General features: G+C 38.9%; 2 protein-coding genes and 3 non-coding genes across 7 annotated transcripts; 3 read left to right on the forward strand and 2 right to left on the reverse strand.

Moving 5' to 3' along the window:
* The first annotated feature begins 16828 nt into the window (after window positions 1-16828).
* On the forward strand, window positions 16829-16902 carry TRNAI-AAU (transfer RNA isoleucine (anticodon AAU)). Its single transcript has one exon. It is a non-coding gene; the product is annotated as a tRNA-Ile (tRNA).
* Window positions 16903-17162: 260 nt separating this feature from the next.
* Window positions 17163-25716, reverse strand: LOC141586905 (alpha-mannosidase). Of its 3 annotated transcripts, XM_074408303.1 has the most exons (29): window positions 25489-25716; window positions 25265-25348; window positions 25045-25133; window positions 24028-24202; window positions 23821-23940; window positions 23636-23722; window positions 23480-23551; window positions 23245-23358; window positions 23055-23155; window positions 22645-22738; window positions 22043-22210; window positions 21805-21894; window positions 21551-21616; window positions 21415-21471; window positions 21076-21295; window positions 20834-20964; window positions 20496-20561; window positions 20364-20420; window positions 20181-20252; window positions 20046-20093; window positions 19814-19930; window positions 19631-19696; window positions 19349-19461; window positions 19133-19217; window positions 18390-18500; window positions 18220-18315; window positions 18091-18138; window positions 17655-17723; window positions 17163-17494 (listed from the first exon to the last, which is right to left on the reverse strand). In XM_074408303.1, exons 1-29 carry the CDS (start codon window positions 25699-25701, stop codon window positions 17300-17302), a joined length of 3024 nt encoding a protein of 1007 aa, XP_074264404.1. In that variant the 5' UTR covers window positions 25702-25716; the 3' UTR covers window positions 17163-17299. The 3 variants fall into 3 exon arrangements, with proteins under 3 accessions (XP_074264404.1, XP_074264406.1, XP_074264405.1); XM_074408305.1 differs by lacking the exons at window positions 25045-25133; window positions 25265-25348; window positions 25489-25716 and adding an exon at window positions 24288-24383; XM_074408304.1 differs by lacking the exons at window positions 25045-25133; window positions 25265-25348; window positions 25489-25716 and adding an exon at window positions 24288-24381 and having other exon boundaries at window positions 24028-24173.
* A 1208-nt stretch (window positions 25717-26924) lies between these two features.
* On the forward strand, window positions 26925-26997 carry TRNAR-UCU (transfer RNA arginine (anticodon UCU)). Its single transcript has one exon. It is a non-coding gene; the product is annotated as a tRNA-Arg (tRNA).
* A 1459-nt stretch (window positions 26998-28456) lies between these two features.
* LOC141588261 (uncharacterized) lies at window positions 28457-29477 on the forward strand. Its single transcript, XM_074409711.1, has 3 exons — window positions 28457-28543; window positions 28704-29234; window positions 29391-29477. The coding sequence occupies exons 1-3, from the start codon at window positions 28457-28459 to the stop codon at window positions 29475-29477; spliced, it is 705 nt and encodes a 234-aa protein (XP_074265812.1).
* Window positions 29478-39513: 10036 nt separating this feature from the next.
* Window positions 39514-39620, reverse strand: LOC141589060 (small nucleolar RNA R71). Its single transcript, XR_012520014.1, has one exon. It is a non-coding gene; the product is annotated as a small nucleolar RNA R71 (small nucleolar RNA).
* Between the last annotated feature and the right edge of the window lie 32469 nt (window positions 39621-72089).

The following is a 72089-nucleotide window of genomic DNA, read 5'->3' on the forward strand; positions in this document are numbered from 1 at the left end:
TCACAACATCTTGTATTTATAATAATTTATTCATTCAAATGCAATTGTTTCCTTAAACAATGATTTCATCTAAGTAATAAAACAATTCGATTACTTAGACCGTATCTTATTTAATCAAATTTCAATGAGACACGTAAATATTACTTCCAAAATCGTCCGTCAATTTTAAGTAATTTAATTGACCCGTATCGTCATACGATCAATTAAATGATCAATTAAGAGTGTTACCCTTTGGGTATGACCTAAGGGGATCAACTGATCACCACCGTCGCACGACAGTAATGTCAAACTCTAGTCAGCCAATCATTACCGATATGTGTGGACCAGTTGACAGTAAAAATACTTCCCAAATGTATTCTTTAAAATGAGACTTAAACATGTGATTATCATGATCAACAGTTGTGATCGCATTATTGTCGGAAGACACATATTCCAACAGCATTCACCGATCTCGGTTTTAATGGCATGAATTGAAGTACCATCAACAACGGCAAAACGATCCTTTAGATCACCCCACATCACGGCAGTATCATCAACATACGACACACTTTCCAGGACCGAGGAATCAATGGTATGCCGCAGCCACTGAACAATCGTACAATTCACGACTTCCCATTGGGAAAGCATAAATTCATTAGTCGGTTTTTTGATAGTTCCGTCACAAAAACCAAATTTTCGACGGGATTTGAGAGACATTCGAACAGAACGACTCCAATCATCATAGTTCTTGCTAGTTAAAACAACATTCGAAATTTTAATGCCCGGAATATCACCGGAACCAAGAAAAAAAATGAGAAAGAGGATCAATTTTTTGTGACTGTGCACCAGTCATGGCTGCGTCTTCACCAGTCATGGCAAGAAGACGAAGGAAAAATTTTAGGGTTTTGGTTTTGTTTTTTTTTTTTTAGGAAGAAAAAAGAACTTGGCTCGATACCATGTTGGAATGTAGACGCGTAAGAGGTTTAGAGGAATGAACTGATGATAATTCTCATTAGCAAAGTGTCTTTATATAGTTACAAACTTACAACCAAATCCTATAAACAAGGATAAGTATATCGTAATTGATACGATTGAATATATTGCTAACAACTAATTATTCCGTAATATATGGAGCATATCTCGCCTAATAGATACATGTAGGTTGAGGGTGCATCAAATCCGCCTTCTTTTCCTTTTATTTCGTTTTTTTTTGTTTGTTGTTCTATCGCTTATTTTATATATTATACATTGTCTAACATCGTTAACTATGAAACTAGTTTAGTCCGAGTATGAGTTAAATTATCACCATGAACACCCGCGTTGACTCGAGTTTAAAAGGTCTTACTCACCAGTGGCGATTGTCCTCGCTCGTTTACATATCCTCGTGTTCAAGGGAGGGCATTAATAAAACGATATTGACTTTGTTTCTCGCTTTTGACCCCTCGCTCGTTTTGCTCAATTCGGCCTACTCTAGGACTCTTTGCATGTTAATTCAACCTCTGATTGTTAACTTATGACTCAATTAGACGACATTAGATCGATTTAATAACCTAATTAGACAGATTAGGGTGCTTCGACATAAGCATTAAAATCGGTTAATAATTCTCTAAATCAATTGAATCCTTCTCATCTTCCACATGATTTCTCGCTAGTATAAGAGTGCGTGATTAGCACCTTCTTATTAACACTCAACGAGTTAAATTAACTAGCGAATCTGACATAAACCGACCCATTAGGCCATGTAGAACACTCGGTTTAGGCGAAGCCTTCTACCCTCTTTTATCATCGCTTTCTAGTATATATCCAATATCGTTTTTCAATCGATCTAACTAATGAATCTAATTTAGGACCTAATTTTAGCCATGTGATGGTCTCGTGTGTCTTAGGCCGTGTGCTTGGACATATCCTTTGTTGTTCTTGCTTCGTTTTTTTTATATCATTTATTCATTGTTGTTTTGAAGTTTGTAATTTACATTTTGTTTATCAGTCGTTTTTGTAAGTTGTTTCACTACAAAAAGAAATAAAACAGGCGACCGATTTTGGCGACTGAAATCACTCGTTAAAATCAATTTAGCGACTGATTTCAGTCGCCAAATACCAGTCGCAGACATTAGTCGCCTTTTCTAATTTTAGCGGCTAAAGTCGGTCGCCAAATTTGGCGACTGACATATCAGTCGCTAAAAGAGGAAATTGGCGACTGAAAACGTAGTCGCCAATTTGGCGACCGAAAAAAGGTAGTCGCCAAATTAGCGACTGACTTTCAGTCGCTAAAATGCCTTTTAGTCGCCAAATTTGGGTGACGTGGCCAAAATCACTGAGGTTTTTTTGGGGACTGATTTCAAGGTAGTCGCCAAATTGGCGACTGAAATTCAGTCGCTAACTGGCTTTTCAGTCGCCAAAGCCACTGATTATTTTGGTGGTTTTTTTCGTTTTAATTGCTAGCCAAATATTTACAACCTGCATACAAACCGAAGTTCCACAACGCCATACATCCCAAACTTCAACACCCACAACACCATACATTTCAAATTTCAACCCAACACCACACATTTTCCCAAACTTCATTTCATATATTGAAAATGAAATGTTTACAAGCTAACATATTCTAAAGTTCAAGTCTTATTACATGCTAAATTAAACTTACTTAACTACTTGGAAGCCAACACCGGCTCCACTCCTCCCTTGTGGACCATGCGGATCAAAAGGATCGTAGTCGGGTCTAGGTCCGGGGTTACAACCTTGCCACCAAGTCTCAAACATTGCCATTTTTTCCTTCATTTGGCGGAATTTTTCATCATGTTTTCTTTCACGTTCGTCACGCTCTCTAATTTGAGCTTGAAGTTGAGTAATAACTCCCGGTTGATATGTGTTGCTGGGAATTGTTGAAGTCGATCTCCTACGCGTGTTGTCATAGAAAGCCGGTGTTGAACTTCCGGTACCATACACGTGCCTTTTCTTGAAACCTTCACCAACTCAAACCATATATCATTATCCGCTTTTTCTGGATTGGTGGCTTTTTCTTGTTCAAATGCATCCTACAATATTAAACAAATCATTATAAGTTAATATGGTAACCAAAATAAGACATTAAAAAAGAGTAAATTAACAAAAATTAAGTGTTAGGGAAAACTTACATATAATTCCTTGTCTTTTGGCTTAGTCCAACTCCTAATCCCTTTGTGGTCAACCCTGGAATGCGTGTCCAGAAATAGTTCCGGTACCGTCGTAACCGGTTTTGACTTCTACTTTCCTTTCTGAATGAAAAAAAAAAAACATACATGTTAGAAAATCAACAAAAAATCTATCATAAAATAAACATGTTGAAAACCAAAATTAGTGTGAAATAATAGACAAACTTATACCCAATACACGATCCCAAAATGATCGGGATCCCCCGTAATGAGTAAGCTTGACCACGGCATCTTTATTTCCTCCTTTTTTGTTGAGGAATGCTTGTTTAGACCTTTTCTGAAAAGCTTCAGTTTTAGTATGCTTTATTAGGCCTTCAAACTTCTCACCTGCAATTACACATATGAAATCATAACTAATAAGTTACTGATATTATTTATAATATAAGAGAGTATATGCTAATTAATACAAATAACAAAACAAGTTAATTAAATACCTTTCATGTTATCTGGCTCCTTCGGGCGCCTGACCGTCTTCCAGATCACGTCCCGATATCGTCGAGTACCGACTTCATTGTACCTGTGACGGACATTCATTTCTTGAGACTCATCCTAAGCAAATGCTTGCTACAAAAAAAAAGGCGACAAAATTTCATATCAGTATAAAATAAAAGTCTAACTTGGTTCTTAAAAAATTTATCAGAATTAATTATTTGGTTTCTAAAACAAAGAACTACGGAAAATATATACCCGAAAGTTATTGAACCACGCCTCTTTTTGTGCATTAGAAACATAAGTCCACAATGTAGGAACTGGACCCACGAAATTAGTCTTCGTGCTTTTTGTTACACCTCGTATCACGCAATCGTCCATAAACCTACATTTATTTTGAACATGTAAAATTAGAAACAATTATTATTTTACAAAAAAAAAAATAATAATAATCGTAGACTAATAAAGAATAAGGCTTACCCTAATCCCGCCGGGTCAAGTATCATCCAATGATCCGCAGTGTACCGTATCTGCACCTGTGGTCCTGCGTCGTCGGTAGCGTCACCGTCACCGTTTGTCACCATCAGATCCTCACGCACAAACTCCTCCTCCTCCTCACGCGTACTCTGTCGAGAACCTGAGCCACCTCCACTCTTCCTACCTCGACCTGCTCCAGCCATCTGCAGTAATACAAATAAAAATTAATACAAATAATGATAAATGAAAATATACGGACTTCTAAATTTTAATTATTTACTATTGAGGAATACAAAATTATACCAATTTAATCATACTCGTCATCGTTTTCTTCCCCATCACCATCATCATCGTCGTCATCCTCCTCATCCTTATCCTCATCCTCATCATCTTCATCGTCGTCGTCGTCGTCCCCCTCGTCCCTCCTCCTCCTTTTCTCCTCCTCCCTTCTCCTCCTCACTTCCTCTTCCCCCCTCCTCTCCTCCTCTTCTTCCCTCCTCTCCTCCTCCTCCTCCTCATCCTCCCCCGGCAGTCTCTCTTCCAAATCATAATATTATTCATCTTCCATGTCTTCACCATCTTTATTCTCATGCTCATAGTTGATTTCATCGGGTGGAGACAAAAGTGTTTCATTTGAAACGTTTTCTTCTTGGAAAAAAGTTGTATCAACTTGTGACCGTGCCTTTGTCTTAAAGATTGCACACCACGCATTTTGATTTCTATCACTTGTTGTGCTTGGATAAGTAGCAAAATACACTTGATGAGCCTGATGTGCAAGTATAAATGGATCATACTTAGAGTATGTTCTAGTACGATTCACTTCTACAAGCTTGTATTGTTCATGTACTCTCATTCCAGCCACATAATTATCCTTCCAGCCAACCTTGAATAAGACAGTTTTATAAGCTCGGTCACGTCCATTATAACTAATTTCAAAGATATCTTCAACTATACCATAGTATTCATTGTCATCAAGAGAAGAAATAGTAACCTTCCAATTGCACCTAGCCTTACCTTTACCGTGGTTGAATGTTTAAAAATTAAACCTATTAACCGAGTATCGATTCCACGTTCTTACCATTCTTGAAGGACCAAACGCCAAACTTCTTATCAAATCATCTTGAATATTCAACTCAATTACATGTTTCTTAAACCATGTTGGAAATTGGTCCTCATGTTTGTCCCAAACATCATCCTTACTTATATTAGGATTCTTCTCAATGAAATCATTAACAAACTGTGTTTTGTATGACTCCAAGAGGTCACAATTAGATAGCACGTAAAGGTGGGCATGATTATACTCCATATCATCCAAATATCTTGTTTGCCCCTTTGATGAACACCCTTCATCATCTTGAGTTTGAAAAAATTCGGGTAAAATTCCGTCTATTTCATCCGGTTTCTCAACATTCAAGTTTTTTGCTTTGGTTTCTATATGTTTTTCAAAGTAAAGAGAACAAAAGTTTGCAATCTCTTCCGTTAAATAAGCATTGTATATAGAACTTTCCACCCTAGCTTTATTACCAATTTTTTTCTTCAAATGATTAAGAAACCTATAAAATTTAATGATGAGTTTTATTAATAGTTAATTAATAATAAAGTTAACATATAATAAATAGATTAGTTATTATTATTAATTTTAATTTAAAAGTAGCTAGATTATCTTAATTACCTTTCAAATGGATATATCCACCTATATTGGACGGGTCCCCCAACTTTGGCTTCATATGGCAAATGAACCGGTAGATGCTCCATGGAGTTAAAAAATGCAAGAGGAAAGATCATTTCAAGCTTACACAATATCTGTGGTATTTGCTCTTCCGCATTTAATCATGTCATCAACACATATTGAAGAGGCACATAAATCTCGGAAGAATTGACTAATCTCAACAGCTGCATTCCAAACGTTTGTCGGCACGAGGTGTTTCAAAGCAACGGGTAATAATCGCTCCATGAATACATGACAATCATGACTTTTCAAGCCTTACAACTTCAGCTTCTTAAGATCAACACATCGACTAAAATCGGATGCATACCCATCAGGAAACTTCAAATTTTGTAACCACTCACACAATACCTTTCTCTTAGCTTTGTCGAGAGTGAAAATGGATGTTGGCTTAGACGCGTCGCCGCGAATGTGTAATTTGGGACGATGACAAAATATCTGCAAATCTTTTCTAGAAGCAATGCTATCACATTTTTCACCTTCTACATCCATGATCATGTCAATTAGTTGCTCAAAGAAATTCTTTTCTATGTGCATTACATCCAAATTATGTCTTATCAACATTGTCTTCCAATAAGGAAGGTCCCAAAGAATGCTTCTTTTAAACCAACCGTTTTTCTGCTTTTTCAATTCTTTAAATTCTTCTTCGGTACCATCAACAGAGGATGGTAAGTCACATACCGTCTTCCATATCTCATCCCCAGGCACTCGTTTCGGAGGGGAATCAAGCACCTCTTTACCTTTTCTGAAAGCTTTTTTGTTCCTCCTATGTGGATTTCCCTCTCGTAAGAAGCATCTATGACAATCAAACCAGCTTATTTTCTTGATTTTTTTTACGTCCACTATAAAACCGCCTTTATATGAAGCCTTTACATAATAAAATATTATGATGTTATATATGGTGCGATTATAAGCATAAAGAGGTGTAGTCTCGTTAATCTCCGTAGGCGTATTTGTTGGTTTATTTGTTGATGGTCGACAAGTCTCATATGTCAAAGTTTAGTTTCACCATTTTTTCCTCTTGAAAAACTCAATTATTATACGATTTTGACTCATTATAATTATTGAAAAATAAATACCGTATAATGCTAAAGTTATAATAGCACGTTTTATTTAATGAAATAAGAAATCAAAACTAATTAAAAGGTCAAAATTAAACCTACTTTTTGGTGCTTTCAAAATTAAACCTACTTGAGTCTCGAGAAACCATCTACTCCTAAACATCTATCCACCATACTTTACCCTCTACTTAACCAACACAAAATCAATATTTTTACCTCTACTTCTTCATGCACATTTTAATATTCCATACACTCTTAAACTCCTAACTTAATGAATTTACCAAAATTTCTACCAATTTGCGTCATACAGTAATTTTGCAGTAAGAGGATTATACATCTGATGTACTACCTCCCATTTTATAGTTTCTGAGTATTATAATAAAATTGTTGAATTTTGTTTTAAAGTTTCTGAGTTTCAATATGAAGTTTCTGAGCTTATTCACTTAAACATTAAGCTCTAAAAAATTACAATAAAACTCAAAGCCATTACATATAAGTTTAGTAAAATTTGAGTTTTGACGGAAAAAATATTAAAATCTAACTTATAAACTTTATTATGCTCAAAAAAATACACATATGCTCAAAAATAAATAAAGTTTGGGGTAATAAGCTCAAAATATATATATATATATATATATATATATATATGCTCAAAAAACAAAAAAGTTGGATGTAGTACATCCGATGTATGTTCCTTATTCTCGTAATTTTGCTAATCAAAAGTAAAAAAATTAAGATATGAGAAATTACTTTAGTTGGTCTCCGAAAAGTATGGACTTATCAACAGAAATCGGCAATGGTGGGAGGCTCCATGAATTTTTTATCTAATAGCTCTTTGCTTTATTTACATTGTTTTCTGGTAATAAGTTTAGCATAATAACCATTTATGATTTTTAGCACATGACATAGAAAGATTTAGTTTTTTAATTATGGTAGTTATTACATAATTAATTTCTGTACAAATTTAACTTTGTTTCTGTATGTAAGGCAACAATGAATAGGGAAAAGAATCAGAAGATGGAGGAAAATTTCCATTTTTTTATTTTTCGTAAGTTTTTTTATACATAGAAGATTTTTCGAAAATCCGCTTGGCCAGACCTGTGCTTTGTCTCTGCATTTAGTCTTTTGGATTAAAACCGTACTAAATAATTAAATTAAATTACCAAAGAAAAACAAATTGAATTAAAAGAATTTAATTTCATTGTTCTATAATTATTCTCACAATTAGTTATATTTCCAATAAAATTATCTATCCAATCCTCTCCCAAACGACTGACTAATTAAAAGGAAAAAAATTAAGATATGAGAAATTACTTTAGTTGGTCTCCGAAAAGTATGGACTTATCAACGGAAATCGGCAATGGCGGGAGGCTCCATGAATTTTTTATCTAATAGCTCTTTGCTTTATTTACATTGTTTTCTGGTAATAAGTTTAGCATAATAACCATTTATGATTTTTAGCACATGACATAGAAAGATTTAGTTTTTTAATTATGGTAGTTATTACATAATTAATTTCTATACAAATATAACTATGTTTCTATATGTAAGGCAACATGAATAGGGAAAAGAATCAGAAGATGGAGGAAAATTTCCATTTTTTTTTATTTTTCGTAAGTTTTTTTATGCATAGAAGATTTTCCGAAAACCCGCCCGGGCCATGGCCCGCCTGGCCAGGCCTGTGCTTCGTCTCTGCATTTAGTCTTTTTGGATTAAAACTATACTAAATAATTAAATTAAATTACCAAAGAAAAATAAATTTAATTAAAAGAATTTAATTTCATTGTTCTATAATTATTCTCACAATTAGTTACATTTCCAATAAAATTATCTATCCAATCCTCTCCCAAACGACTGACTATCTTAAGATAAGTTTAACACGAGGGTACAAGACAATTTCGTAACCGACGATAAAAAAGATTACTAAAAGCCGTAAATGGTCCCAAATAATATTAGTGGTTTACTAGTTGAAAAAAGCTTAGAGCAAAGATAGCAATTAAATTGTGAGTGTTAACTGAACTAGATATCTCGGGTTCGAGTTCTAAGAATGTAGCAATTATTACAAGTATAATTTATACGGGGTAATTTTACCGTCTTACTATCCGAGTTAAATTTAGTGAAAATTTTCTTTATCTCATTTGTTGTCTCATCTTCTATAAAGCCACATTTGGGGGTGTTGAGCAACGATTTTCTCTCTCTAAAAAAAGAGAGCTTTCTTCTCTCGTTACGAGAGCTTTTTCTCTGCCTTTCCTAATCTTCAATCTCTGCAAATTCCTCCTCTTTTTTCATTCTCTAAGAGTATTGTCAGATCAAGAAGTTGAAGGGTATTGGGTTGGGATCTTAGGTTTTATCCTTTCCGTATTAATCTCACTCTACCTACTTATAATGATTGAGCTACAGTGGCTCTAATTGGGCGTTTTAAACCCTAATTCCTCTTTCTGCGTTTTTAGGGGTTTTCTAATTTAATCAAATCATGCTACTCTACATTCCTACCTATTCCTAATCATTATGGTTTAGCTCATTTAATTGGCGTCTCCTTACTTCTTTTCTTGATTGCTGATCTTTGAGCTCCTTCACGTGTAAATCCTTCTTATTTGATCTCAATAATTACTCTGCGTCTCATTTAATTGGTGGTCTGTTGATTTTGTTTCTTCCTCTTCGATTTCCCCAAATCTTCTTTGAGGTGTCATTTGGGATTGACGTCTCATTTTACTCATATTTCTTTTCCCTATTTAAGCTGCCCATTATGGCTGTGGGTTTGCCATCACAGTCATCACACTTCATCTCCCTTAAAAACAACAACTCAAAAAGACTTAAAACTCATTCATCACAGTTTAATTGTCCTACTTTTACCGGTTCTAAAATGGATTTTGAGCACCAGTTTGGAAGATATAATCCGGGTTCTGAGGGAGTGGGTGGTGAGAACTTCCATAACTATCAACACCACAATCAGAATGCTCATCAACCTCAACCGGATGCTGCTTTCAATCCAATTAATCCACTTCATGCTAATATCTGGCGATATCCGAGGACGGGTGGAGTTATCAATGTGGACCCCGCTGAATTAGGAAAGTCAAGGGAGTTTTGGGGTAACTGTGTTTAGGTTTCATGGTGGATTATCGTCTCTTTGAAGCTGAGAAACTGAACGATATTATCTCAAAGAAGTGGAGTTCTAATGGGAGGATTACTGCTTTTAAAATGGGGGAAGTGTATGTCTTCCATTGTGAGGATGTTGAAGACTTGCAAGGGCTTCTGGCGAAATCAATGGTGACTGTGGATGGTGCAGTAATGGTTTTGGCAAGGTGGTACCCTGATACGGTACCACGTACTGTCAGGTTCCCCTTTGCGGAAGTTTGGGTGAGGGTGTGTGGCTTGCCGTTTGAGTATCTCAATATGCACGTCGCCCAGGTTGCGGGTAAGTTGCTCAGTCATCAGTTTCAGGTTGAACCGTTTAATTTTGTGCCTGATCATGATTACCTCAGGATTAGGTTATGTATTAAGTTAAACGAACCTTTGATGCCGGGTTTCTTTTTGGCGATGGAAACGGGACACTTGCTTTGGGTCTAGTTCAGGTATGAAAATGTTTTCAAGTATTGTGTAAGGTGTGGGAAAATAGGGCACAAAGGTTCACAATGTAGAGAGAGTTTGGTGTCAGTGGTGTCGGGTATTGAGAGAATGTTGGATAGGTCCGTGGAGAAGGGCTTTGCGGTGTTTCAAGCACACAGTAATCATACCATGTTTAACATGGATCTCAGGGCTATGCCTTCTACTACGAAATTTTTATCTCCTAAAGTGAGGATTGGGGGTAGCAGGCCTAGAGCTGGACCGAGCAGTAGGAGGGAATCACCTGAAAGATATGTTGATTATGATTTGGGAATTACTGCTGGAGGAAGGGTGACTCCTGGTATGAGGTTTGCAGTAACTGCACAACCTTTTGCAGGGCCTGTTGTTTTCGCAGTGGACAAGGAGTAAATGGTAGGGGAGTTGGGGAAGGTCAAGTGGGTGGTCGGGGGGACGTTGTTATGGGGGAAAATCAAGGGATGAGGGAGGAGGTGACAGGAACACAAGCTTATGAAAATGTGATTGCTCCTGTTGTGCCCATTCAAGATGCAGATATGTACCATGTTGAGGACCAGAATACAAGGGCTTTGGTACCAGGTGCGGGGGGATGGTTGGATGAGGAAGATGAGCATCAAGAGAGGTATCACAGTGCTGAGGAAGACTTTGGTAGTCATGGGGATCTTGGTAATCATGGGGAGGGTTTTAATAGGCAGTCTATTGAATTGTTAAGGAAGTTGCAGGAGAATGATCCTTATGTTCTCTATGCTGGTGAGGGTAATGTGAGTGGGGTTCTTGATAGGGACCTACGGATTCAGGAAGCTATAAGTGACAGGGTAGAAGGGGATGAACAATGGGCGCGTTGGAATGATGAACTAAGGGGTTTTAATCAGTTTTTTTACCCTCCTGCTGGTGGGATACCCATAAGGTACCACTACCCTGATGGGTCTGTCCATCAAATAGTGGAAGGAACAAATTTAAATGATCAACATCAAAATGTGGAAGTTGCTCCAGGGGCAATGAACCTCAACGAGGTTATTATCATCAGTGACTCTGATTCTGATATGTCAGAGGCTCCTAATAATGTTTGGATTGAGGATGCTGAAGCTGAGGACGAGTTTTATGAGGAATCATCTGAGGACAGGTTTACTGATGCTGTCATTGTCATCACATCTTCTGAGGAGGCTGGGAATGAAGCAGTTGAGGCTCCAAATACCGTAGCTGTGGGAGGTACAAGTGCAACTGTTGAATTGATTGAGAAAGAGTTGGAGGGGATTGGGGAGCATGGGTTCGAGGAGGTGCCCTCCATTTCCCTGAAATCTGTGGGTATTGAGAGAAAGGACAAAGAGATGCAAGCCGAGTCCTCTACTTTGCAGCCTCTGGAAGTGATATTTCAGAGTGCTAGGAAAATGGCTGGGATTGCTTTGGAGATGGGTGAAGGAAGCAAGCATGGTTTTGATAATCTGTTTGATATCCCTGCAGTTGGTAATAAGGCTAGACTCATTGCTGAGGTTTCTCCTGGTAATATCTCGGATGGATTCATGGGGTTGGCTGATGCGTATCATATTTCTGAGCTACAATTAACTCATAAGGAAGAAATACGGATGGCCAGGAAAAGGAAATGCAGTAATGATGTGGTGGAGTATATCGTGCCTGAGCAGGCAAAAGAATCTCTGGAAAATGCTAAGGAATACTTGAGGTAGCTAGCAAAGAGGAGCTGTGCAGGGGAGGGTCTTTTGGCTGGAAGAAAGGAAGGTCAGCGTTATGGGTTCAGTGTGAGTGTCCCGGACATTGTTATGATTGATTCAAGTGACTCTTCTTCCTCCGTTAATGGAGGTGCTGCGGGTTTTGAGGTTTCTGATTTTAATGGCTTTGCGGAGGTTGGGCCGTCACAACCTCCTTTGCCACCATGATGGGCTTGGTATGGAATTGTAGGGGTCTCAATAACACGCTCGCCCCTACAATTCCAAAGATAAGAGTGTTATTAGATAGTACGTATTATGATTTCCTTTTCCTAATAGAGACCAAATGTAATGCAAATAAAGTTTTCCCTATGTTTAGATCTTTAGGTTTTGTGAAGTCTTTTGGGGTGGATGCAGTAGGGGCATCTGGTGGTTTGTGGGTGGGATGGAAAAAAGAGGCAAAAATGCCTCTTGTAAGGGCTTGTAAGAATTTTATAGTGCTTTTGGTAAGGAAATATGATGGTCTCTTTTGGTACCTTGTGCTTTTTTATGGTGCCCCTGAGTTGAATTTACGTTCCGCTGTTTTGAGTGAATTGGACGAATGGATTGAGACTTGTACATACCCTTATCTTATTATTGGTGGTTTCAATCAAGTGGAATGTTTTTTGGATAAATGGAGTTGTAGTCAAAATCCCATTAAGGGAGCAAATGAGTTTATCAACTGGAAGCTTAGGAATGAATTAATTGATATCCCCTTCAAGGGACCGAGATACACTTGGTGCAACAACCGAAAGGGGGAGAAGAGAGTTTATGAGAGGCTTGATAAAGCTTTGGCCTCGAAGGATTGGCTTATTTATTTTCCCAATACGGGCATTAAGCACTATCCGGTCCAAATCTCGGATCATGCCCCGATTGAGCTTGATTTACATCTTACAGGGGGTAGGGGGAAAAGACCATATAAGATGGATGCTTGGGTGTTAGATCATGAGGAGTGTATGCAAGAATTCGGGTTTCCTGGAATCTTGCGGTGGTTGGCTCTCCGGCGTATCGAGTAGCTCGGAAACTTGCTCGGGTGAGAATTTCGGCAAAGAAGTGGGCTTTGGATAAAAAGAGTGAGTGGAGGCAGGTATGGGATGATTTTGACAGGATTTTGGCAGACGGTTTAAACGTTGATGTCATGGGTGGCGGAGATGAGTTGTACTCTTAGACAAATGAGGAGGTTAAGGCTTTTGCGAGGGCAACCGCGATCTTTTGGAAACAACGTGCAAACATGCGGTGGATGGTGGATGGAGATACATGTACAAAGTTCTTCTTCAATTGGGTTAAGGGGAGGAAAGGAAGGAATTATATTCATGGCATAAGAGGGGAGGATGGATCATGGATTTATGATCATAACCTTGTCGGCGCTGCTTTCCAACGGAACTTTAAGGACTTGTATGCTGCTTGTGATAACAATCAGGAGGGGGAGGTGTGGAGATCTGCGGTCTCTTTTGATAGGATTCTCTCTTCGGTAAGAAGGAAAGTCTCGAATGATGATGCGGATTACCTCATGAGGCCTTTTACGGCCAAGGAAGTACGAGGTGCTGTCTTTCAAATGGGTGCTTTTAAATCACCGGGCCCAGATGGTATTCCTGCGTGCTTCTTTCAGAAATGTTGGCCTTTGGTGAAAAAGGAGGTAACAAAGGCTGTGCTTTCTATTTTGAATTCGGGCCGAGTCTTAAGAGAACTCAATCGAACGTTTATCACTCTTATTCCAAAAACTGATAATCCAGAGGGGGTCTCGGATTATAGGCCTATAAACCTGTGTAATGTTTTCATGCGCATTGTGTCTAAATGTATCACGAATAGAGTGGCAAGGGTTATGGGGGCGCTGGTGAGTGAAGAACAAAATGCTTTCATTCCTGGGCGTCATATTAGTGATAATATCCTTCTTGCGCATGAAACTATTCATCGTATCTTGGGTCACAAAAAAGGAAAGCATGAACGGTGTGCTTTTAAGGCAGATATGAGTAAGGCTTACGATAGAATCAAGTGGGATTTTTTGGAGGCGGTTCTTCTCAGGTTTGGTTTTCCACAAAGATTAGTGATGCTTATAATGAACTGCGTTACCACGGTGTCGTATGAAGTTTTGCTTAATGGCTCCCCATTACCTCGTTTTCAACCCCGTTGTGGATTGCGTCAGGGGGATCCCTTATCTCCTTTCCTTTTCATTCTCTGTATGGAGGTGCTTGGAGGGCAGGTTGAAAATGCAAAGGAGGTGGGCCTTCTGAAAGGGATCACCTTGTGTCAACAGGAGAAACCGATCACACACTTATTTTTTGCGGATGACTCGTTTTTTTTCTTTCAAGATAGCGGCCAAGCAGCAACCAATTTAAAGCGGATCATGGATGATTATTGTGAGGCTTCAGGTCAAAAATTGAATTTGGATAAATCTGGCATTCTCTTCAGTCCAAGTACGACTCTAGCAAAGGCTCAAGAGACCATGAGTGTGCTTCGAGTACGATCAACGAAGGGTATTGGAAAGTATTTGGGGATTCCGGCAGAATTTCAAGAGTTTAAGAAGGGGATCTTTGACTCACTCCTTGATTATGTCTCAAAACGCATCTCTTCATGGAACGGAATTTTCTTGTCGCCTGCTGGTAGGCTCACCCTTATTTCTTCAGTCCTCTCAAATCTTTCAAATTACTTTCTATCGGTTTTCAAAATTCCGGTAAGTGTGTCATCAAAGCTCAATTCTTTGCTGGCACAATTTTGGTGGGCTGGGTGTAAATTGGGGAAGAAACTACATTGGTGCGGTAAGAATTTTCTAAGTCTTCCAAAGAGCTCCGGGGGTTTGGGCATACGGAATGTTGGATGCCTTAATAAGGCTTTGCTCGCCAAACATGGGTGGAGACTGGTCTCGGGGGAGGATTCTTATTTCAGCAGGATTTTCCGACGGAAGATTTTTGGTTCAAATATCTTTGTTGATGGAACTCACCCTAATCAGGGGGTTGGTTGCTCTTGGGGGGTAAAAAGTATTAGATATGGATTGGAGCTGATCATGGATAATATCGGGTGGAAACTAGGTTTGGACTCAGGCCTTAATGTGTCGAATGCAAAGTGGGTGAACGGGGCCACACCTGAACCGCAGGATCGCTTGCTGGGTCCTGGTTTTCTCTATCTGGGGCGTCTTCAAGTACGTGAGTTATGGAAGAGCGATTTAACTTGGAATGCTCCACTAGTGCGTGCGCTCTTTAAAGAACAGGATGCGGAGAGGATTATTGCATCAACACTATGTAGGTCGCGGAGGCAGGATGAAGTTTTTTGGCCGCTCACTAATGATGGAGTTTACTCGGTAAAAAGTGGGTACGGCATTGCATTCATGGAGTTTTTTGAGAAAAAAGGTACTATAAAAGATAAATCTAGGATATCAATGACGAGGAGGGGTTTCTGTAAATCACGTTTGTGGAGCCTACCTGGGCCGAATTCATGGAAAATTTTGATATGGAAAATCATTACAAACACTCTTCCAGTGGGCTTTGAGTTCCAGAAGCGATCAATTGAAGGAAGCTATATCCTAAAGCTTCGGATGTGTTTGGGGACCAATCCCCTACCTTTTGTGAGACGGTTGAACATATTTTTAGGGATTGTGATCAAAAGGCGGCTAATCACAAGGTAGTGTTGAATTTTGTCAAGTATGAAAGGGGGATCGCTCTTAGGAATTCGGGTTGAAGGAGTCAATATGATACCACTTAGTGAATGGATTATTAATTGGCTCTGGTATTTGGAAAAGATGGAGGATGGTGAAAGGAGGGCTCTTGTCTTTCTGGCAACTTTATGGGGTCTTTGGACTACTCGTAACAATGTGATCTTTAAGGGGGGTAGGATTATGCCAAGAGTCCTTCTTGAGTCGGTCACAAACAATGTGGATACTTATTTACAAGCTATGCGGAAGGAGAAGGAGCAAAGTGAGAAGGGGCTAGGACAGGTGATGCCCTCAATAGGAGGCAACGAGATGAGGGTTATCAAGGATGGTTTTCCTGTGAATATGGTCGGTGGGAGAAATCAGTGTAGGAGGATTAGGATAAAGGTCGATGCTGGATGGTCTAAGAGCCTGGCCGCCGGGATTGGGTGGGTGGCTTATGACGGAGAGGGGATCATGCTTGAGCACGGAAGCACGAAGATTACAGCAGAATCAGCTTTGCATGCGGAGGCTCTCGGCTTATTGGCGGTTATTCAATTGGCTGTTGAGAAAGGCTTTCTACATCTGGAGGTGGTGTCAGACTGTTTACCGTTAAATATGTCAGATTGCAGGATATGCGGGAGTAAATCATGTTATCAAAGGTATCCTGCAGGATCTCAAGGGTCTTTATGCTTCGTTTCATTGTCTAAGTTTTTCATATATTGCTAGAAACCTTAATGTTGTAGCACATGGCCTTGCTTCTAGGGCCATGAGATTGTAATCTCTTCATTTACAGTTGTCAAAAAAAAAAAAAAAAAAAAAAAAAAAAAAAAAAAAAAATCTATAAAGCCGTTATACAGAATATTAATTGGACACGTGACACCTGGTTCTCATTCGAGCTTTAGTGGTGCACGAAAGCTATCATGCCTACCGGCACCTGAAGTAGATGACTTGTCCCATGCGTCAGGCGAAGCTGCATTACAGGAGCAAATCTTGTACCTAGATGGCGGAAGAAATGGTGTTGCTATGCTTAATTTCATTTTTCGCCTTTCCTTGAACAAACAGGCCTATTAGCTCAGTTGGTTAGAGCGTCGTGCTAATAACGCGAAGGTCGCAGGTTCGAGACCTGCATAGGCCATTATTTTTTCCTTATTTTTTTCCCTAACAATCGCAAATCAACTGATGAATGATGATCACACCGGACACCGCCAAGAACAATAGAGACTCATTAGGCGATTTTGAAGTAGTAATCCAGAATTCCAGACCACTTGAATCTGATATCTAGTTTCACCGAACAAATCAGCCACGGCTAGAGTTCGGCACGTTATTTTACTCGTAACAAGTTGTTAAGTCATTGATTACTCAGTACGAATATATATTTGTCGAAAGTCAAAACTTGCCCTTGCCTTTAGTAAACACTTTTATTATATAATCTCACAGGAGTGTATAATGAACAGATTTTTGTTCATCAGTTATATTGGGAATGTACTATATTGATATCTTTTACATAAAATGAGGAAAATAAGCATTTAAACTCAGAACTTGAGCAAGAAAGTGCGGATTTCCATAGGACCAAGCTCAACCACCAGGGTTGAAGCATCTACAGGGCCGCCTCTAAGAGGTGTCTGCTCCCCGGTCTTAATATTGTCGCCCTCCACTCTCCATTCTAGCCTTCTCATCTTTGACTTCTCCTGGTTTGCTGATAAGCTCATCTCTTTTACCTCTTTTATCTGTCAAATTAATGTATCAGGTTTCTTACTGGTTTTCGACATTTCAGAATGCTGCAGTACAATATGCAGTCTTTTTCTTAGGTTAAGAACTTGTGATTGCTCACTATTGATTGCATGATTTTTCACCACAGAGAAAAATGGTAAGACAATGAAACCTTACCCTTTTTTCAGCAAATATCTTTTTGAGTTCAACCACGGCCATTTTCGAGTATACAGCATCTTCGCCAGCCTATGTAAATAAAACCCAGAAATTGCTTAGGGTAAAAATAGTTTAGCAGAACTGAAATGGTACGGAATCTAGCATTTTAGCTTCTTTAAGTGTAAATGGAGCCACGAGAGCAATTTTTATGTAGGCAGCTTTATGAGACTCGTGAATACCACCTTTTAATGACATTACCATTTAAGCCAAGTTGAGAAAATATCGAAATGCGAAGTTGAGTACCAATATAGCTCGGGTGATTTTGATCCTCGTGAGTTTCAAACCATGCCATGATTAACAACCACTACTTTCCAGTTAAGCTAGCTACCCGGCATTTGCTTCAAGAATTATGTTTTCAATATATATGAACAAACGAATTGGTAAAGATAGGTTTTACCTCATAAAGATGTGCCAACCTGAGTAGTACAGTCTTGTCTTCCAGCTCCTGTAAAGTTATTCTAATTATCAGCAGAAAACCTTACAGGCAAATATGTAGTAGAAATGAACTTCAAGGATGACGATGTACCTGAAGAGTTATCAATGCAACATTAAGTGGCAAACTGTAGCTTGGATCCATGGAGGTAGCTTTTGTTAATCGAGAAGCTTTCCAGTTGTCTGAATTCTGTACAGCGGTTCATACATTAGATTTTACACATTGATATCCTATTCTGACTATATTGTGTAGTTGAGTCGTACCTCATGAGCAAAAGCCAAAAGAAGTGGGGAGTAGATTTCTTGACCAGCAGTTCTTCGCCATTGAGCTCCATATCCCAACTTGTGGATGTTCATATAATATTGACCACGTATCTACATATGAGAACCAAAGATTAACAAAAAAAAAAAAAAACCACAGTTAACGGCCCAACTAGTAGCCATAATATGTAACAAGATCGTTTTGGAAAAGAATTCAACGAAAAGAGAACACAAAAGGCGAGAGCATAACTCAGAGGCGAAAGACCGAAACTAATCTCCTAGTCATCATGTGAACTAAACTACTCATACTCTGGCGTAGGTGTATATCAAAGTGTCAGAAAAAGCATGACTCAATTTTTAGACACGAGGATTCTATGCTAGAATGAAGATACGGTTTAGGGACACGCCTTCAAAACATAAATTTATTTATGAATATTAAATACTTATTTTATTGTTTAAATTGAAACACCAAGCCTGTTTAAAAAGAAGGCTTTTAGAGTAATTATTACTCGATCAAACAAAAAGTTTCATACGTCTGTTTCTCTACTTTTGTGATGTGGGTCTCCGTTTTTTGGCTCTTCCAGGAGAAGTGTCGGATGGGCAAGGGTTTGGTAATGGTACGGGTTCCACACCCATATCCTTGAATTTCGTAATTGGACATGAATATGCATAAGGTCATATGTGTAAAGAGCTGAAGTAACATATCATGTGAATGGAAAAATTGAGAATAAGAGACAAGCTCATACCGTAAGTCCTTCACATGTGCGATCCACACAAACTTGTTCGTTGAGGGGTTCCTCCACACCTCTACCGTCATCAACAAGTGTGCGCCTTACTCAAAGGAAAGTGCAAATCAGGAGGGAGAAAATGTTCAATTTACAAGGTTAGACAACCATATTTTATCATTTTTCTTGGGGCGTGAACAGGTGGGGGTGTATTAGATGGATCAAAAAATATCTTACCGGTGGAGCATTAGCTCAACTTCACCATCGTGAATGCTGGATCCACCCGTTGCACGATCAACCAAAACCGAGAACTCATTCCTACTGTCATTTACATATATACCAAGATTTATCTGAAGACATCATGAAGTGAAAAAAAAAAAAAAAAAAAGGAAACATTAGGTATAGTCTAAGTTCCAAGGAATCTAAAAACAGGAATAATCAAAGATAGGACTTCATTAACCATAAGATATAGAGTGAAAAAATAAATTCATCAAAAGACAAATTATGATGATGTAATACCGGATAATAGTTTCCAGCCACTGGTTGATTGACCACAAGATTCCAGTCTTCTCTGTAATCCCGAACCTGATAGAAATAATATTGGAACAGGAGAATCTAGGATCAATCAAACCACATAAACCCCCAAAACCATTATAGCCCACCAACATAAGAAAAAGCGAGAAAATAATGAGAAAAACTTGCCCGTTTCAGGAAATCTCTTCCATTGGAGTCTGTGTAGAACTCCTTATTTGTTGATAAATTTGTTTTCAACCTCGTGATCACCTCCTTACCCACTTCATCAACGGGAATTGGGCCAATCTTTAACAAGAAATTGAATAATGTTATTATAGTCATTTGCGCAATTCATTTGAATCACAATGTATGTCCTTTCAAACTCATCAGAACAATGCAAAACACATAGCCAGATGCTTACAGTAAATTCCACTTCAGCATGCTCTTTATCCCTAAATAGTCGGGTCACCTAGATGACATTATGAATAATTTCAGAGATTTTGTAGAATAAAGAGAAATGAAATACTCAACTAGTTTTATAAAGAAAATCAATAACCTGGTATATCCAAGAATCATACTGTTGGTGAATTTCATCTACAAGCGGTCCACGAACGACCGTCATAAGCCCCTACAGAGAGAATACAAAAATACAAGGCATCTAAATCTTATTTATTGGTGCTCACTGAATTGCGATTATAAAATAAGACAGCTAACTTGAATGTAGAAAGAGTTTGGCTACCGAGCTGTTCACTGCAGATGGATCACCAGAAGGTCGAAATATGTATGCACCAGAAGCCTGCCAATTATACTTTTGTGTTAAATGTTATAAATAATAGTTTTATGTAATGACTTGGTGTAATTAAATGCATACCTGACCATCAGTTTCACCCATACTTGAATTATAGCTGAGAAAATGTTGTTGCATTGGTTGAAAAACCTAGAGCATGTAAAATTCCAAAAAATAGTGAATTATTACTCGCTTAAATTCTCTACAACAAAGTCAGCAAAAGCAAATGATATTTGGTCGACTAACATGAATCATCATTTGAACCGTCCACAACAGGTAAAAAAATGAAAAAGAAAAAAATAAGGAAAAGAGGATAAGTAGTCAATACAAAAAGCTAAGAAAATCATAAAATGTGGAGCCATGAAAGCTATTAGAAATAATATGTTTGATTCACAAAAGAGAATAAAATCCATATATCTCACCTTTGTTTCAGCATTAAACATGTTGAGCAATTGACCTGATGGAGAAAATGACATTTTCAATTTTCCTGGTCCGATATCAACAGTCCCATTCTGCCGAGTGTTCATAACAACTAAATTGCTTCTTTTGATCCCTTTTATGGTATATACAACAACAAACAAAAAGAGATAAAATAATGAGCAAAGCAGATCTAATACGAATATATACTGTACAGTTTAAGACCATTGGTAGACAAAGAGCTTACCTTTTCCATTATTCCGGGAAATGAAGTATGTATTCCAACCCAATGGCGAAACAGAAACACCGAAACAAAGCCAGAATTTGGGGGCCTTAGCTGATGTTACTCCGAGGTAAGACTTGGTATACAAGTTTCTCAATTTTATTGTCACATTATCCATTTCAATATATTGCGCTTCTACCACATGGCCGGAGAAATCTTTGACCACGAGGTTAGCATCATCGACCTAGACATAAATAGCTAAATCAATCTACATGTCGGAAAGTACAGATTAAGTATGTTTGGCACGAATGTAAATTTTTTAAGTATTATTAGAAGCAATCAGGAAGAAAACAAAATGCTTACTGGGATTCTGATGACATCGGTACGATTCCATCCAAGCGGATTATACGCCACCACAATCTGCAGAAATCAGTAACAATGAAATATTGAAAACTAAAGCTCCTTAGAAAGAAACAGAATTTCAAAAATGATTAATTACCAAACTTTGCCCTGTCGGGATCGCTTGTTCTGTTGATGGGCAATAGCTTATGTTGAGAAGCTGACACTGATAACAGAAGTTAACAAAACATTAAAGAAACAATTATCCAAGACGCGGTCAGGATAATAAAATAAAATAAAATTGTGAAGTGTATTAAAAATATTGGTAAGTAACCAATCAAGATGTCTAAAAATTGATAGTAGTAAAGTAGACACAAGTTTGATCATCAAGACAATCACGGTTTCAAACTTTACCTGGTCAAAATTAATGACGGAGGTATTGCAATGAGTTTTCGATTTTGCACCAAGAAGGCATCCCAGTGCTGAATTTGTAACTTCTTCCGCCTATAAGACATCACTCATAATATAAGTTTCAGGAAGCAAATACGATCAAGCTGGGACTATTCTTGTTCCATATAACCAAAAAAAAGCAAAAATTTAAGCGCAAAGCCGGTCACGATTCAAGAGCTTGTTTCTTAAGTTGATAAATCACCTCAGAAGCTCCAGCAGCCAGGCGCCTCATATAGTCATTTGTCGTCTTCTGTTGAGCAGTTCCACTGACAGCATCATGGTGCTGCGCTGTACCTAATGCATCCCCTAAACTGAAAGTGTTTGGACCGGCTGGGCTTCTCCCAAAAAGATATTCCAGTTGACGTGCGGCCTAATACATACAATAAAAGTATGTTTAAATAAATACTCCCTGTCTAAGCCATATTTCATTTTGGTCCCCCCTAAGCCATTTCTGTGCATAATCTATTTAGGAGAGTTTTTGGTGTTAAAATGACTGATCTACCGTATCTGAACTGGAACTGTGTGACTGGTAGGCCCACATTGTTACACACTCACATACACATAACTTCAATCACAAAATAGCCATGCATCACTCGCATGTGTTTAAATAAAATAACCGACCGGAAAGCGAACGTAACGAAATGGATGAGACGGAGGGACTCGGGGTCAATGTCAAATTGATTATACTTTGTATACATTCTGCCACAATTACAACAGAAAACATTAAGGAAGAGACTCACAATTCTTCATTCTTATACGGAGTATCAAAATTTCTTTATGAAAAACGGATACTCAAGTTATTACCACATAATATCCACTCAGAGACCGAACATATCGCTTGAAGGCGGGCCGACTTGTGAAATATCCTGTCCAATAAGCATTTTCACGGTCCGCATACCTGTGAAAAATATAGACATCAGAGATTCAACGACGAATGAAAAGCTCATATCGTAGTGAATCAGGTAAGCTACAATAAATTGTCATACAATTATACAAAGCATTCAAGATTGTCTTCTGGTGCATCTTGACAAACATAAAACGCATATGAGATGGTCATACATGTGAGACCAACCCTTAAACTTCATAATTTAATGAGAAGTAGGAGTATATAAGAATTTGGTTTGATTTCACATATGAGACCATCTCATACAAAACTCACTGCTTTAACACAACCGTGTGAGAGGGAGTGCTATATCAAGTCAGCTATCACTCACGGAAAATAGTCATGAGATTTGAGAGGCCAAGTTTCATTTGCAGCATATTTAGCATCAACATAGACAGAAGGAGTTGAATAGAGAGCGTTCACTCGTCCATCCTATAATAAACAAAAGATAACTCAGATTTACTAACGAAAGAATTTGCTTGAGAAGTGAAGTGCGTACAACAAGATAACTCCGTAGTTACCTTGTTAACATAATGAATCAATTTGTCCATTTGTTTGAACCAAGATTCAGCATACTGATATACAAAATCATCACCCATCGTCCACATAATGTGGTTTGTTCGAGTCAGATTGGCCTACACGATAATTGGGTAGTTAGTAACCATTCACCTGTAAAATTAGAAAAGATCAAGTTTTTTTCTTTTCAAAAAGATCAAATTAGTGAAAGGAGACAGTTGAAGTGCCATACACCCGTACCTGATGTAAAGAAGAACTAATGAAATCTTTGACTCGTTCAGCAACATTGTAGTCATATAAAAAGGGATTATCCTACAATTACATAATGAATGGGATGAGGGGGAAGAAATAAACAAAATAAATGAATTTTTTGTGCATTCATTTTGTAGGAGAAACCTGGACAGGTATGGATCGGAAATCATTCACTTCAAAATGAAAGGGATCTGGAGGACTGTAGTGAACAGGAAATGCATTGGAAAAGATCTAGCAGAAAATTGAGGACAGCAAACATTAAACATGTAGAAAAATAGAAGGTAAAAACTCAAGTTGAAATCGATTTGAATAATATAGATATTAAAAACCTGAGATGAGCTACCAAACGTCTGTGAGCCACGCCATATTGTTTCAAGAGATTTATGATCCTTACGCCTATCTCTGTCTTGATAATCAATTCTTGCAAAGTGCACCGAATCGAATCCGAGCTAATTAAAAACACAAAATTTGAATGCTTACATGCCATTTAATGAGCGTAGTAATATGAAATGACATAAAAAGGTAGAACTACATACCTCGGCCCCAAGGAGGTAGCCTTGTACTGCAGAATGTCCAAAAGGGTCAATCTGCCATCCTGCACGTGGTGTCTTGTTGAACTGTTCCATTATATAGCGGTGCCCTAGAGTCGTCTGATCAATCATGTCTATATAATGGGTGGTTGCTTCATCATGCATACACCAGCCACCATTACTACATATAATACTGACCCCTTCAGAAACTCTAATAACACATTAACAGAGTTAAACGGGAAAAAGAATGAATTGAAGAAAATTACATGAATTCCAATTGTCCAGCATCAACCAGTTTTTTCACTGCTGCTTGAATTTCCAATTCTTGGATCGCCCACCACCGCTGAAAGAAAGCCTGAATGCATATCAAAGCTTCAGTTTAAACCCTTGTTTTTTCTTATATATTATTCAGAGCTAGAGGTGATCATGGGTCGGGCCAATGCGGGCTTGGGCCGGGCCTTTCTAATAAAAGCGACCCATTTGTGTGGGCCGGGCCGGGTCGGGTCAAATGTGTGGGCTTATTTAGCAAGCCCAAACCCGACCCTTATGGGCTAATGCGGGCTTTTGGGACTAAATGGGCTTTTCGGGCCCTAAAATTTACGACTTACCTAGGAAATAATAAGCGTAATATCTTCAGTTACAACTTTTAAAATATACAGTGTATAAAATTGTACAAAATATGATGAAATGCATATGAATTGCACTCTAAAATAAAATAAAGACAAACATCGCCACTTTAGAATGCTTAATCATGCATTCGTAGATATGATTTATGTTATGTATACTTTGTTTTATAAATCTAAAAAAATATACTTGAGTTTGTAAAGAGTTGGGTATAATTTTAACGCTACTTTAATAGGTTTTATTAGAAAAATATTCATTATTAATAAATATGGTAATAAATAATGGGTGGTTGCTTCATCATGCATACACCAGCCACCATTACTACATAAATATTTTCAGAAACTCTAATAACACATTAACAGAGTTAAACGGGAAAAAGAATGAATTGAAGAAAATTACATGAATTCCAATTGTCCAGCATCAACCAGTTTTTTCACTGCTGCTTGAATTTCCAATTCTTGGATCGCCCACCACCGCTGAAAGAAAGCCTGAATGCATTTCAAAGCTTCAGTTTAAACCCTTGTTTTTTCTTATATATTATTCAGAGCAGCACATCGCAATGCTTCAACACAAATTTCCTATTATCCTGGATTATTTTTTTTAAAGCCAAGTATCTAACCTGTTCGGCAAAGACAAACTTCCTATTTGGATCACGTCGCAACGCTTCAACAACCGAATCAAGAACATTCTCAACACAGGCACCCTACAGAGCCATTCATAGACAAAATGTTCACTGAATATTCTAAAACTACGAGAAGGAAGAAGAAATTTGCATAGCCTTTCCTGCATAAAACACACAGAAACCAACAAACATAAGAAAAAAACAAAAAAAAAATATGCAACCTGAAGGCCAGTATTATATGATCCAACAAAGTACTGATCAACTGTCCTTAACCATCCAACATCGTCATGTGAATGTGGAACCAAATGGACATTCAACTTGTCATTGACAACACCAGCACTGGTATTGTATTTTACACAAAAGATTGATACAAACAACGAGAAAACAGCTAGAGTGAACACGAAAACACGTACAGTCCTAATAGATTTTCCCATAGTTACGTATTTTCAAACGCTCCTCAAAGCATTTAGTATTATGCACAATTAATTAACTTAAAAAATGACAAAGATAGAAGGGAACTGATAAGATGCTTACTCCTTTAAATACTCAATTCTCCAAAATCATGATTTTTACTCAGAATGGATTTCCTCTATCTGCACAAAAGTCGGATACGGTTTTCAGTGAGGTTGTGGCCACACCCTACAAGTGTTGAGAGTACACTAAATAAGCTACATTGGCATTTACTACATGCATCTTCATAGCCTAAATAAGATCATCAAATTCCAAATTGTTAACCTAACTAGACAAAGCACTAAATGCGGAAACAAAACTTCTCAGGACCATAATCCATAAAAGATGACAATCCACAAAATCAACTTTTCCACCGAATTAAGAGTACTAATCTCTTTTGCTTGTACAAATCATTTGTGGGTATACTTGCCTTTCCATAAATTTTCACATCACAAACTAAAAAGACATCAGAACTTCAAGTCCTCAAATACAAAGAATCTACCTTTTATTTTTCCGAAAATCTGGAAGGGTCTCCCCCTCGAAAAACTTGTGTTTCTTATCAGTCACTGATCAAAATAATACAAACTAACATGCAGAACAATATAGCATAAGAGTTAACTACTGCAACAGATGGAGTGATGGACGGACATGTGATTGGCATTTTAACTTCTTACTTTGTTTGAGCCAGTAAAATATTAGACGAGGTTCCTAAAATCAATTGGCAATATAAGTAGCCCGTCCCTTATAAATTGATCACATTTCCTTGGTTTCGTCGAGGCGAGACCAGGACTCCCACAAGTCAATAGAATTTAATCCTGAAATTGAACTCTAGAAATGCAAAATGTGAGTATCCCATCTCCTTATTTTTGTCAATGTGAAAATTAAACACCCACAATTCAATTTACACTTGAAAATCAAATCTTTGAGCCAAAAACTGGAAACTTTAATCACTACCCAGAATCAAAAGTTGACTCCTTTCAATAAAATGAAAACCAACTACAGATTAACTAATAAACATTAGTTATGCTCAAAATCAAGGAAAATAAATGGCCAATTACCAGAACAATGGAATTGAATTATAGCGGCCACCTTTTTTATTAATTTTGAATTAATTTCACTTTGATATATCATAAGCGAACAAAAACCATCGAGTTTTTGCAGAAAATTGAAGTAATAAATATTATTTATAATGTAAGGAAAACAAGAAGCGCCCGTGGCCTAATGGATAAGGCGTTTGACTTCTAATCAAACGATTGTGGGTTCGAGTCCCACCGGGCGTGCTTCAATTTTTTCCATTTTGCCATGGGTTTTTCTTCAATTTATTTCCCCGTATTTCCTTTATTTCATTGAATTATTTACGTTTGTTTTATATGTATTGAAAATTTTCTCACTTATAAATAGTGCCCAAAAAAGTAAACGTAAAGAATTCAATTCGAGAGAGAAACCTTTTTTATTTCTAGGATTTTTTTGATTAGCAGCAATGGCTCGATCTCGTAAAACCAATAAAAATCCTATACTAAATACAGGAGGAAAATCATAAAAAAAAATGGTAGTTCGTCTTCTTCAAGTAAAGGAAAGGGCAAATTAGCGGCTCGTCACATACTAATTTCATCGCCCGATTTTGAAAATGATTTGGATTCAATTATAGAGAATTGGGGAGTACGACATGGATATTCCTAACCTGGAGGAAACCGAGGAATCCTAACCTCAAACATTGCTCCGCCTAATAAAAGAGGATGTTGCTGGTGAGATTTCTTTCTGGTCTATTTCTGTGTACTGCTATGTTCTGGGAGCAAACCCTCTTAGTAATGTCATTACTAGGTTTGTTAAGAGGGTGTGGCAGATTTATGGGGTAGATAGGGTGTCGTTTCTTCCAAATGGGATATTTCTTGTGCATTTTAAAACGAAGGAACATCAGAAAATGGTATTGCAAAATGGTCACTTGTTATTTGATAACAAGCTTATAAATGTCAATGAATGGAAACCTGGCTCAGAGTTTTGAAGCGTGATGTGTCGAAGATTCCTCTTTGAATGAAAATACACGGATTAGATATCAAATTCTGGGGTATTAATTGTCTGAAAAAAATTTGTGGAGGTGTGGGTACTTTTATCAGATGTGATGAAGTCGCATCCAACAAAGCTTTCCTAGGGTATGCAAGGATAATGGTTGAGGTAACGATTGGGCAAAATTTTCTCACTGAATTGCAATTCTTTGATAAAATACAGAGGGCTAGGTGGTATATGACTGGTTACCTATTACCTGTACTAGCTGTCATGAGATGGGACATACTGAGGATGTGTGTAGGAAATGGAACTGGTGTTCGGGGAAAAAAATCTAGAAGCCTAAACCTGTTCAGAACCCTCAGCAGCCTATAAATGCTCAACCTCAGGTGGCTCAACGCCCAAGCAAGTGGTATAAAGGTGAAAGGCCTACAGTGCAGAAGGATAAGCAGACTCAACAACTTGTCATTCAAAAAGGTCAGAGGGTCCAACAAACTCCAATTGTGGTAAGGATTGCTCCTTCTCATGAACCTGGTTCTGTGCCTGTGATTGAACAATCTGTCCCAAGGAGATTTATATCTAGAATGTTGAAGAGGGATAATGGGGAACGAAGGATGTATACTCGTGGTGGGTCAACATTCATGGAATCTCTGGCTCTCTCTTTACAGAAATCAAAGGCTTAGTTGATTGAAAGGGTATTGTATGAGAAAGAGAAAACTAACAAACATTTATCTGATAATGGGTAGTTGTGGCTTTTCGAACATAAGAGGTATGAATGGTAGTGATAAACAGAATGAAATAAAATGGTTTCTTAAGCCGAATAAAGTAGGTTTATTTGGATTATTAGAAACTAAAATAAGAAGAATGGGAGTCAGGTGAAAAATAATATTTGTGAGGACTGGTCTATTTGCACTAACATCAGCCTTCATAAGGGGGTAGGATTTGATTGATTTGGGAGCCTAGTTTGTTTTGTGTGAATGTAAAGGATGTCACAGCCCAATGCATTCATGCTGAAGTAACTAATAAAAGCAGAAGAATTAAATTCTGGAAGATTGTAGTCTATGGGTTTAATAAAGTTGTTGAAAGAGATAGCTTATTTGAAAAGTTGAAGTTATATTCTGTGCTGATCAGTGGTCCATGGATGGTATATGGGGACTTCAATGCCATCATGGCTGCTGATGAGAGAATAGGAGGGGCAAATGTAACTAATGCAGAGATGAGACATATGATGCAAACTATGCTAGAGTTTAATTTGTATGATATGAAGGGGTGTGGCTCCTTCTATACATGGAATAATAAACATGAATATGATGGGAAAGTGTATAGCAGGATTGACAGAGTTTTCATAAATGAGGAGTGGTTGAATGATTTCCCTTGTAGCTATGCTAATTTTCTACCTGAGGGCCTCTTTGACCATTGCCCTTGTTTAATTAGTTTTGATGAGTTGGTGGAGAGGAAGAAAGCACCATTCAAGTATTTTAATATGTGGGCTATGGCTGATGGATATGAAGATGTGGTGAGAGAGGTTGGGAGATGGAAGTTCAGGGAACTCTCATGTATCAAGTGATATCTAAACTAAAAGGAATGAAGCAGGAGCTTAAGAAACTGAATGCTGATCAATTCAGTGACATTGAAAATCTAACCATGGTCACTGAACTGTCTCTTAATTCAGATTAAGCTTAGGGAGGGTCCCCTAAATGAGGAGCTGTGTAATGCTGAGAAAGCTTGTGCTAGAAGTGGATTTCCTTTCAAAGGCTAGACTTGAGTTTTTGAAACAAAAAGCAAAGAATGCTTGGTTGAAGGATAGGGATACTAGTACCTCCTTTTTCCATTCTAGTATCAAGAAAAGAAGGGTCAGGAACAGAGTTTATCAAGTGAAGGACATGAGGGATCATCTTTGTACCAAGAGTGAGGATATAACGGCTACCTTTGAGTAGTATTATATTTCTCTTCTGGGTACATCTAAGAATGTGGAACATGTGAAGTTGAAAGTGGTGAAGCAAGGAAAATGCTTAAGTTTGGCTCATACTGAAATTATCATGGCCCTTGTTACTACTGAGGAAATCAGAATGGCCATGTTTGACATCCCTGGTACAAAAGCATCTGGGCCTGATGAGTTTAGCAGTCAATTCTTTAAAGACAATTGGAACATTGTGGGTCAGGAGGTGACTAAAATCATTCAATCTGTGTTTCAAAGTGGGCAGCTACTGAAACAATACAACAACACAATAATTACTCTGGTGCCTAAGATGGATGTTCCTGATACTGTGATGCAGTTTAGGCCTATTGCCTGCTGCAATACTATCTATAAATGCTTATCCAAGATAATATGGAACAGATTAAGTAAAGTACTACCAGATATAATTAGCCCTTCCCGAAGTGCATTTATTAAGGGTAGGGATATTATGGGGAACATACTGATTTGTCATGACCTTATTAGGTTATATAAAAGGAAATCTTGCTCCCCTAGAATGCTAATGAAATTGGATATGCAGAAATCATATGATTCAATTGAGTGGTCTTTTGTTGAAGAGATTCTGAGGGCAGTAGGGTTCCCAAAGATGATGGTGTCCATACTAATGCGGTGTGTTACTACTCCATCTTACTCCATAGCTCTAAATGGTAAGGTGTTTGGTTTCTTCAAGGGACAAAGGGGGCTTAGACAGGGTGACCCATTATCCCCTCTCTTGTTTACTCCATGCCTTTGAGTACCTTAGCAGAATTTTGATGACTACTCAGAAACTTGCCAAATTTAGGTTTCATCCATTGTGCAAGAGGATTGGACTGTCTCACTTATGTTTTGTAGATGACTTGATTCTTTTTTTATAAGGTTGACACAGCCTCCATTGAGCTTTTAGTGAATGCTTTCAACTTCTTCTCTAAAACTTCTTGTCTTCAACTGAACAAGGACAAATCTAACTTCTATTTTAATTGTGTGGATGAAGGTCTAGTGAAAGAAGTTGAGCGAGCCACTGACATGTGTAGGGGATCTGTTCCATTTAAATATATTGGGGTGACTGTGTAGATACCCAGTATCTGCTGAGACTCCAACAAACACCCGATGATTATCGGACTACTGGAATCGCGGCGTTTGATCGACAGTTTGTGTACAGCTTTATGTCGGAAAACTTAAAACGATTTCGAAAATAAAACATTTCAAAAATACCTAGAGTGTTTAATGCACGACGACGGGGTCGCAATGACACTAACTAGAGTCAAAATCGACACCGGACCAAAAACCGACTCAAAAATTCAAATCCCGACTCCAACAACGAGTCAAACCGAGTCAACCACAAAAAAAAAACCATTTCAAACCTACTACCTTAATTTTTCCCCGATTTATGTTTGGTCAAGTACCAAACATATGACTACAAAACGTAGGATAGAAAAAATCATGATTGTGTTTGTGTGAAAGCGACAACACACCTCGAAGACCCGCGACGTGGCTCGCGCCTCTTTGAGCAGCCCAGGTGGCCACGTCGCTCAAAACTCACACAACCACTCATTCCCCTATAAATACCCCTCAAATGCCCCCCATTTGAGACTTACGCGAGTGTCCGCCCCCTATTTTCTCCCTTAAAATTCTCGAATCGACTTCTTAAGTCACAATCCGACGTGTATTTACGACCTACCGATCGTAAATACAAGCCTTACACATTGTTTGGTACCGTCATCGTGCATTAAAACACTTGACCGACCACTTCGACCACTACACCGTCACTAAACTTAAAACACTCTTTTACTTACCAAAACGGTTTTAAACCGAGTCTTTTCCGACCAAACGAGTTGTTACACTTACGTCGGTCACTCGCCATAACCAAACATGTAAGTATGAGGGTGTAAAAATCCTCTTTTTATCATGTTTTTATTTGTTTCATGACTTTAACATGCTGAAACGTGCATAATATGAACCAAAACATGGAATAAACGAGCCAAAACTGATTTTTTGGCCTGAGACAGAAGCCCCTTAGGTTGCAGGCTTACCCGCGCCTAAATGGGGTGTCCAGGTCGAAGATCAACCGTGTTTGTTCTCGTCTTTCCCCTTTAATTCATTTTCGTATTTGTAATCGGTTTTTACCGTTTCAAATATTTTCAAACCTTCTCATTTTTATTTCATTTGTTTTAACCATAAAACATTTTTCACCCTTGGTTCCTCATACCATGACGGTTAAATCCGTGTTTCGGTGATAATATTTGGTTAATAACATTTAAAAGGTATTTTAAAGCCTTTTATTTCATTTCTTTACATTTCTAAAACAAACATATTAGTCCCCAACACAAAGTCATCCTTGGTTCTACATACCATGCCGGATTTTAACCCGGGTACGATGATGAGTATCGACTAATTACATTCAAATGAACTTAAAATAATTAGTTCATAATCATTTTCAAAACTATTCATGTCAAGTTTATCAAAATCGAACCCGACACCGAATATTATCAAAATAATGATGATTATTCGAGTCTAGCTCTTCAAATCAACAAATGCGGTCTAAACGACCCTTTCAAACCAAATCGGATTCAAACACCCATTTTTCAACACGTTTTATAACGTTTTTCAAATGGTCAGAATACGGCATATAACCGTAGGCTGACTCGCGCCTCAAGCAGGCCTTTTCTTTCTCATTTTCAGAACCAGGAGAGGCCCCTTTACACCGCCGGCTGGCTCGCGCCTCATGTAGCGTAGCCCGTGCAGTGCACGTAACCATTCCCTTTCCAAAGATTAGTCTAGGACGATCCCGACTCCGGTTAGCCCGGATATAGGACGGATCAGATGACTATTCAAAATCGTATTTGCAAAACGCTTTACTAAGACAAATGGATCACGTTATGCACCCTAAACCTAATACGGTAAATGGATGTTTAATTTCCGTCTTGCATGCAAATCAATCATTAATCCAACTCGACATCTTATACTTGATACTTGGATTAAATCAACCGACTTAGAAAGCTCTCACATGTTAGGTTTAAATTATTGGATGCGCATTCATGCATTTAAACCGTTTTATCAACTTTTGCATTCAACCAACCAAGATCGATCGAGAGAGCGCTACCGCGGGCGGGATTGGGTGTCTGATTAAAGGGCTTCCCAATACGTACCTTCACCTCTTACTCAAAAACTTTGGATAGTGGACGACCTTATCCAGGGCGTACGAGAGTCATTCTAGAGATAGGATGCTAAAGAGGGACGATTTCCTTATCTTTAGTACCTATGTCAAACGCTGCTTTGTGCTTCGATTTGACCGAGGTATAAAGTGGAATTCGAACAGGTTTCAGGCATCCCACAAATGCTTGATGGCGACTCCGAACATCTCTAATCGTTTCGAGACCCTTACCGAGATGAAACCGACCGACCTAAAATGATCCGGTCGAAAGCATTTTTACGCCGCCGAGCGTGGCTTTCAAAAGACCGCTGCATGTCCACATATTGGCCTGGCGTGCAGGTGGCCCGCGACTGTGGACCGGTAGGTGGACCCCCAAATCCACAGACCGAGACGTGGCCCATGTCCACAGTTTGGCGACTCCGCTGGGGATAACTAGGACACTTACGTCTTTGTGATCCCTAGATGGTGAGACTCGAACGAGGTCTTGGTTGGAATGCATTAATTGATATTACGGACATGGTCGGGTTCCTTGTCCGGGCCTACAACCTAACCCTTTTCGACCAATTGGCTCGTCTCGTCGGCGTGAGTTTTCTCATCCCCGCGTTTTGAATCTCGATTGAGTCAAGCATACCATTGACGTTACACATTTCTGTTTCGTCAAAGAGCTTTCATCACTTTCGAGCACGAGGCTAGGGCACCCTCCTTACACATTTTGTTTGGATTGGTATCCCTCTCACAAATCGGGGTTTGATTGCTTGGTGTGTAACACACCCTCTTAAGCCAAAACCCGTGTCAGCATAATGCATAATATAATGAACTGTGAGTGCTTATGTGCTACTTGATCATAAGTCCTTCCGTGTCATTTTCAAACTTTAAAAATCACTCTTTTGCGCCGTTATAATGGCCGTTTCAAACCTCGGTCTTTCGCCGACCGTTGCACGCCTTTCTAGGCCGTCGTAATGACGATTTTTAAACCCGGTTTTTATAACCATTTCAACACGCCTTTCTAGGCCGTCGTAATGACGATTTTCAAACCCGGTTTTTATAACCATTTCAACACGCCTTTTTAGGCCGTCGTAATGACGATTTTCAAAACCCGATTTTTATAACCATTTCAACACGCCTTTCTAGGCCGTCGTGATGACGATTTTCAAACCCGGTTTTTATAACCATTTCAACACGCCTTTCTAAGCCGTCGTAATGACGATTTTCAAACTCGGTTTTTCACAACCATTTCAAATCACCTTTTTACGCCGTTATAATCGCCGCGTCTAGACACGGATTTTAACCCGTTTCGCACCGACAATGGCTCTTTCAAAACCCGAGAAAAGCACACACCCTTTTCTCGAGACACTTTCGAGATCCCGAGGACCATGCACCGTCCCCGAGACCTCTTCAAACATTTCAAACCCGATCTTCAAAACATACAATTTTGAATTTCAAAACCGTCTTGGGAAACAATACACTGTTTTCCGAGCCGACTCAAACTCAAAACCGTCTTTTGCAAATAAACTTAAGACAACCCTTTCAACTGATCGACTTGCGGAGATCTCTATCTTCGGAATCCGTCCACTTAAAGCGACAAATGAATCTTTTTGAAAATTTCTATTTTCGAAAACTTCAGTCCACCATTCCAATTCCGCCTCGTGTCTATCGAGTCGAAGCAAACGTACTTATGGGTCTTTACTAATGAGTCGTCTCACCACGAGACCCATCCAATGGCGTCGCGCCGTTACTTTGGACTCGTGTCAAAAGTTCGGTCAACACCGTCACGTCATAAATCGAGTCAGCACCGAGGAACCACACACGGTCACCCTCGTCTTGTCGAGTCTGATCTTTGTCTCGTCCTTTGCGTTGTTTGCGTTCAGTCTTTGAACCGTGTCGGATTGAGTTGTAATGTGAGCCGTTTTTCTACCTCAGAGTCATGACCCTGTCTTCAACTTCGTATGTCAACAACAACAACAACAACAACAACAAAGATAACAACAGAGATGTCACGACTGATCAGCTAGCCAGCCTGGTCACCGCTCTTAAGGTCACCCTGGATCGCGTCGAAACCCGTATCGACGCCCTGGAAAACAAAGAAACTGGAGAACATAATGCTCCACCTCTGACTGAAACTGAGAAGAGGCTAAAGCTGTTGGAAGATCAGCTCCTAGCCCGGGGTAACAATATCCATCTTGAGAACAACCGAAGGTTCGAACTTGTTGGGGATCAATTACCTGACAACTTTACCCTAACTGATGTGCCTAAGTTCAAAGGAGTGGAGGACCCACTCAATCATATCCGTGCCTTCAAAGACTACATGGCCATTAAAGGGGTCAAACAGGAACTTTTCACCCGGATCTTTCCGTCCTCTTTGGAACCGATCCCTCGTCAGTGGTACTACTCCCTTGATCCGAAAAACCTTACTACTTGGGATGAGGTTGCAGTTGAATTCGCCAAGTAATACGCCGATAATGTTGAAATCCAAGCCAATACCCGCACTCTTGAGGTTCTAACCCAGAACAATAAGGAAGGGTTCACCGAGTTCTTAACCCGTTGGAGGAGGGTAAGTACTCAATTGGTCAGTAAACCGAGTGAATCAACTTTGGTGGAAAAGTTCGTCAACAATCTCCGCCCAATGTATGCCAATCTACCAAGGTATCAAAATATCAAGACCTTCCAGGATCTGCAAATTTTGGGGACGCGCATTGAAGATGACCTCCGGAAGGGTGTCTTGGCCAAGACTACTGGCAGAGGCTACCAAGGATCCGCCTCGACCGGATCTCGCCCTTACGGCCAGACAAACAAAATCGATGAGGTCAACCTCGTTGAACCATCTGCTAAGAGAGCTGAGCGCCCCCAGAGAGTGTTCACCAATATAGGGTCGACTTATGCAAGTGCTCTGAAGAGGCTTATGGACCAGGGAAAGTTACAACCAATCGGACGCACCCCGGATCCGACCGATGCTAAGAAGTCCCGGTTCTGGAACTCCAATGCCTACTGTCAGTACCATCAAGGGAAGGGGCATGATACTGAAACCTGCTTCAAACTCAAACACATCATCCAAGACATGATTGAGAAAGGGGAATTGCATTTACCCCCACCGACTAAGCCAAACAACAAAAAAATCCTCTGGGAATCCACGACATCTCCAACGATGAGCCAACTCTGGACTGCTCTCACCTCATCCTGCCAGTTGATGACGAGGTGGATGCCGTGGAGAAAGATCCCTCGGACGGGGTATTTGTGTTTAGTGCTGCCACTATGCTCACCATGTTCCAACTGGTTGAGGAAGCCATAGCCAGTCTCTCCGAAAGGATCACCCGACTTGACGATGCCTACCGTCGACTTATCTTCAATCCTCCACCGCCACGCCCGAGGGAGAGTTTCTCGAGCGCCCAAAACTACCCACACCAGGACGGATTGCTCCCGCGACCGTTCTGGCATGCACCTCACAATAATCAACCTCACAATAATCAACCCCACAATAATCAACCCCACAAAAACTACCCCACAAAAATCACCCTCACAAGAATATCCCTCACAAAAACTACTTAGCAAGGAATACCCCTCCAAGGTGCCTTCGAGATCCTAAAATCAACGGCATCTGGAGGGACGACGTTGAAGATGTCTACCTTGTCCCAGAGAAAGAGAAACGGGCGAAAGAGATCGGCCACCTTACCCGGTCCGGACGCCCCTATCGGAACCCGAACAATCCAACGGTCGTTCCAACGACGAATGACCAAATCGTCCCGGAAATAGACACTCAACCAAAGGCTCCTGAGAATTCAATCCTCAAACAACTTCAGAAGGCAAAAGCCGAGATCTCGATCCGCGGCGATCGCAACGTCCTTTGAGCATCGACAGGCTTTGCTACAGGCCTTGGGAAAATTAACTGTGCCCTCCACCTCTTCCCCCGAAGAAATAGTGGCACATATGACAATGGATGCCCCTGACTTGAACAACCCAGTCGTCTTTTCTGACGAAGATATCCCTCCCTTCGAAGCCAATCATAATCTTGCCCTGTACATCACCGTACAATGCCTCAAGAAGAATGTGCCCATGGTCCTTGTAGATGACGGATCCGCGGTGAATGTCATTCCCCTCAAGACTGCTCACAAGCTGGGTATTAAGGAAGCTAATTTGGTCCCAACAAATCAAGGAGTACGCGCCTACGATGGCACTCGTCGCAAGGTCGTGGGGCTCATCACTCTGACCTGTTAGAAATCATATTTTAAATATCACATTGATGTGACCATAATTAGCGCATATTTAGCCCCCGAATTAGCCTTGTTCCCATGCTTTTTAGTGCTTATTTGGGTCATTTCTTATCTTTAGTTCTTTGTTTTGCATATTCTTTGAGATTTTGATCCCTTGGTAGGAAAGGAGTAAGAATCTTGCATTTTCATGGCAAAACGAGACTAAATTGATCGAATTCAATGACCAAGCATCAAGGAGAGACAAGATTAGAAGGCCTTTGTACATATTATAGTAGAAGAGCAATGTTGAGAAAGGATCCTTGAGTCCCCAAGGAATTTATGAAGAAAAGGGAAGAAAAGAAGAAGATATGTTGTTGAGTGACAATCCGAGCGGATTGTCACCAATCCGTCCGTCCCTTGCACCGCACAATCCGAGCGGCTTTGCTCTAATCCGCTCGGATTCCACCTCCACAATCCGACCGGATTCCCTTGAATCCGCTCGGATTCCAACGCCGATTCCGCCCGTCCCGACCTTATTCTCGCCCGGATTCCAAAGACAAAGACGATTTCCTCTTCTCCAAGCTACAAAGAAAGAAGCCCTTCTCTCGAAAAATACCGGCTCCTCCTTGCTCAATCTAAAAAGTGTAATTACTAGTTTAGCCCTTAGTTAACCCTAATGCATCCTCCCTAATTTCCACTATAAATACCCCATTAGTCTAATTAGAGGAGCATGTTCTTCTTATCAATAATTAGAGTAGTTAATATCAATCAAATCTCTCTTTAGTATTGTAATCAACAATTAATCAAGTTCTAATACAAGTTTTATTTCCTTAATCTCTCTTTTGTTCATCCTTTATTTTGGGTAATTGAAGATTATTTGGGTTATTATTGGGAGATTGACAACCTCTCAATCAAGCATTCAAGTACTTCTTTTATCTTTGCTTTATTATTGGAATCATTAGTAGGTATAATCTCTTAATCCCTTTTTAATTATTGTTAATTACTTTCATTTATTCATCATGTTTCATATTGTTGGTATGATTGACAACCTTGCTAGCATGATCAACATGATAATGAGTGAGTAGTCTCTTAGCTAGGGTTTAATGGGTGATTAGGGGAAACCAACATGGGGAATGATTCATGCTTAAATTAATATGCTTTCATGTTTTATTTGCTTGCTTGTTTTGATCTCAACTCATGCACATGTTATATTTGATGAAATGCTAAGCCTATGAATCCTTGCATTTACTATCATCTTCTATCTTTTCAATGAGACTTGTAAGACATAACCCAACTCGAGTCTCATTAGACCATGCATGTTGTTGAGTAAGGAAGATTAAGTCGACTTGTAGGTGTTGTACAATCTAATCGATTCGGCCCGGGACCCAAACTTTCCTAGGATTGTAAGATATAACCCAACTCAATCCATCACAACAATAATTGCTTGCTTATAATTTGAGAACATGTTTGTATGATCATGTCCCATGATTCCCCTATGATCCCATGACACCCTAGTGCCTTTAATCAATTGTTTACACCCCTTTAATTCATCTTGCTTGTTTATTTTCATTGCTATTTTAGTTTAGTGACCTTCTACATCAACCCAATTTGTGACACCCCTTAGACATCACTAGTTGCAATAGAAATCTCATTTCAATACCCGTCCCTTGGGATCCGACCTTTACTTGCCTCTTTACTAATTGTAGAGTTGTTTGTGAAGTTATAAATTGTGTTTTGATTCGACCGTGACCCAACGACCACATCTTAATTTGTGAACACGAAACGGACTCGCATAAAAAATGGCGCCGTTGCCGGGGACGGTGTTTGTTTGATTTAGATTTCTTTTTATTGTTATTAGTTGTGTCTTTCTTCGCCTTGGGGAAGTAAAAGTCCTCAAGGTTTGTTCTAATTGTTTTCGAGTTGTTTGATATTTTGCATGTCTAGAAGGTTACAAGGTGATTTGTTACCTTTTGACCGTGAAATCGAAAGAACCTTGACGAACAATAGGAGACTTGTTAGGAGGAATTTAAGAGGTATTAGTGAAGTTGTTCAACCCACTAGTGAGTTTGTCAATCCTTTCGCAATAGAAGGAGAAGAGAACCCATTACACAATACCCCACAAAATCCACCTACAATGCCTAAATTCTCGTCACACTCCGTACCCACCGAGGAGAATCTACCAAATGGTACTCCTACACCGCAACATCTAACCGGAAATTTTATTGCCAAGTCCGCCTTCATCCAATTAGTTGAGAGGAGCCAATTTGGGGGGATGCCTAGTGAAGACCCTCATTCTCATATGGAAACCTTTTGCGACTATTGTGATGCAATCTCTCAAACGGGCGTGACTCAAGACCAAATTAGATGGGTCTTATTTCCTTTTTCCTTAATCGGCACCGCGAAGCAATGGTTGAAGGGCCTTGATAAGGCCACCCTCGGAATAGATTCTTGGAAGAAGTTGGCTCTAGCTTTTTACAAAAAATTCTACCCACCGGAAAAGACTAACATGCTAAGAGCTCAAATTACGGGTTTTAAGCAAAGGGATGAAGAATCTTTGTATGAAGCTTGGGAGCGGTTCAAGGGAATTTGTCGCTCATGTCCTCACCATGGACTTAGCGAATGGTTTTTGGTACAACAATTTTGGAATGGTTTATATGAAGATTCTAGGAACATTCTCAATATGGGATCAAATGGAATGTTCACCGAAGTTGATGACAATCAAACATGGAACAAGATTGAGTAAATGGCGGTCCATAACTCACAATATAGTAGACCTCGCAAGGCTACTAGAGGAGGAAAGCATGAAGTGGACTCCGTTACTCAATTGGGTGCTCAACTTAGTGCTCACATTGACACAATCAACTTGAAGTTTGAACAAGCTATGACTAGACTTGAGGAAAACTCAAAATCATCAAAGCATCATGTTAATGCCATGCCGGCATCCTCATCAATCCCAAGTGGGATATGTGAGAATTGTGGAACTTTGGGACATGACCAAGGCGAATGTAGGGGAACAAATGAACAAGTGAATGCTTTCCAAGCATACAAGACTGGTACCCCTTATTCCAATTTTTACAATGAAAACACCAAATTCCATCCAAATCTCTCATACAAAAGCCAAAATGTTCAAAACCCTCAAACAACATACACTCCACCACCCATGAGAAACCAAAATCAAAGACCCTTTTACAATAAAAACCAAGGTTACCAAAATCAAAATCCATACAATCACCAAAATGACCAAGGTTTTGATGTCCAAAAAGCGGTCCTCCAAATGCAAAAGAATCAACAAGAGTTTTTCACTCAAATGCAAAAAGATAGCCAAGCAAAGGAAACCACCATCAACAACATTCTAGCTCACACCAAGATGTTGGAAACACAATTGACTCAACTAGCATCTTCAAGCTCACAAAGACAAAAGGGGCAATTACCACCTCAAAGTAATCCTCCTAGACATGAAACGGTTAGTGCCATTCACTTGAGAAGTGGTACAAGGTATGAAGCACCGAAGAAGCAAGTTGAGGATGAAGTTGTGGAAGCTAGTGAAAAGGAAGAAATTGTGCAAAGCTCCAAAGATGGAGAATCATCAAAAGAAGAAAATTCAAAGAAAAATGAAGACAAGGCCAAGGAGAAGGAGCCCATTGTGATTAGACTCCCTTTTCCAAGTCGTCAAGCCAAGCCCAAATTTGATGATCAACTTGGAAAGTTCATGGAAATTGTGAAGAATTTGGAAGTCTCAATTCCTTTCACGGAATTAATCAATCACGTGCCGGTCTATGCGAAATACATGAAAGATATCCTCACAAAGAAGAAGTCGATCCGGAAGCTTGAGACTATCGCCTTCACTAAGGTGAGTAGTGCAATACTTCAAGGGAGTTCACCTCCAAAGTTAAAGGATCCGGGAAGCTTCTCAATACCGTGTACCATTGGCGACACGACGATCAACAAAGCCTTATGTGATCTAGGGGCTAGTGTGAGTGTCATGCCGTACTCGGTGAGTAAAAGGTTGGGGATGGGAGAGCTTAAATGCACCAACATCACACTCCAAATGGCCGATAGATCGACGAAGACACCGTTAGGGATATGGGAAGATGTCCCCGTGCGAATTGGGAAGTTTTTCATCCTGTAGATACCCGTATCCGTCGATATTGGAATTTATAGAGAACCCGACAAACACCCGATGATGATAGGACACATGTATTTATTTAGTTGTCATTGTCATTATTTGGGTTCGTTTTACGATGTAGAATGAGCGTTGTCGACGGAGTATTTTAATTTAAATGATATTTAAATTAAAGCCTTTTTTAAGGTGATTTCAATTTATTTTATTTTGTTTTGAATTTATTTTCTTGAGTTTATTTTATTAAAAATAAAATAAATATTTGATTTGAAAAATCATTTTATGAGTATATTTGATTTGAAAAATCATTTATTTTAATGTGTTAATTGATTTGAAAAATCGAGAAAAACTCGTTTTTAAACACACGTTTTTGAGCTCGATTTTAGCTCGGTTTTTGAGCCCGTTTTCTTTACGAGTTGGCACGAATATCGAGTACACTAACCAACCTAAGCCTCTACACATCGAACCCCAGGTCGAACCCCATAACCACGGTCCAAATCATGCCCCAAATCACCCCAACACCGCAAAAACACGGCGACATTTACCTTTTTGCAGCTCAATCCCGAGCCCAAAACCCGCTCCAAATACCACCAAAACCCGTGCCCATTAACCCTAATCCATACCCTAATATCCTACCCATATTACCTTACCTTAACCACCAAGAAAACCTCTCATACAAACCCTAGAAAACCCCCTAAAAGTTGCTGGATAGCAGCTATGCTCAGGGGAGCCCGTCTGCCTCTCCTCCCTTTTACCCTACTTTAACTCCCTATAAATACCCCCCCTTCACCATACATTCATTCCTCTAAGTTCTCCATACATACTACCTTCACTTACAAGCTTTAAACTCCAGAAACAAACCCTAATTGCCTCTCAAAAACCCTCCACAAAACCGACTTGCAAACTGGAACAGTTTGTGTGTCCTCTTCGAAATACAATTCGTTCCTCCTTCAAACATCCATTAAAATTCGAGTTTCTTGTTCCTAATTAACCATACAACATCCATCTACACATTAGACAAAGATTTACGAGCCAAATTGCCCTTGAGAGTACACGAATTCCCTCGAAAAACAGAGTGTTATACACTCTGTTTTCACGGCTTTTCCTGTCTGTCCAGTTCTGTTTGTGCTCATTTTTAGTGCCCAATAACTCAAAACGAGCAGGGATTGTTTTAAGATCTCTGTTCTCCTCTCTTTCTAGTTTTCAAAACATCTTTTAAATCGAATTTTCATCATGAAACGAGAGAGAAATCGCTGTTTGAAAGTTGCTGTCCAGATTCGATAAAAACGTGTTGTTTGCTTTGTTTCTTCGTCGACGACGGACTCTCGAGATAAAATCTACCATCGATTACGACCCAAGACGGTGTCAACGATACATGTAGGTTGAGGGTGCATCAAATCCTCTTCTTTCTCCCTTTTATTTCGTTTTTTATGTTTGTTTTTTATAGTTTGTTTTTGTTTGTTTATCGTTTATCGATTGTTCTAATTAACTACGAAACTAGTTTAGTCCGAGTATGAGTTAAAGTACCACCATGAACACCCACGTTGACTTGAGATGGGAAAGAAACCGCTACATCAGTCGGTCGTACACCCCCGTCTCATTTACATATCCTCGTGTTCAAGGTAGGGCATTAATAAAACGAGTTCTAACTTCGCTCTTCGCTTTTGACCTCTCTTTTGTTTCGTGTGATTCGACCCACCTTAGGACCCGTCACATGTTAGTATGACCTCTGATTGTTAACATATAACTCATTTAGATGACATTAGATCAATTTGATAACCTAATTAGACACATTAGGGTACATCGACATAGCTTTAAAAACCGATTAACAATTCTGTAACTTAATTGAATGCATCTCTCTCTCTTTCACCTAATTTCTCGCTAGTATAAGAGTGCGTGATTAGCACCTTCTTATTAACACTCGATGAGTTAAATTAATTAGCAAACTTGACCTAATTGGACCCCTTTAGGCCGTGTAGAATGCGCGTTTGCAAGGTATCTTTTCAAATCGATCAACGTCGTTTCTAACTTGTTTTCTAGCCCGCTTTCGAACTTGTTTCGCAATCAATCGATCTAACTAATGAACCCGACCTAGGACTTAGGGTTGGACGTGGCTTTAGGCCGTGAGGCTTGGCCGTGTCCTTTGGTTTTTCTTGTTTCGTTTGTTTTGCAACGTTCGTTCTTTATTTGTTTTGTCGCTTGTAATTTATCGTTTGTTATCGAGTTGTAATTTTCGAGTTAGCTTTCTTTTATCGAGTCAAAACCTCTTTCAAAACCTTAGTCTTGTTTGGTTAGATGGTTGTGCCCCAATGCATGTAGGAGCGTAGTAAATCGCATGTTGTTTAAAGCAACATGGCCCGATTTATGCTAATGCATGCTTTGGTGTGTGACCCAATGTCTAATTCGATAAGATTAAGTGAAAGCACACATTACGAGGAGTGACCCAAGGCCGTGAGTCATGTAAGCCGTGGGCCACCCCTCTGTGCACGTTTTTCTAGGTCGAATGGCCGTGTAATATGTCATGTACGGTGTTGTATATAGCGATTGTATTTAGATCGAGTTGTATCTTTAATTCCTCGTTGTGTCGGCATGAAATGCCTGGGTTGTAATAGGGTAGATCCCAACGGCTCCCCCATTCCCATCAAGCCTTGTTTGCTTTGTTTTGTATGTTGTTAGATTAATCAACCCACATGCTAAATTACAACTTTGACAAAGTTAGTTTAGTTGCATCTAAAACGACATAGAAATTGTTGTCACATGTTAGGGTTTAAAACGATGTTTGCATATCATATATCGTAGTAGCTATGACCTTGTTTGAACTCCGACACTTGACTTAGTAGAGGCCGTTATCGACGGGCGGGGTTAGGTGTCCTTGTGGGCTTCCTAACACGTACCCTAACCCCTTACTCAAGATCTATGGTTTGTGGATCCGTCTAAATACCATTAGATTACGAGAGTCATTCAAATCGAATGATATAGGGTACAAGTCTTTATCTTTAATCACTCGTAGTCGATTGGCTTTATGCTTTTCGATGAAAGGTGTAAAGTTGACTTGAACGGTTCCAAGTTCCCAAAAAACTTGGTGGCGACTCTAATTTGTCTTGATTCGATTCGAAGGAACCTCGAGTCGATTATGCCTAGTGTGGATCCCGCGGACGCAGTTCCCGAGGGCCTTGTCCTGATTTGGCGACTACTTTGGGAAAAGAGGACTAGTTACACTTTGTTTCTAGGGTCTTTTCCTCCGAGGTGAAACTTGAAAAGAAAGTGTTGGAAAGTAAAACATTACTCATAGTGCTACGATTCATGCATAAACCCTTAAGGATTTTCCCGGGCCGTCCCAGCGTTTCTTTGTGATGCGTGGGGGGCGACGTCCCACAATGCTAGGAAGCTGCACATTGCTCGCTTCCACTTCACCTCGCGTGGTTCTTGATGGTGGGGACGCTCTTCTAGGTACTTTACCTTAAGGCCCTTGCTCTATAAGACCGCAAAAGGATGGAGGGCATAGACCTTCTTGTAGAAGACTTGCCGAGACTTAGAGATGTCTAGGAGCATACATCCTTATAACATGAGAATGACAATGTGCAAGTTGTTTCCCGAGTCTTTTCAAAATTTTCCATGTCCATTTCAAAACCGAAATTTTGAACAACTTACTTTCAAAATTAGCATGGTTTTAAAAACGCGGAATGCTGCCCAAATAGGACTAGAAAGTTCGGCTAAAACAAGCTTTTATAGCCGGCATGCTGCCCATTTCAAATCTCGTTTTTCAAATCGATCATTCGTTTTTCAAAATCAATCCAAAATGCCTCCCGAACCTCAACCAAGCATGAAATGCGTCGAGTCGTGTCCGGGTCATGGCCGTGTTAGGCCGGGTGTGTTTCGTTCTAAGAGTCTAGAACATGACCCTGTTGGGTCACCCAAGCTCACCTCTTGGGCTTTGAGTCATGTTGGTCGACCATTTGGTCTAGGATAGTCCACAGAAACGTCCAAGCTAGGCCATTGTGGACGTTTCATACGAACCTATGGGCTATGTTAGTCCAATCACGGGTTTAGTCACACCGAGTCCGGTTTAGAACCGAATTATGATGATTCGGGTCGTGTCGTTTTGTCGAGTCCAAATGAATCAAGGTCTAAATCCAACCGTGAGTCGAACCTTTGGTTAGTCAGTCTCAAGTCGAGTCTTTGTTTGAGTCAAGTTGGGGTCGTGTCCTTAAGTGTGCAGGGGCTCTTACTTTAAATATTGACTCAGTACGGGGTTTTCTTGTAGAAAGGCCGCCAAAAACCCGACGTCATGCAATGGAAGATGCTGTTAACAAGCTCACTGAGGCCGTGAACCTCATGATGACCCGAATGGATGCAATTGAATCTAAGCTGGGTGAAGATTCCCCTCCACCACCTCGATCGATCCGGAGAAACGGTTCAAGTTCATCGAAGACCGTTTGAAACTCTCCTAGGGGAAGAACATTCACTATGAGAATGCTAGGGCCTATGCCCGGTGCAGATAAGTTGCCCACGAACATGGTACTCACCGACATCCCAAAGTTTAAGGGCACAGAAGATCCAGTCCACCACGTTAAGGCCTATAAAGGGTACTTAGCACTGAAGGGAGTACCTGCTGACATGCTCTCTGAAATTTTAACCCAATCTCTGGATGAACACCCGAAGGCGTGGTTCTACAATCTTGACCTTAAGAACTTACCCACTTTCGAAGATATTACGGTGGAGTTCTGCAAGCACTATGCTGATAATGTCGAGATTCAAACCAACATAAGAACATTGGAGGTGATGACACGGAAAGAAAAAGAAGGCTTTACTGAATTCCTTGCAAGATGGCGCTATTTGAAAGCGTGAAATTAGCCAAGAAGCCTGATGAAGTTGAAATGGTAGATAAGTTCGTAAAGAATCTACGACCTGTTTACCGTAATGCTCTGAAATACCAGAATTTTGGCTCTTTCAAAGAATTGATAAGAATCGGGATAAAGGTAGAAGATGATGTCATAAGGGCAGAGGCTGAAAAGCCGAAAGGGTACCAAGGGGCCTCATCGTCTAAGGGCAAGGCCCCAGCAACAACCCATATTGATGAAGCCATCAATCTCTTAGAAGGGCAATCGAAGAAGTCGCAGCGCCAAACACCTAGGGCATTCACCGATATCGGATGCACTTATACATACGCTCTCCAAAGGCTCATAGCCCAAGGAAAGTCAAGCCTATTGGTCCAACTCCGGACCCTCCCGCCGATCAACAAGGTAAATGGTATAAACCAAATGCCTACCGTGCCTTTCATCAAGGGAAAGGGCATGATACTGAAAGGTGCTATCGACTGAAGCACGAAATCCAAGACATGATTGAGAATGGAACACTCCCAATCCCAACTGTTAAACCCGATAACATCACCAATCCATTTGGCGATCACGCCAACGTTGTTTCTGTCGAAGACAATGTCGATTATTCCCATCTTATCCGCCCATGTCACTTGAAAGGGGTGTTTATCGGGAAAATATTTGTGGATTTCTGTGAATTCTTGCCAAACCCGAAGAATGAAATTGAAGTCGGGAGTCTCGCTCTAGAATGTACTCCTCTTATTAAAGAAGTTAATAAAAGACAATTCGATTCACCAACCTTCATCATTGGCGTAGATCCTCAGAGGACTACCTCGGGATGGAGGCAGACCATCAAAGGGATCAAGGACAAGAGTCGAGCATCTAAGTTGACAGCTGAACAAGGGAAAGCTCAAGACCAGATTTGAAAATTATGAGTCGGGATCTGTTTTCTTATCTTAGTTGAGTCGAGTCTAGGACTTTATTTTCTTGAATGTGAGTCATTTGTTCCGCGATGACCTAGGATGTGTCCTAGGAATCGTTCCTTCGAGTCTGTTAAGCATTTGCCATTCAATAAAAGTTGCAGTTTCGTTTCCAAATATGTCTTGTTTCCCATCCTCAATCATTCCGAAACATGATAAAATGCACAACACACTCAAAGGCATCCCTGGGGTAGAAATATGTCCCGTTTCAAAACGTAAGGTACAATAGGATTCCGTGTTTGATTCCTTTACCTATTCCATGTCTGGCGGTAGAAAACCTCCATCAGAACCGGTGCTTTTGACAAGCCTTTAGATGATTCTATGATGAACCCGGACTAGCTCCTGGTTTCCCTATCGATGATGGAAGGCAAGCCCATCCCCACAAAATCATCCCCTCTCGAAGAGAGAAGATATCAACCCGTTCTAACAAGGAATTGTTAGTTCTTACCCAAATTAGTTGGCGAAGCCCCGTTTTCAAGGCGTATCCATTTATGACTGAGAGAATGAATAGAAGATCATTTTCAAAGAGAGAAAAAAATGAAAAAAAATGAAAAGATGAAAAAAAAAGGACGAGAAAAAAGCAAAAGAAAAAAAATGAAAAAAAGATGAAAGAAAAAGAAAAAAGAAAAAAGATGTTGAAGTTATTGCGGAATGCTTTTTGGTTGAATGTCGAAGTTACGGAAGCCAGAATTCAAGTCGAGTACCCATAGTTGAGGTTCAATGGGCGAAGCCCAAAAGCGTAAGTAGTGACCTCTTTACCCTCTAAGTCCTTCCTGAGACAGTTACAAGGGGATAGTCAGGAATTTTGAGAATCATTCCGCTTGTGTTGTTACACCCAGCCTTTAGGGTCCAGATATGGAGATTTGAACCCACATTGTTTTCCAACCCATTTGCACTCGGATTTCATCAAAACCGAGACACCTTTTCCAACCACGTTATAAGCCATAGCCCTTGGCCTTAACACCACAAAACGAACCTTCAGAATGATGGTTAACCATTCAAACTTGTTATTACCAAGCTCCACATCCCAAAGAATCAAAACCTTTTGTACCAACCCTAGACACGGGATACAACGGTACCTTACAGGCTAGAATGGGATACGACATGATACCTTAGGTGAAACCTTTGAGTGTGTACACACAATCAAAATGCCGTGTTTATGCACCATGATCGAACTACGTCGGATTTGATTTCGCTCCACGCGAATACGTAGGCAGTCCTTCAGAATAAGGGATTCAATCCACTCATCAACCAAGTTGTCATCTTGTCGGTTTCTTACGAGTCTTAACCAAGTCCAAATGAAGCCACCTTTGTTTGAGTTGGTCTTAGTACTCGATGTAGGCTAGGATAAGGATATAGGTTCAGATAAGTAGTGTCATGTCTCGGAATGAGCTTTATCTAACGGTGTAGGCAAAGATGCTGAGTCACATAGATGTGGGTTTGTGTTGGGAACAGAAAATATGAAAAAAACCCGCTGAAAAGAAAGAAGGCGTGGAAGAAAAATAGTAAAAGCCCGCTGAAAAGAAAGAAGGCGGTGGCAAGAAATGATGAAAACTCGCTGAAAAGAAAGGAGGCGAGGAGAAGAGTGACAAAATGTTCCCAACAAGAGTGATGTGTGATGTCTAAGTGCTTTCATAAAATCAGTCCGTGTTTAGTGTCTGGGCGAAGCCAACGTTGTTGCTCCGTGAGTTTGATCCACCTTGTCAATGCCAAGTGATCTTGATTCCCATGTGCCCTTGGGAGCACGCCCATGCCATACGATATCTCCTTCCCAAGTCGACGACCTTGTGATTTCCATTTGCCATCTTTGGCGCCGGAATGGCCAATTTACATTTCTACCCCCAACAAGTCAATAATCGAATTAAAACCCGTGCACACTTACGGTTTTATTTTCCTTTTTGTTTTATGGTAGCGGGCTACGCCCACGTTGTTTACGAGTCATACAGAGTGTCTGTGTCGTATTTCATGCTCACCCGTCAAAATTCCAAAATTCCAAAAAATTTCAAAATTTCAAAATCACAAAAACTTTTTGCGAATCTTTGTGGGTCGATGATCCAATCTTTCGAAATTCAAATATTCAAATTCAATTTTTTGGGTCGATGGGCCAATATTCCAAGTGATGTCAAATTTAAACTTCGGGTCGATGGCCCAGTTATTCAAAATTTTCAAATTCAATTTTCGGGTCGATGACCCAACCTTTCAAATAATCTAATTTTAAGATCGATGATCCAAATGTGCTTATGTGATGATTATTGCTAGTACGTTGTTGTGTTTCAAATATAGCAGGATATGCTTCAACTGGGGGCTCTAAAGTCTTCGACTTTAGAGCCATTGCAAACTGGGGGCTCTGAAGCCATTGGCTTCAGAGACCGTTATCAAGATGAAATGGATGACATCCACTCAGAATTCAATTCGATACAAGAGTATGAAATGGAAGAATTCCGTAGCTGAAAGCAAATGATGAAAGCGGCGGCAACCTCCTTGGAAAGTCCCGTCCCATTCGGACAAGTGCCAGCAGATGATAAGTTTTGGGCAAGTGTCAACAGATGATGAATTTTGGACAAATGCGGCAGATGATAAACTTTGGGCATGTGTCGCAGATTCGAACTACGACGCGGGTTTGATTCGTCGAAACGGATACGTAGGCGCCTAAGGATAAGGCTCAATCCACCATATATGCAATTTTATGGGTCGATGACCAACGATGATAATTTGACACAACAGAAGTAAGAGTCAATCCCCAGCGAAGTTTCAGGTATGATCTCTTCTTATGGCTGGCGAGCTTATATACGCAAGTCTAATGGACTATAAACGACCCAAAGAATCCTCAGGTCGAGAGGGACCTGGGGTATACTTTGACTTTCGCCTTTTCCAAGCCTCGGTCAAAGTGGGGGCTCTGTAGATACCCGTATCCGTCGATATTGGAATTTATAGAGAACCCGACAAACACCCGATGATGATAGGACACATGTATTTATTTAGTTGTCATTGTCATTATTTGGGTTCGTTTTACGATGTAGAATGAGCGTTGTCGACGGAGTATTTTAATTTAAATGATATTTAAATTAAAGCCTTTTTTAAGGTGATTTCAATTTATTTTATTTTGTTTTGAATTTATTTTCTTGAGTTTATTTTATTAAAAATAAAATAAATATTTGATTTGAAAAATCATTTTATGAGTATATTTGATTTGAAAAATCATTTATTTTAATGTGTTAATTGATTTGAAAAATCGAGAAAAACTCGTTTTTAAACACACGTTTTTGAGCTCGATTTTAGCTCGGTTTTTGAGCCCGTTTTCTTTACGAGTTGGCACGAATATCGAGTACACTAACCAACCTAAGCCTCTACCCATCCAACCCCAGTTCGAACCCCATAACCACGGCCCAAATCATGCCCCAAATCACCCCCAATGACCCCCGCAAAAACACGCCCCCCTGTTTTGCAGCTCAATCCCGAGCCCAAAACCCGCTCCAAATACCACCAAAACCCGTGCCCATTAACCCTAACCCATACCCTAATATCCTAACCATATTACCTTACCTTAACCGCCAAGAAAACCTCCCATACAAACCCTAGAAAACCCCCTAAAAGCTGCTGGACAGCAGCTATGCTCAGGGGAGCCCGTCTGCCTCTCCTCCCTTTTACCCTACTTTAACTCCCTATAAATACCCCCCCTTCACCATACATTCATTCCTCTAAGTTCTACATACATACTACCTTCACTTACAAGCTTTAAACTCCAGAAACAAACCCTAATTGCCTCTCAAAAACCCTCCACAAAACCGACTTGCAAACTGGAACAGTTTGTGTGTCCTCTTCGAAATACAATTCGTTCCTCCTTCAAACATCCATTAAAATTCGAGTTTCTTGTTCCTAATTAACCATACAACATCCATCTACACATTAGACAAAGATTTACGAGCCAAATTGCCCTTGAGAGTACACGAATTCCCTCGAAAAACAGAGTGTTATACACTCTGTTTTCGCGGCTTTTCCTGTCTGTCAGTTCTGTTTGTGCTCGTTTTTAGTGCCCAATAACTCAAAACGAGCAGAGATTGTTTTAAGATCTCTGTTCTACTCTCTTTCTAGTTTTCAAAACATCTTTTAAATCGAATTTTCATCGTGAAACGAGAGAGAAATCGCTGTTTGAAAGTTGCTGTCCAGATTCGATAAAAACGTGTTGTTTGCTTTGTTTCTTCGTCGACGACGGCCTCTCGAGATAAAATCTACCATCGATTACGACCCAAGACGGTGTCAACGATACATGTAGGTTGAGGGTGCATCAAATCCTCTTCTTTGTCCCTTTTATTTCATTTTTTATGTTTGTTTTTTATAGTTTGTTTTTGTTTGTTTATCGTTTATCGATTGTTCTAATTAACTACGAAACTAGTTTAGTCCGAGTATGAGTTAAAGTACCACCATGAACACCCGCGTTGACTTGAGATGGGAAAGAAACCGCTACATCAGTCGGTCGTACACCCCCGTCTCATTTACATATCCTCGTGTTCAAGGTAGGGCATTAATAAAACGAGTTCTAACTTCGCTCTTCGCTTTTGACCTCTCTTTTGTTTCGTGTGATTCGACCCACCTTAGGACCCGTCACATATTAGTATGACCTCTGATTGTTAACATATAACTCATTTAGATGACATTAGATCAATTTGATAACCTAATTAGACACATTAGGGTACATCGACATAGCTTTAAAAACCGATTAACAATTCTGTAACTTAATTGAATGCATCTCTCTCTCTTTCACCTAATTTCTCGCTAGTATAAGAGTGCGTGATTAGCACCTTCTTATTAACACTCGATGATTTAAATTAATTAGCAAACTTGACCTAATTGGACCCCTTTAGGCCGTGTAGAATGCGCGTTTGCAAGGTATCTTTTCAAATCGATCAACGTCGTTTCTAACTTGTTTTCTAGCCCGCTTTCGAACTTGTTTCGCAATCAATCGATCTAACTAATGAACCCGACCTAGGACTTAGGGTTGGACGTGGCTTTAGGCCGTGAGGCTTGGCCGTGTCCTTTGGTTTTTCTTGTTTCGTTTGTTTTGCAACGTTCGTTCTTTATTTGTTTTGTCGCTTGTAATTTATCGTTTGTTATCGAGTTGTAATTTTCGAGTTAGCTTTCTTTTATCGAGTCAAAACCTCTTTCAAAACCTTAGTCTTGTTTGGTTAGATGGTTGTGCCCCAATGCATGTAGGAGCGTAGTAAATCGCATGTTGTTTAAAGCAACATGGCCCGATTTATGCTAATGCATGCTTTGGTGTGTGACCCAATGTCTAATTCGATAAGATTAAGTGAAAGCACACATTACGAGGAGTGACCCAAGGCCGTGAGTCATGTAAGCCGTGGGCCACCCTCTTGTGCACGTTTTCTAGGTCGAATGGCCGTGTAATGTGTCATGTACGGTGTTGTATATAGCGATTGTATTTAGATCGAGTTGTATCTTTAATTCCTCGTTGTGTCGGCATGAAATGCCTGGGTTGTAATAGGGTAGATCCCAACGGCTCCCCCATTCCCATCAAGCCTTGTTTGCTTTGTTTTGTATGTTGTTAGATTAATCAACCCACATGCTAAATTACAACTTTGACAAAGTTAGTTTAGTTGCATCTAAAACGACATAGAAATTGTTGTCACATGTTAGGGTTTAAAACGATGTTTGCATATCATATATCGTAGTAGCTATGACCTTGTTTGAACTCCGACACTTGACTTAGTAGAGGCCGTTATCGACGGGCGGGGTTAGGTGTCCTTGTGGGCTTCCTAACACGTACCCTCACCCCTTACTCAAGATCTATGGTTTGTGGATCCGTCTAAATACCATTGGATTACGAGAGTCATTCAAATCGAGTGATATAGGGTACAAGTCTTTATCTTTAATCACTCGTAGTCGATTGGCTTTATGCTTTTCGATGAAAGGTGTAAAGTTGACTTGAACGGTTCCAAGTTCCCAAAAAACTTGGTGGCGACTCTAATTTGTCTTGATTCGATTCGAAGGAACCTCGAGTCGATTATGCCTAGTGTGGATCCCGCGGACGCAGTTCCCGAGGGCCTTGTCCACACATCCCGATGGACTTTGTCATTGTTGATATGGAGGAAGATTCTAACATTCCAATCATTCTAGGAAGACCTTTCCTACACACCGCGGGTGCGGTGATTGATGTGAAACATGGTGAGCTCACTCTAGAAGTGGGAGATGAAAGCATAACTTTTAATCTTGACAAGACTATGAGAGCTCCTCGTTTGCATGAACCATGTTTCATGATTGATCATTATAGCCGAAAGGATGAGAGGAAGAAATCGGAACTCCAATGGAAGAAGAAAATTGAAGATGCACCATTCAAAGAGCAAGTGAATTGTGACAAGGAGAGCTTGCAAAGCTCATCAAAATCAATCAAGGAAGAAGAGGATGGCCTCATTGGCCAAGAGAAGAAATTGGGAGAGTTGTCTCCATCTAAGCAAGAGATTTTCAATTATCAACTTAATGAAGTTTGTGGTCTTTGGGACGACGAATTTGAAGGGATTTTTAATCCCTACATTGGTCATGCCATCGATCAAGACCAACAACAAGGGCCAAGGTCTATTGAAGACCTCTACCATGATAATGAACAAGCTTTTGATTACTTCTTCAAGGTGTTGAGCAACATCAACAACACCTTAAACTTGCCCCCTTGACATCTCATCATGAATGAGAGTTTGGTGGAGTCCTCCCTAAACCACCACTTGTAAATACTTCTAACTCCCTAACTTACATTTCAATTCTTGTATTGCATTTTTGTCATCTTTGGATTTTTATTTACTTTGATCAAAATAATTGTCATGTTTGAGAGAAGTGAGGGAGGGACTAACAATTTCAATTGATGTGTAGTGCTTTTAGCTTAGTGTGGGGATGACAATTGCCTAGGCTATCCATGCCTAGTAGTGCCCCCACAATGACGAACACAAGATTTGAAGAAGAATGGAAGAATGGTGAGGGAAGTGCATTGTGCACGGAAGGAATGAATCCGGGTACAAAGAGGAAGAATCCGAACGGATTCCAGAGAATCCGCCCGTCCTCAGTAATACGAGCGTATTATGTTGAAGACGCACGTCTTCATATGCTGAGATTTTGGAAGATTTCTGACTGTAAGAGAATCCGGGCGTCCTGAGCAGCAATCCGCCCGTCTTGAAGAATTCGCCCGTCTTGAAAGAAAGACGTCCGTCTTTGCAGCTGAGGAAAACAAGCAAAATTTCCTGGACTGAAATCCGTCCGTCTTCAGCCAAATCCGCCCGTCCCGTGTCAAGCAAATCCGAGCGTATTCCACGGAATCCACCCGTCTTTAGGCGAGTTTTGTAAAACCCAGAAAAAGCAGAATCCGCACGGATTGGGCAGAATCCGCACGGATTGCCCCTGCAGATTCGAAAATTTCGGTCTCTTTAAAACCCCTCCCACCTTCATTCATTCATTCATTCATTCATAAACATTACCCACAACATCAAAACCCTCATCCTCTCCATCACAAAAACAAAAACCCTCAACAACATTCACCAAAAACAAATCAAATCATCCTTCTAACAACAAATCAATCACTCCTTCTTCAATAAAAATCAAAACCAAGCACAAAATCTTCAACCTTTGAGTCGATTTTTGATTTCATAAAGGCAAAGCCTTTCACCTTTAAATCGATTTGGGTATACTACAAATTGAAGATTTTTCATTCTTTTCTTGGTTAGTTCATCAATGGCAAGGACTAAGGGAGCAACAAAGGCACCAAAGGCTAAGGCACTCTCACAAAGGCAAAAGGCTCTTCAAACAAAGAAAGCATTGGCTATGGTGGTAGTAACACCAAACTTGGAAGTGCAACAACAACAACAACCTTCTATGGGAGCAACAACACCTTCTACTCCGGAAATTGATCAACTTTTGCATTATCCGGAGGTAACTTTTATTTCCGATACCCATAGAAATACCTTTGTCAAGTTTGCTATGAAGTCATTACAATCCACCAAATTTATATGTGAAGATACCTTAGAAAAATTGGGTGTTCTTGAGCAAACTAGAGCCTTTTTCAATGCCATGGGGTTGAAGAAATTGTTTGAAACAAAGGAATTGACATACCCCTCCCTTACCTTGGAATTTTTGAGTTCTTTGAAAGTCACCAAAGTTGAGAATAGGGAGAATCTCGAGTTTCGTCTAGCTAATGTTAGTAGACGCATTACCTTTAGGGAATTGAGTGAAATTTTGGGTCTTAGTGATGAACCGCGTTATTTTAAGAATTATGGAAAGTATGACCCCGAACCTCTTTGGGAGGCAATTTCCGGGAGGAAATTTGAGGACTTTCATGCGAGTCGTGCTCTTTTGGTCCACCATCCGGGCATAAGAGTATGGCACAAGGTCGTGGGAAACACCATAATTGCAAGGAAAGATACCAACCATTTCACCAAACTTGATTTTATTCTCCTTGAATCGGCTTTGAACATTGGAAGAGTACACACCAAGCCTTACAATTCTTTGAGGCTCTTGGTAGATAGATGGCTCAACATTGATTGTGGGAAGAAGGGCACTACCGTTATTGTCAATGGTGGCCTAGTCACTATCCTAGCTAAGCACTTTGATCCTAACTCCAATAAGGATAACAAGTACAAAGCAAAGGAGGGTGGCCATCTTGTTGATATGCATACTATGATACACAAGTTCAAGTGGGTTGCCCATAACCACCTTGACACTAAGTATGGATGGCTCACTAGTGAAGCTAGATCGTTCACCTTGCCTTCAAAGATTTGTCGTCTAAGCGTCCACCGGACCAATTATCTACTTCCCCTTTCTAAAGAGGCCGAGTATATTATTCAACAACAAAAGGGTGATCTTGAAATGCCCTCCTCTTCCATTGTCATACCACCTTACCCCTTTGAGTATAAAGAGTTCAAGCCGGAAGGAGTTGAAGCTAGAAAAGATTATGTGACTCTTCTCATGCAAGCAATGCACAAGCAAGCCTTTGAAGATCGGAAAAATGCCTACTTGGCTCAATATCCACCCCTCCTACACTTAGCTAGGCAAGGAATACTTGATCCATCTTGTCCTTTGCCTAGTTGGGCGGATAGAGAAGTCCTATTTAAAGGTGCATCTAGGGTCGTTTTGGGTGACAATGAGGTTGTTGGTAATGATGAAGAAGTTGATGATAACATTGATGAAGAAGCAAGTGAAGAAGGAGAAAAGGATGGTGAAGATGATGATGAGCAAGATGAGGAAGAAAGTGAAGAAGCAAATGACGAGGGAAGTGGCAATGTGGCCACTTCTAATGAGGAAAGTGATGGTGATAGCATGATGGAAGATTAGCAAGCCTTGGAGACTCCTACCCTCTCATGGTTTGTCTATTTCTCTCTTTGTTTTAATTATAATTTTGATCATTGTTGGAGTAGTCCTAGCACCATAGAGGACTCACACCTCGGTACCATTGAGGTGTTCTCATTTTATTGTTCCCATTTTCAAAATCCAAAATGACAAATTAGTTTCATGCATTGCATAGTGTGTGCATGAACTACACCCATCCTTGGACATTAGCAATAGTGTCTCACTCGGTTTGGGGAAGTTAATGCATACACAACGGGAGGTAATCTAAATTATCCTCTCCGTCATAACAAAAACCATGCATCATGTAGTGTAGCTTAGTGTAGATTGCATTTAGTATAGAAATCATGCATCATCTTTGCATAATTTCCATCATTTTGGCCATTGAGGACAATGCCCATATTAGTGTGGGGATGGGAATTCTAACATTTAACTCTTATTCAAAAATCCAAAAAAATTGAAAAATTTCAAAAATCATAAAAATTTGAAAATTGAAAACCCAAAAAAATGTTTATTTCCTTTTGTAGTCTTGTATATATTGTGTTTGTTCTATCCTTATTCACATTGATTGACTACGCCACATCCGAGACATGAGGATATTGAAGACCACATGGTATGATCTTTCCAATCTCCTTTTTCCTCTTTATGTTAATGACTATGTGGCTTTATTTTGATTGATGCGGTATAACAATGTGAACTTAGGACTTGCATTTAGTTTATATGTCATATTAGTTGATAGAATCACTTGCATTAGGATGTTTATATTAGTTGCATCATGGCATGTAGTTGCATGTTAGAAATGTTTTGAAAAATGCCTATTTAGGAACTTTGACAAGAGCAACTAAGCCATTACAAATACTTGTTCAACTTAAGACTTTGCCTACTAGAATGGTTGTAAAACACCCTAGATAGTGTCATACTAGTGTCTTTTGACCCATGACCCAAAGCCTAGTCAAGGGTTTGCATGTGAGTCACCTATCCAACCCCGTGATGCGATGTGGACTTGGTTAACTTGTCTAGGTGACCTTGTTTGACCTTGTGGTAAGGCAACCCAAAAATATTTTCTATCAATAAGCTTGAAGTGCTCATTTCAAAGAAATTTTGTCATGTGGAAGTAATGTAATGCCAAGGAAACCTCAAATGTTATGAATTGTTGAAAGTTGAGAAATTTAAGTTGTTTTGATGGAGGCGTACCACTTCGATGTGCTTTGGTGCGGGATCCATTGAATTGGGCCCACATACGGTTGTGAATTCGGCCGCCCAGAGACAGAGTGACTATCACCCCGAAAAGCTATTGTCTAGAGGTTAACCGGTTGCCTAATAAGCGATTGGCGAAAGCAAAGGACACTAGCCCAGAAGGGACAAACCCCATCTTAAATTTTTGAAATGTGAAAGTGAAATGAGGTCAATTTTGAATACTAGTCATATCTACCCGTTGTGAATAAAGATTTGAGCATTTCATTCCCAAAAAGCCTTTTTGTCAAGCCACTTGGTCGAGCTTGGGACGATCCATGACCTTTACTTTTGTAGAGAATTCGAGACTTGTCATGTCATATCTACTAGCATCATAGGGATAATCATTCCACCACCATCTGATCGCTCTTGACGAAAGCATTTGGAAATTGAGGACGAAAGTAGTCTAGTTTAACACCATTTGGAGGTGATTTAGTGCCATCCTCTTAGACTTAGTAATTTGTTGAACTAGTATTTGTGAAGGATTACATGCTCTTAAATTTGTTCCTCTTTAGTGCCTCCGCCACTTGATGAGGGAGTGGCTATTCTTTTTGTAGATGCATCCATTATGTGATTTTGTGTGCTTAATGTTTGGATGTGTCGCCATTTTGGCAAGACCCACCTTGCCTTGCAAGAAGGCATCCTACCTCATGGTTGTCTTGTTGTGAGTTGAAGGGGCGGAGTGAGACCCGCTAATTGTCTCATATCGGCTATATTATTAAGATAGGTTAGTATTGGTCCTAGTCTTTGTCACCTCTTTACTCGGGATGAGCAAAGGTTCGGTTTGGGGATATTTGATGTGACCATAATTAGCGCATATTTAGCCCCCGAATTAGCCTTGTTCCCATGCTTTTTAGTGCTTATTTGGGTCATTTCTTATCTTTAGTTCTTTGTTTTGCATATTCTTTGAGATTTTGATCCCTTGGTAGGAAAGGAGTAAGAATCCTGCATTTTCATGGCAAAACGAGACTAAATTGATCGAATTCAATGACCAAGCATCAAGGAGAGACAAGATTAGAAGGCCTTTGTACATATTATAGTAGAAGAGCAATGTTGAGAAAGGATCCTTGAGTCCCCAAGGAAATCCCCAATAAATTTATGAAGAAAAGGGAAGAAAAGAAGAAGATATGTTGCTGAGTGACAATCCGAGCGGATTGTCACCAATCCGTCCGTCCCTTGCTGCACAATCCGAGCGGCTTTGCTCTAATCCGCTCGGATTCCACCTCCACAATCCGACCGGATTCCCTTGAATCCGCTCGGATTCCAACGCCAGATTCCGCCCGTCCCGACCTTATTCCGCCCGGATTCCAAAGACAAAGACGATTTCCTCTTCTCCAAGCTACAAAGAAAGAAGCCCTTCTCTCGAAAAATACCGGCTCCTCCTTGCTCAATCTAAAAAGTGTAATTACTAGTTTAGCCCTTAGTTAACCCTAATGCATCCTCCCTAATTTCCACTATAAATACCCCATTAGTCTAATTAGAGGAGCATGTTCTTCTTATCAATAATTAGAGTAGTTAATATCAATCAAATCTCTCTTTAGTATTGTAATCAACAATTAATCAAGTTCTAATACAAGTTTTATTTCCTTAATCTCTCTTTTGTTCATCCTTTATTTTGGGTAATTGAAGATTATTTGGGTTATTATTGGGAGATTGACAACCTCTCAATCAAGCATTCAAGTACTTCTTTTATCTTTGCTTTATTATTGGAATCATTAGTAGGTATAATCTCTTAATCCCTTTTTAATTATTGTTAATTACTTTCATTTATTCATCATGTTTCATATTGTTGGTATGATTGACAACCTTGCTAGCATGATCAACATGATAATGAGTGAGTAGTCTCTTAGCTAGGGTTTAATGGGTGATTAGGGAAAACCAACATGGGGAATGATTCATGCTTAAATTAATATGCTTTCATGTTTTATTTGCTTGCTTGTTTTGATCTCAACTCATGCACATGTTATATTTGATGAAATGCTAAGCCTATGAATCCTTGCATTTACTATCATCTTCTATCTTTTCAATGAGACTTGTAAGACATAACCCAACTCGAGTCTCATTAGACCATGCATGTTGTTGAGTAGGGAAGATTAAGTCGACTTGTAGGTGTTGTACAATCTAATCGATTCGGCTCCGGGACCCAAACTTTCCTAGGATTGTAAGATATAACCCAACTCAATCCATCACAACAATAATTGCTTGCTTATAATTTGAGAACATGTTTGTATGATCATGTCCCATGATTCCCCTATGATCCCATGACACCCTAGTGCCTTTAATCAATTGTTTACACCCCTTTAATTCATCTTGCTTGTTTATTTTCATTGCTATTTTAGTTTAGTGACCTTCTACATCAACCCAATTTGTGACACCCCTTAGACATCACTAGTTGCAATAGAAATCTCATTTCAATACCCGTCCCTTGGGATCCGACCTTTACTTGCCTCTTTACTAATTGTAGAGTTGTTTGTGAAGTTATAAATTGTGTTTTGATTCGACCGTGACCCAACGACCACATCTTAATTTGTGAACACGAAACGGACTCGCATCAAAAAATATTTTGGTTTAAAGTTTTAGTCATAAAAACTTAAAGATCTTATGCATGCAAAACAAATACAAGAGTAAGGAGAAAAACGGTTCCTTACATTTGATATTTCGAATATTTGGGCACAAGTGAAGTCTCCTACCTCACTTGTTCTTGAGCTTTCCATATGTTAGGATGATCCTCCAAAGACTTCAAGTATAGAAGCCACTTCTCTTGATTGCACCCAAGATTATCCCTTATCTCTACTAAATAATATGTGCTAGATATTTGTTTAGTAGTTTGCCTTAAAATTATTTACTAATACTCATATATTACACTAATAATATTAGTAATTTGATGGAACAATTTTGATTGAATCTTCTCATATTTTTGGATGAAGATTAAAGAGTAGAGAGAATAATGCATAACCTTTGCATGCATTTTGAAAGGACAAGAATATAGAGAATGAATAGAGAACAAAAGTCCTCTAAAGTGGAGGAGGCCACACGGTTTTAGGAGGAGTAGAGGACCAATATATGGTCCTTCACTTTTGCTTTTGTTCTTATCAAAACCTTAGGCATGTAAGGCTAGGTAAGTAGTGTCATGATGATGTTATTTTAGCTTATTAAAATAAATCACCACCATCCACTAAACCTACTACATTTCGGTCCACTTCCATAAAACGGACTACCATTTTATTTTGTCAATTTGTCATTTGTCACACAATATGTCACATGTAGTATGTTACATGTTATTAATTAATTTAATGCATATTTATCACATAAATATCATTTTATAAATTAATTAAATTACATACAACAAATTGACTAGTGATACTTGATCACATAAATAAAATGAGTCATATAATTATAATTCACAACATCTTGTAATTATAATTAACCATTCATTCTTATCTCTATTGTTTCTCAAACAATAAACAATTTTAGTAATAAAGCATTTTTATTACTAAAATAAATCTTATTTAATCTCATTAAAATAAGAAATAATATTCTCTCTCACAATTGAATTGTTCAATTTTAAGGAATTGATCAACTTGTATCATCATATAATTAATCAACTTTACAGATAAGGGCATCATCTTTTAGGTGTGACCTTAAGGGATCAACTGACCACCACCGTCCCACGACAGTAACGTCAAATTCTAGCAAGCCAATCGTTATCGATTAATGTTGATCAGTTGACTATAAAATGAATCATCCCTTACGTATTATAATATGAGATTTAAACATGTGATCTCAATATGATCAACAATGTGATCGCATTATTGTCGGGGACACTCCAACAATCTCCCACTTGTCCTCGACAAGTGTGCGTCACCAATTCTCTTGTCCTATTACTATCTCCCACTCAATGCAAGGTGTCTTTTGGGTCGTACTTGCAAGTGATCACATCGAGAGTGGTTTCCTCGATCTGGAGAATAACTGATTGACCGGAATTATCTACCATAGATACCTTCCGAGCGTGGCCACACATTTCCAGTTCATTACTCCTAGAGTGGCCCTGAGATATTGTTTTAACCCTGACAAGGGGGTGGACAATTCCTATCGCACTATTCCCTTCGACTAGCCACAACCATCATAACCCAAAATATGCCCATTTGACCCCATTTACGAAGGTCGTAGTAACATAAATCAAAGTTAATCTGAAACCGTGCCACCTTAGGCGAACAGTCTTTAGTTAAAAGAATCGACTCATTAGAATACTATAGTAGCTCTCGCCATGACCAGGCTTTATAAATTTGCCAGAACTCTATAAGCGGTCACTTTGCCCCGAGCGAGTGTTCCTAATATCTGCCTATGTGATCGACTAGTCATCTCACATAACTCTGTGGCACTTGAACTTGCCATCAATCGCATCACACTCTAGTCACTTTGAGACGTCACCTCATACAAGTGATTATGGGCGAATACTATGTTAATCCGGGTTCACTTTAACGGGCTTCAACATTGTCATACAACCCGTTTGGATGTAACAAAGTACAAGAAAAGAGTTTTTAAAGTAAAAACTCGAACGACAAATGCGATTATCACATATGAATAGTCAATGCCTGATTATTATTTCATATTCTATAATCCAATTTGATCTTGTATGTAGTTGTTCATCTCAATCCAATTGAAATGACATGACCCATCATGTTAAGCCTATGAGAAGGCTTTGGTTAGTAGGTTTTATCAACTTCTTGTACCTTACTTAACCTTACTACATACTCGTTTTCCTTTGTAATGTATACATTTGTATTACAAAACTTTCTGAGTACGTGTCTAGATCCAATCTAGACAAAAGCTCTCTATTCATAGAATAGCTCCCACTGTTTTTCACAGTGTGCGGGACCCATTCCTCTCGCACATCTCATGACTGCAAGTGTACTCAATTTACGTTGTAAGCATCTCTCATTGTTCTTTATTGCCTAGAACGATTCTAACAAATCCATTTCTTAAATAACATAGCCACAATGGTTCCTTAACCATCTTTAGGTGTTTCGAATACGGTTTTTGTCCGAAACCTTGTGCAATCTCAACCGCCATTAGTGTAAGCCCTTACACAAATTTGTGAATTGCATAAAAAACACTTAACTTGCATATTTAATGCATCTTCAAGCACTTAAGAATAATCAATATGGCGATTTGGTAACTATTACTTAAATTCGATTTGAAACAATTCATCATACTCAAAGTATATGAAGTGCTACGCATCATTACTTATTTAGTTGATCCGGTAGCGGAAGCAAATGGAATCAATCAAATATGTTCAACTCGATTGAACTAGTCATGAAACTTATCAACATAAGAACTCTTATATGATGCTAACATCATATAGATTTATCTCCATAAATCCAGATATTATAGATGCATTATATTTCTCCAAGTCTTAAATCATTCCCAATGATCAATATGTCATCCACATATTAGACTAATTAAAATTACCGTAACTCCCACTAAACTCCATCTATAAACACAACTTCTCGACTTATCTAGAAAATTTTTATACCATGATCAAAACATTGATTCCAACTCATTGATGTCCTACTTAAGACCCTCTCTTAAGTTTCACATTATCTTAGGATTGCAAGAATCTAAAAAACTCAAGACATGTATTGAATACATTCCTTCTAATTGAAGAAGTGGGTTTTAGATTCACTCGCTATATATCTCATAATGAAACATAATCCCTAAGAATATCCAAATAGACTTAAGCATTTCAACTAGTGCAAAACCCTTTGCCACAAATCAAGCTTTGATATCTAACAATTCACTTGGAATTTATTTCGAATTTTCATGGCTCTAAGCCTTGTAATGAGTTGTGACTTAAACACTCTCATGTGAGTCATATATTCATTACTTTCCAGAAGTAACTTGAATCAAATAATTTCTTTGTAAGTTGTAAGCTCTTTACTTTCTTAAAAGTAACATGAATTCATCATCTTCAACAAGTGATGAATTTAACCTCCTAGGTTTCGAAGAAACAATGTTATGTAGCCAATAAAGACCAGTTTCTTGCGACATACAATTCTTTTGTGGCTCTTGAATATTTTCTCCCACTCTGTCTTCTAGAAATAAACTTGTATTCTAGAAAGACAGCTTTACGAGCCACAATCCTGTTGTACTCGTGATTATTGTAAGAAAAAATGAGCATTTGTTTCTTGTGTAAACTTACAAACATGGTACCCTGCCATTTCATATCTCATACGATTCGTTTTAGATTTAGTGGAAAAATAATTTAGACAAAATGATAAAATCCCCAAAAGGATCAAGTAACTCAAAGTAACTTGATTGAAGTCCAAACCATATCGAACAGGGTTTGATTTCAATATCTAGCCACACCTTGTCCCATAATGTGTGTTAGGAGAGATTAACTTGTGATACTATATCACACATCATTTGGCTTATATCAAAGTTTTCACTTAGATAATCCCATCACGACTAAATCGTGATCGTTTGAACTCTTTGAACTTCTTTAAAGATTTCTCCTTGTACCTTATTAAGTTAACACTATAGTATCCACTTTAATTGTTGGTAAAATAATATGATCAACCTTTTCTAGATCAATGATTTACATTCTCGATCTCCTTTTCAACCAAAAGGCAGGAGATATCTTGCTTTGAATACAAGATACGCATATACCATAAAATTAACAATCTAATGGTTCCAAGAGTACTCGATAACTCTTTGCGTTCATCATTCCATAATTTAAGGTTTAATCTTGGATTACCAATTTGAGTCTTGCATCATCTATATGATATATCATTCTAGTTTGGTTTAGAATATAATCACCTTGATAATGGGCTATCCATACATCAAATCGTGGTGTATAGGGTCACAAAAGTGAAACCTCTTTTGTATCTTAACAAAATTATATTCTTATTTAGAGTTTATGTACTTAATAGTCGTAGTTAAGGTACAACTTTAAACCCAAAACTAGTTTGAGTACACAATGACTCTATCTCTCGACATTTTTTATGCTAGTCGTCATATTCTAATCATCTTATGTATCGAATACAATGATGAAAACCACCACCGGTTTATAATATTGACGAAGTAGTACTAGAAAAATTTATGTCAATCAAATGAACATTTAAAGAAGAAGGTCTCATTAGATGTCCCACAACTAACTTGCTGATTCTTCAATAATTTGATGTAGTTTCCTTTCTAGCGTCCAACACTTCCAAAATGGAAACTTTATCGGTCGGGATTGATAGGTTTAGTATTGTTATTCTCAATAACTTTACTTTTACCATTCCTTGTATCAATACCATTCTAGTTTTACTTCTTGAACCTCGTCCTTTCCTTAACAATTAAGAGAATGCTCCCACTCATTTCAATGAATCTTTACTTAGAGAAGCAAAGTTGAATTTTATGAAGACTACTCTTCAATTCAATCGTTTAGTCTTAAAACTTTCATTGAAGTGGTTGCTTTATTTTGGTCAATTACGATTTCTTACAAATCTAGTTACCAAAATGATTTAACGTTTCAAAGTACTTAACTCAATTAAGCATATGAGAAACAATTCATTGTAAGTAGATATGTTAGTCAAGAATGGAAAACCCTTTTGATTACGAATAACTTTTATCTATACTCTTCACAAGAGATCCTTGTAATGGATATTACGAGGTTTTTAGAAGAAAAATCAAATTTGTCTTTAGTTACGATGTTTTAATGGAGATTTGAATCGAAATGATATCGTATATAAATTGTGGTGAAGAAATAGAACGATGCGACAACGGAGTGATGAAAACTAACATTTATCGTTATAATAAAAATACTTGTAAACAAGTAAAACATTTACATAGTGACCTCTACCTAACTATGATAAATGATTCCAAGATCCAAATTCATATTAACTTGGGCACGCTTTGTCGATACAACCCTTATCAATATAACTCGGTGAATTAACTCTTTAATCGATTCTACTTTTAGAACTCTTGGTCGATAAAATTACATTAATATTTATCTTTAGCCCAAAACACATCCGGCTATGGTCGAGAATACTTTTGTTGAGTTCAACCCAAATTTCGAATAAATGTGTCCATGATCCAAATTCACATTAACTTGGGCACGCTTTGGCGATACAACCCTCATCAACATGAATTGGGTGGATAGACATTTATCACCCACTTCCCCTACGTAACAAGGTTTGTACCCCGGTTTGACCGAGCGCACTCCCTCACGAAATAGGTTTTCATGGTTTCTACTTTTTGGTAAGGCTAAGTCTCAATTGTTTATTTTAGCGAGAGGTCATATCAATTTATTATCTATCACATTTTAAGTGAACTAAAGCGGTGAACTACGATAATTGTAATTGACACGGTCGATAAACTCGATTTAAAATGCATGTTTAGTTATGGCGATTTAGCGATGCATGCAACATATAAATAAAATGCAAAGCATAAAAATAAAGTCCTAGTATGGCCTTCCTAAAATAGTGAATCTAATAAACTATTACAAATTCGGAAACCAATCAACTCCTTTTGTCCCTTGAACTTCGGTCTTGGCACGCATCTCGCGATAACACCGTCTTCATGGAAACTCCGGGAAAATTACAAATAATAAATAAAATTACATAATTTCCTATTATACATATGTAATAAAAATAAATCTATTAAATTACAAAACGGTGATACGAGATCACAATAATTACAACCGAATCGATATTCCATATATTTCGGGTAATACCAATTAAAAACTAAGGCCATACTAAGTAAAATTACCTAATTCAAAAATTATATAAAACAAAATTATGACAATCATAAATAAAATGCAGCAATATAATATGTATGAATATGCCAAATTTTAAGCTAAATCGCCTTAAAGAGCCAATATCGTATATTTTATCGGTTTTTATGGATTTGCGTGATTTAACTTGTTAAAATCACAATAATTACATAAATTCATATTTATGTACAAGTTAATTACCTTAACCATCTTAGGACTCAAAACTTTAGTCTCCACTAACATTTTGACAATAATTAAACTTGATTTCTTAATATTGTTCATAATGGACCCAAAAATACAATTTTATAACATAAGCTTCAAATTAAATTATAAAAAATTTCAAATAATTTCAAATTTTGAAATTTAAACTCATGAACATTTTGGAAAAAATACCATGACACTCATAATGTTCAAAATTTAGTGATGCGTGCATTTTATATAGGTATTTTGCACTTTATTTGCACGCATTTCAATGCATTTTGTATAGTGTTTAGCTACAAATGTCCCCCGAATTGTCTACTTTGGTTTCTCTTGTATTATTTACAGGAATGAACCGGAAAGGAGCATAATCAAGCCTAAAACATGTCCTTATGCATGCATTTGGAAGAAGAGTGAATTTGGAGCGGGAATGTAGCTATTTTGAGATGCGCAAAGAAGTAAGTTAGCTAGGCGAGCAAAGGAAGAACTTCAAATTGCTAGCGCCTACTTTGAAGAGCCATATCTCGAGTTATACAACTGATTTTTAGGTGATTCTAATTGGAGATGAAATTTTGTCCTCTTAGCTTTCCAACTCCACCGGAATCGCGCTGTTTGCCCAAGTAACGAAGAAATGGCAGCCGTTTGAAGTTCAGTGCGCGAAGCAGGAATTGTGCGCTGGAAAGTACTCGATCGAGTACAATTGTGTTCGATCGACTCCTTTTTCTACTCGATCGAGTAGTGAATATTTAATAAGAGGTTTTAGCTTGGTTTTGCTCGATCGAGTGATATAAAAGTCCTCGATCGAGTATTTAGCTATTATACTCGGGATTTTTAGTCCGTGATTAGGTTTATGTTTGTAAACTCTCGATTCCCTATATAAAGGAAGTCGGGATTAGGTCATAATGATCTTGGACGCTGTTCCTTGACATCTGATACATTACTCTTTTCCCTTTTTCACTGTTAAATACTACCTTCTCTCTTCTTCTCCCCCGGGATACCTTTTCACATTATTTTTCCTCTGTTACTGCTGCTACTTTATTTCCTCTCCTTTTCCGGACTTACTGTAACTTTCTCTCTTTCCCTTTTCTCCTTTATTTATGTTTATGTTTATTTCTCTCTTTATTTTTGTTCTTCCCTTTATTATGTCTAGCTAATTCTCTCTGCTAGGATTAGGGGAGTCGATGATTATTGTTAATTGTTAATTAGTTTGCAGATCTGTCGTTGTTATTATGTCTCTGTTGTTTATCACTGCTTAAATTGTATCCTGCTAGTTGAGTCGACGCAATTAGCTTATTTAACATTGGTAAGCCTTGACCTAGACCGGAAGGTTGGAAGGGGGTGAGACCTGCAGTGAGCATTAGGGCACTTTAGTGAGGGCGAAAGCTAAGCTATTAGTGTTTTAGGGCGAATCGAGACCGGAAGGAGATATTTGTTGCCCCTTAGACCGATACAACTGACTAATCTGTGACCTTAGCTGCAATTGACCGATGATCATTGACGACCCGACATCCTAGTTCCCTTTTCTTATTGTTAATCTCTCTTTTTATTTCCTCTTGCCTTAATATCGTTAGTTTAATTAAATCAATTCAAACCCCTACACCGTGACATTAGACAGACCGAGTAGACAAGTGAATAGTGACCGCCTCCCTGTGGAGATCAACCCTACTTACCGCTGACTTCTGTTAGTAGTACTTAGGTATTTATTTTTGGTACATAACGACCGTATCACTTAGGTTAAATATTTCGAAAAATTATCGAGAAAAACAATGTTGCGGTTTATCGGTTTTAACAAATATGACCATTAAAATATGAGAAAAATTATTTTCATCAACTTTTCACTTTTAGATCTGAAATATGTGATAAAATGCAACATGTAACGTTTTTCTTTAGTCATGAAGTATGTTTTAGCATTATAACTAATTATAGTCACTATTTATGTGATTTTTCATCAAAAATTCATAAATCATGCAAAAAGACTTCACTATACCCAAACATTTTACACACATCTTATAAAAGTGCATGTGACAACATACTAAAAAATCATGATTAAATTCGAAATATAACTCATATTAACCTATTGAACATTTTAAATTCGATTTTAACATATAAAATTCAAATTTCGAGCAAAATAATTCATCTTGACATGAAAATTTACAGGCCATCAGTATGAATTATATGTGAAAACATATCCAAAAATCACTGGAAAATTCGAAGTTTAAGTAATTTTCGTCCAAAAATGTCATTTTATATACAAAAATCACATTTTTATGTCATAAATTAACAAATGAACAATAAAATCCATAAATAAACCAAAATGTCCTAAAAATCACTTAGGACCAGAAACTTTTAACATGCAAATTTATTTTTAGGTTTATCTTCATAAATCCAAATTAATTAGTTTTGTATGTTAATCTTATAACTCGGAAAAACCATAAACCGATTTGCATGCAAACAACCTATTGCTTTGATATCACTTGTTAGAAATCATATTTTAAATATCACATATTTTGGTTTAAAGTTTTAGTCATAAAAACTTAAAGATCTTATGCATGCAAAACAAATATAAGAGTAAGGAGAAAAACGGTTCCTTACATTTGATATTTCGGATATTTGGGCACAAGTGAAGTCTCCTACCTCACTTGTTCTTGAGCTTTCCATATATTAGGATGATCCTCCAAAGACTTCAAGTATAGAAGCCACTTTTCTTGATTGCACCCAAGATTATCCCTTATCTCTACTAAATAATATGTGCTAGATATTTGTTTAGTAGTTTACCTTAAAATTGATTACTAATACTCATATATTACACTAATAATATTAGTAATTTGATGGAACAATTTTGATTGAATCTTCTCATATTTTTGGATGAAGATTAAAGAGTAGAGAGAATAATGCATAACCTTTGCATGTATTTTGAAAGGACAAGAATATAGAGAATGAGTAGAGAACAAAAGTCCTCTAAAGTGGAGGAGGCCACACGGTTTTAGGAGGAGTAGAGGACCAATATATGGTCCTTCACTTTTGCTTTTGTTCTTATCAAAACCTTAGGCATGTAAAGCTAGATAAGTAGTGTCATGATGATGTTATTTTAGCTTATTAAAATAAATCACCACCATCCACTAAACCTACTATATTTCGGTCCACTTCCATAAAATGGACTACCATTTTATTTTGTCATTTGTCACACAATATGTCACATGTAGTATGTTACATGTTATTAATTAATTTAATGCATATTTATCACATAAATATCATTTTATAAATTAATTAAATTATATACAACAAATTGACTAGTGATACTTGATCACATAAATAAAATGGGTCATATAATTATAATTCACAACATCTTGTAATTATAATTAACCATTTATTCTTATCTCTATTGTTTCTCAAACAATAAACAATTTTAATAATAAATCATTTTTATTACTAAAATAAATCTTATTTAATCTCATTAAAATAAGAAATAATATTCTCTCTCACAATTGAATTGTTCAATTTTAAGAAATTGATCAACTTGTATCGTCATACAATTAATCAACTTTACAGATAAGGGCATCCTCCTTTAGGTGTGACCTTAAAGGATCAACTGACCACCACCGTCCCACGACAGTAACGTCAAACTCTAGCAAGCCAATCGTTACCGATTAATGTTGATCAGTTAACTATAAAATGAATCATCCCTTACGTATTCTAATATGAGATTTAAACATGTGATCTCAATATGATCAACAATGTGATTGCATTATTGTCGGGGACACTCCAACAAGACCGTCGCAACCGGACCGCTGGAAAGACAAACCAGTTTTCAGGTGGTCGACATCAACGCCTCCTTCAATATGCTCCTGGGACGTCCCTAGATGCACGCCGTCAAGGCAGTTACCTCAACTCTCCACCAGAAGATCAGGGTCCCATTCAACGGGAAAACAATCGCAATTCATGCTTCCCCGATCAAAGCTGTCATGAGAAAAGGAATAGCCTCCCAAACCATTGAGGAAGATGATAATGAAATGTTGGGATTCCAAGCTGTGAATGTCATAACTGATGAACAACACCCCTTGATTGTGACCCATTTGCCAACCTCACAGTCAACCGTATCATGATGCGCCAGGGTTACTTCCCGGGCTTACCCCTCAACCCACTAAAGGACACCTTGCCTCCCTTGAAACAGGTTAAGGTCCCCAACATCCCATTTTGGACTGGGATATGAACCTACCGATGAAGATATCCAGGAGATGAACCTCCTAGTCCGAAAATGCAAGAAGCACGGAGTTATCCTCTGTCCCTATCATCTGACTCTCAATGGATACTTTGTCCCCGAAGGAGAATCAGAGCTCTACCATGGCTTTCCGAAGCCAATCTATGACTCTCTGGCCAGGGCTAGGTACCCGGGTGTGGAAGTCTTCCAGGACTGCTACTTTATCCCCGACAACACCGAAGCTTAATCAACCGAGTCTAAGCCGTCGTCATGCCTCGATGGACAAGCTGTCACTCTCCTCTTTGGGGAAGATAACATCAAACACCTCGACTATGAGGACATTATCAACATCACCCTGAAGGACAATCAATTTGACCCAACCGCCTTGATCTCCGACATTGACCCGGAGAAAGCTACATAGGGCTGGAGGAAAACCGTCAAGTGGACCGATCGCCAAGGCCGCATTCTCAAAATCACAACTGGAGAAGGCCCTATGTTCAAGGAGGGAAGCGAAGAAGAACCTGAATCTGAGTCTGAGTCGGAGTCAGAGTCTGTCATAGCTCCTAACACTCCCGATGTCCCAGTCAAGGTCCCCTTCCCACTGTTCTATCATAAAGTCGTGGCTGATTCAGAGGCTGAGTCTACTAGGGTCACCCCCACTCCCATGAAAGGTGACAACCTGGAGCCTGTTCCAGGGGCCACCTCCTCTGATGTGTCGCCTCTGACTGACCACGAGATGTTTGTTCTCTCCGAGATTTTCGCTCATGTCAACTTAATGAACGCTAAGTTTGCTTATGACTCGTCTCAATTTAACTGCAATGCAATTCTGAATGACTATGAAGAATTTGACTTGAGTGACTACCCACCTCACCTAGCCAAAGAACTTGACAAATGGGAAACCAGAACCCCCATCATTGAGGAGATCGAACCTATTAACGTAGGAACCGACAATACACCTCAAGAACTTAGGATAGGGACAACCCTGGACCCCTCGGAAAGACAACAGTTCATTGACCTCCTCCACGAATACAAGGACGTATTCGCCTGGTCCTACAGAGATATGCCTGGGATTGACAGGGAAATTGCAGAGCACCGGATACCCATTAAACCCGGAGCTAAACCCGTGAAGCAGAAGCTACGCCGGATGCGTCCTGAATGGGCCCTAAAAATCAAAGAAGAAGTAGACAAATAGTTTAAGGCTGGGTTCATCAAAGTGTTTGAATACTCTGTTTTGGTGGCCAACATTGTGCCCGTACCGAAGAAAGATGGAAGAATTCGGGTTTTCGTCGACTTCAGGGATCTGAACAAGGCGAGTCCAAAAGACGACTTCCCTTTGCCACATGTGGACATTCTGGTAGACAACACCGCCGAACATGCCCTCCCATCATTAATGGACGGGTATGCCGGATACAACCAGATTAAAATGGCTGAGGAAGACA

This window comes from Silene latifolia, chromosome 6 (genome assembly GCF_048544455.1).
Source record: "Silene latifolia isolate original U9 population chromosome 6, ASM4854445v1, whole genome shotgun sequence".
NCBI classification, from domain to species: Eukaryota; Viridiplantae; Streptophyta; class Magnoliopsida; order Caryophyllales; family Caryophyllaceae; genus Silene; species Silene latifolia.

Bases quoted from the DNA above. Each gene is read 5' to 3' on its own strand.
- LOC141586905 (XM_074408303.1), bottom strand. From the start codon at position 25,701: ATGGGAAAATCTATTAGGACTGTACGTGTTTTCGTGTTCACTCTAGCT. The intron at 23,359-23,479 runs GTACGGGTGTAT...ATTATCGTGTAG, and splicing joins TTAGTTCTTCTTTACATCAG to GCCAATCTGACTCGAACAAA. The intron at 18,316-18,389 runs GTACGACTCAAC...ACCGCTGTACAG, and splicing joins TTTTGGCTTTTGCTCATGAG to AATTCAGACAACTGGAAAGC.
- LOC141588261 (XM_074409711.1), top strand. From the start codon at position 28,457: ATGGGTAGTTGTGGCTTTTCGAACATAAGAGGTATGAATGGTAGTGAT. The intron at 28,544-28,703 runs GTAGGTTTATTT...GTGAATGTAAAG, and splicing joins GGTTTCTTAAGCCGAATAAA to GATGTCACAGCCCAATGCAT. The intron at 29,235-29,390 runs GTGAGAGAGGTT...CTCTTAATTCAG, and splicing joins CTGATGGATATGAAGATGTG to ATTAAGCTTAGGGAGGGTCC.